This window comes from Xiphophorus hellerii, chromosome 11, assembly GCF_003331165.1.
Source record: "Xiphophorus hellerii strain 12219 chromosome 11, Xiphophorus_hellerii-4.1, whole genome shotgun sequence".
Lineage (NCBI taxonomy): Eukaryota > Metazoa > Chordata > Actinopteri > Cyprinodontiformes > Poeciliidae > Xiphophorus > Xiphophorus hellerii.
In genome coordinates, this window is record NC_045682.1 from 29,120,518 (window position 1) to 29,192,606 (window position 72,089).

At 40.1% G+C, this 72,089-nt stretch overlaps 3 protein-coding genes across 5 annotated transcripts in view; 2 read left to right on the plus strand and 1 right to left on the minus strand.

Annotated features, from left to right (window-relative positions):
• Window positions 1-2,408: 2,408 nt before the first annotated feature.
• On the plus strand, window positions 2,409-12,121 carry LOC116727810 (15-hydroxyprostaglandin dehydrogenase [NAD(+)]-like). The gene is made up of 7 exons (XM_032575440.1): window positions 2,409-2,705; window positions 6,991-7,114; window positions 8,376-8,482; window positions 8,578-8,674; window positions 8,777-8,853; window positions 10,817-10,974; window positions 11,047-12,121. Exons 1-7 carry the CDS (start codon window positions 2,613-2,615, stop codon window positions 11,183-11,185), a joined length of 795 nt encoding a protein of 264 aa, XP_032431331.1. The 5' UTR covers window positions 2,409-2,612; the 3' UTR covers window positions 11,186-12,121.
• A 663-nt stretch (window positions 12,122-12,784) lies between these two features.
• znf346 (zinc finger protein 346) lies at window positions 12,785-28,066 on the plus strand. 2 transcript variants are annotated; one of them, XM_032575434.1, is made up of 7 exons: window positions 13,026-13,118; window positions 15,783-15,886; window positions 16,045-16,134; window positions 23,159-23,306; window positions 23,413-23,631; window positions 24,888-24,987; window positions 27,192-28,066. In XM_032575434.1, exons 1-7 carry the CDS (start codon window positions 13,061-13,063, stop codon window positions 27,460-27,462), a joined length of 990 nt encoding a protein of 329 aa, XP_032431325.1. In that variant the 5' UTR covers window positions 13,026-13,060; the 3' UTR covers window positions 27,463-28,066. The 2 variants fall into 2 exon arrangements, with proteins under 2 accessions (XP_032431327.1, XP_032431325.1); XM_032575436.1 differs by lacking the exons at window positions 15,783-15,886; window positions 16,045-16,134 and having other exon boundaries at window positions 12,785-13,118.
• A 41,091-nt stretch (window positions 28,067-69,157) lies between these two features.
• Window positions 69,158-72,089, minus strand: part of fgfr4 (fibroblast growth factor receptor 4) — a 25,615-nt gene continuing 22,683 nt past the window's right edge. For both annotated transcript variants that reach the window (XM_032575425.1, XM_032575427.1), the window contains one exon: window positions 69,158-72,089. This exon is cut by the window's right edge and continues 540 nt beyond it. The gene's annotated coding sequence lies outside the window, so the exon portion shown is untranslated.

Below are 72,089 nucleotides of genomic sequence, written 5' to 3' on the forward strand. Positions count from 1 at the left end.
TGTCCATACTGCCAACAGAGATATTGATCCTTTTTATTTAAATTTGACATATCATCAAACTTCTGACCAGTGTTGTAAAGTAACGAAGTAAAAATACTTCACTACTTTACTTAAGTATATTTTGGAGTACTTCATACTTTCCTCGAGTATGAAAATTTTTGATGACTTTCACTTTTACTTCACTATATTTCCGAACTTAATCGCATACTTTTACTCCGATACATTTTCAATGTGTGGTTTAGTTACTCGTTACAAAAAAGCGAGAGAGAGAAACGCAAGTGTTTTGATCCCACCTACTGATTGACTGCAACAAAGTCGGTAGCCTACTTGCCTGGTCTTGTTCATCACCACCAATAGGACACACCTGTTTCGCTTCTCCCATTAAACACAAAGCAAGTCTCGCAATCAGCAGCAGCCACATGGAGGAGGAGACGGAGACCACAACGACTGCAACTACGTCGGACACGGCTCCAGGGGAACCACCAGCTGGTGATGAGAGCCCATGGCCTTATTTAAACACAATACACTCTTTCGTGGGTGTTAAAGATTCGTCGTACCGCATGCAGTGTATGTTATTCCTGCCCGAAGATGTGGAAATTCTATCTTACAAAAACTCCCCGTCCAACTTGAAGAAACACATCGAGGTAACTTCTTATGAAATGGTTATAATCCTCCTGTTTCAGTAACTATAGCTTGGTCACTAGGCACTATTGTGAAATCTTGACCATAACGTTACCTGTATAAATGAACTTTGTTTGGTATTGTTTCAGTTCCACACGTGGTGTATTTAGCTTAGGCCTAATGTTGACTGTAGCAGGCTACCTAGACTCCTCTGTTCAAGGGGGACAGAAGCCATAGCGATAGCAATTTAGACTAAATTTAACGAATATAGGAAAGGCATGCAAGTTCAAAACCACAAACCATTAACATGTGCTACTCTTTAAAACTGGAACAATTTATTATCAGGTTTAATTTTGCCTGCACTTGGTTGGGTACATTATTTTAAGTGTATTTGACAAGTTTACCAAAATATAAAAAAAGTCATTCAAACTACAATTGCCTTGTTTTACTTTTTACTTGTACTTTTCATTACATTACTTGAGTACATCCATTTTTACAGTAATTTCCATACTTAAGTACAAGAAGTTTCAGATACTTTAAGACTTTAACTCAAGTAACATTTCAGTCAGTGACTTGGACTTTTACCAAAGTCGTATTTTGGAGAGGTACTTATACTTTTACTTGACTCTGAGATTTCAGTACTTTATACAACACTGCTTCTGACCTTAAGCTGGCTCTGAGTTTTTTCCTTTGAATTATTTTCTTCAAACCTTGAACAAAATTTGAATAAGCTTATAAATGTCTACAAATAATACTTTAATAATATGATTTATGGGCTTTTGTCCTAAATAAAGTGCAAAAAAAATGTCACTGAGACCAAATAGGAACCAAACCTTTTTTCAGGTAGATTTAAAAAACTGCAAAAAAAAATCTAACAAAATTGAAAAAACTAAAGTATTGATTTGACCATAGGTATTAGGCTAGTATCAACCTAATACCGATACTTTGGTATCAATATTATCAATCAGAGCAGATAGATACAGATGCAGCACATTTTTTTTTTGCTTTTTGTCTGTTATCATCTGTTGGTGTTTCACATAAAATCAATAACAATTTTCACAGGCTGGGATTTTCTCCTGGTTTATTGTAATACTTAGTATTTAAGTGGCTAATATAGAAAAAAATTAAACTTTAGGGAGTTTGACACCAAATCAAATTATGATTCCATGTCAGTCCGGATCATGTCATACTTTACATACAGTATATTTATATACAATAAAAAAACAACAGTAGCTGAATAAGTACTGGGTCAAAATGTTTATCAGATTCAACTGAAAGATTGAGATTAAAAACTTGAAATTTACCATTTATTTGTAGCTTTTGTTCACCCAGTGACAGAGCGTTTAATTGTTTAGAAACTGAGTCAAGAATATACGGAAGCAGATTAGAGCCACTGAAAAAATAACTGACTTTTAATCTCTGAATTCCGAGATTCAAATATTAAAACTCTCACTCGTGCCGTTAACGGAGTCACGGCGGCTCTCTGTCTCCATCTAGCGGTCACATTCTGCCACAGCATCTGGCAGAACCCCGAAAAGCCGTTTTATTTTATGGTTTAGTTATTTTAATTCGGGTCCAAACGGGACAAAACGACCAGATCAAATTGGGTTTACATGACTGTTAAACTGCTACAGAAATAAATCTTGATGTTTATTGGACGTTAGGATTTTTTTTTTTTACTTATGAATCATCGGAGAAACGAGGGGAAAAAAGAGAAAAGATTTGAGTCATGTGGGGATTTACACCCCAAATGAATCACGACGATGCAACAATCCAAACATCTCCAGGGTTTCTATCATCGGCTGTTAGTTTTCCATTTAGCTTAATGCCTTTGAGGTGAACTGAACCAGAGGAACTCCGTGTTTCAGGCCTCAGCAGGTCCGGCTTTTGTGGGCGGAGGCAGTTCGTGGGCGGCGATAGTTAAAGCAGATTCTGTGGAAGCGGACCTTTAACGCCTTGCAGACTTCCTGAAGCTGCAGAGCCCGGCTGAGATGGCGTTGGTGGGGAAAACCGCTGTGGTGACCGGAGCGGCCATGGGGATCGGAAGAGCTTTGGCGGAGATCCTGCTGGAGAACGGAGCCAAGGTCAGGAAATAACCAGAAAATAACCAGAAAATAACCAGATAATAACCAGAAAATAACCAGATAATAACCAGAAAATAACCAGAAAATAACCAGATAATAACCAGAAAATAACCAGATAATAACCAGATAAGCAGACAATACTCAGAGCAGGGCTGCTCCTCCATCCTGCAGCTCTCGTCACCCGATCAGAGCCGATCCTGGTCTGGTTCAGTAAAAATGGATCTAAAAGTTTCAGGATGGCTCTGGAGGACCCCGATTCACAAAACACTCACAAAATATTCTGAAACTTTGACACTCACTTTTAATATTTACTTTCCATACGAAGAGGGCAAATTATTTGTTTGTGTTTGCATAATTTAAATTTGAAACTAAAAACCAGAATGTCATAAAAATAGACCTGCGTGAGAAATAAAGAGCAGACTGAGGCTGCATGATTTATTATATTTCAGACTTTGTTTTTGTTGCTCAGATGTTTCTTTTGATCTTTGCCTCCATTTTTTCCTTCCACTAAACCAACAATGTTCAGAGGAATGTTTTGTCATTATACTAAAAATATTCAAATAGTCTTCAAGAATCATAATTGAAATGGCATTACAGCACGAAAACATCCTCAAAGATGAATAACCTTTAAACTGTAATGAACGTTTAACACCAGATCAGGAAGACGTTCTAAATAAAATTAATAAAACAAATAAAATCAGTTATGAAATCTCTGGAAACAAAAAACTGAAAACTTTCATCAGAAAAAAGTAAAAAATCCTAGAAACAAACATGATTGAGTTTGTTTGATTAATCATGCGATTAGTTGATTTATTGATTATTGCAACAGACAGAACAAAAGTGAACGATGTTAACGATCCAATCATTGATTTTAAATCCAGATAAAACAACAAAAGCAGATTTTAGCAACAACAAAATTACGTTTTAGATGTTTTTCATGAAAATGTTTTCATCTCATTTTTGCTAAACTTTCATGTTTTGTTTGTTTTAACAGTAAAACTGAATAAAATTGATATTGGAGCTAAATTCATCAATAATTATCCTAACTAATAATTAATAATTGTGGCCATTCTACAGGATAAAACATGTTATCGTGTAGAAATGCTCTGGCATCTTTTTAAACAAACACAAAGTTTTGAAATAACTTAGCAGATAAAAAATATCAACAAATGTCCTGAATCATAACTAGTTTTATTTGAGAGTCATGTAAACTCTGCTGCTCTAAATGAGTTTTATTCAGTTAAACTGAAGGCAGAAAAAGTTCTTTGGGTTATAAAAGTCACAGATTAAAGTCTGAGAAAGATGCTGTTTTCTGAAAAGTGTGGCATGCTTTTAGTATTCTGCCTCTTTAATCTTAAAAATCTTGATTAAATTTCACAGAGAAAAGTTCAACAGCACATCTAAACTAAATTATTCAGACTAGCAGCAGAGACCAGCAGCTCAGCTGGGAGTGAAACACGGTGGTGGCAGCATCATGCTGAGTTGATGGGAGGAGGAATTTTTCCAGGGTAGAAAAATGAAATATAAAGATGGAAATGCAAGTTAAAAAGCCTGGCCTTTACAAACAAACGGTCTGAATTTCCTGACGGGTCGTAAATCGCTCCGTTAGATCTGCAGCCTGACAACGCTCTGCTGACACAAAGAGGAGCGACCTTTGACCTTTGGATCTCTGGTAAATGATTTCTACAGACGGTTTCAAGCTGCAGAAAAACTAACTGCAGTTTTTCCATCCAGCTGAGAACCAGCAGAGTTTTATCAGGAAATGTTCTGGTCTTAGTGGAAGCCGATCGTTTCTCTGGACCGTCACAATAAATCAATCAAATCTATTGATCACGTGACAAATTAAAATCAATCATTTCCATTTGGATGATTTATTGTTTTTCTCTTTCTAAAATCTGAATGACTAAAGTTTCAGTTTGGTGTTTTGGTCTCTAAACTGTTTTTGAAGGATAATTTTGTTTACAGAAATTTTATAATTCACATTATTTGTTGTTTCTGTTTTGTGTTTTTATTTGGGATATGTAATATATGTGGCGACATAGGCTCGATTCCCGGTCTGGTGACCTTTGCCCCCCGTCGTCCTCTTCTCTCATTGCCCACAGAGCCAACAGAGCCTCAACAAAAGGAATTAAATCTGTGAGATTTTTGTGTTCCTGCATTATTATGACACATTAGTGGAAGATGGTCTCAAAACAATAATAATATCGTTTATCGTGATAACTTGTGAGACGACTTATCGTCCAGATAAATGTTATCATGACAGGCGAATGAAAGTGGAAGGAAAATGATAAAACAGATTTTTGCTAATAAAAAACACTCAGAAAGTTTAATTTATAAATATGCAATAAAAACATCCAGGGCTTCCAATAAGAACAAAAGGTTAAAGTTCATCAGGTTTGACCTTTGGCCTGGAGCGATCTTTGGTAAATGATTCCTATGGATGGATGAGAAACAAAAACATTTACATTTTCCAACAGAATCAGTGAAATGAAAGAATCAGGAGCTTTAAGGTTTCTTATTTACAGAGAGAAAATGTGAAACGTTATTAAAACGAGACACAGTCAGCAGAAATGCAGTGAAATTAATCACATTATGTCTGATAATCATTATTGGCTTTAAATCTCAAAATCAAACTGCAAACATCAGAAAAATCTGTTTCAATAATCTGTTTGTTTCACATCCATATTTTGCCAGATTTTATTGGTAGAAGATGTAAAAACATCATTTAGCAAAATGTTCCAACTAAAGAGAAGAAAGTTTGAAACTCTTTTTAAAAAATATGAGACAGAAAAAAATCAATCTCTCCATCAGAAACAACCAATCAGAGCCAGGAGGAGGGACTTAGCGCTGTCAATCATCCTTAGGTACACGCTGCGTCGTTACTGCTGATGCTACCCATCACTGCTGGTGAACTTGCAGGGTGTGAGCAGCGCATACACATCATGATTGGCAGCGCTAAGACCCTCCCCCTCTCTCTGATTGGTTGATTCTGACTGAGCGGTGAGTTTCTGCAGGTGGCAGTAGAGCCACACTAAGAAAATAACTAAACATACAATTATCAGAGCAAAGTCGTAGTTTTACTACATTATTCTCATAATGTTACAACTCTCAAAATATTACAACTTATTATTATTATTACAGGTTTATTCTATTAATTTTATGACCTTTTTATATTCATTCTTTTATTTTTTTATTGGTACGTCCCTAAAACTGCGTCATACAAACCAGTTTGATTTTTCTCCACTGATTATCTGAATCATACTGACAGTTTTAACCGACATGTGAAAAACATATTTTTATAAAAGTTACACTCTGCAGCTTTAATAAACAATGTTTTCTGTTGTTGTGCTGTTTTAAATGTTGCGCAGCGGCTAAAGATAACGCTCCAAAGAAATTCAAATTAAAAGAGTTTGTTGATCCCAGAGGGAAATTATATTCAAATCCAAAATGATGTTGTGACTCAGATTAGTTCAGATTAATTCAGTCTGTTATTCCAGGCTCAACAGGTTTTAGAGACACATTTGATCCGTTTAGGTTTTGAGTTGAACCAGGAGATTAGAGACCAATTAATAATCAGCTTGGTGTTTATGTTTACTAACAGGAACAAACAGCAGAAAAAATGATCTAAACTAGAAAAGAAATCAATATTTTGATTGAATGTCTTCAGTTTGATGAGCTTTATGGATCCGACTGGAAACGCTTCAATAAATAAAGAAAAGAATAAAAATGTCTCTGTCTTACAACCAATCACATTAATCAAGATGATTACTGAAATAATCCCAAATTTAGTAATTGATTATTTATTAATCAGTGTCAGTTTGAGCTTCTCCTGGTTCCCACTCTGTTAGTCTATTAATCAACTTTAACATCCAGTTATTGATTAGTTAATAATAGTCCCCAGATAATCTCTGCTCTGTATTGATGTTAATCCAGCAGAAACTTTTCTCATGTTGATGTTTGAAGGATTTTTACCTGCAGATGATCAAATATTCACTACAGGAATGAAATGATTGACTTTTAGGCAATAAAGTTTTTTTTCTTATTCAAAAAAGGAATTAAATTATGTATTTTTATTTTTTAATATTGTATAAACTAAATTGAATTGGCTAAATAACAGACATGTTGACTATTATCCTAATAGTCAACATAATAATGATAGAATGTTACATAAATGCTCTCATCTAGTTTGTTAAACTCAGAGTTAATTTGAAGATCAGAATCTTGTTCTGGTCTCTGCAGGTCACTCACACCCACTGAAGGTGTTTAACATGTTCTACCTGTGCAGGTGGCTCTGCTGGACATTAATGAGGCTGCAGCAGAGCGCCCCCTGCAGGCGCTGGAGCAGCACTTCGGGGCAGAGAAGACCATCTTCCTGAAGTGTGACGTTGAATCCGAGGAGCAGATCAGAGGTAGCGTGTTAAAACACGGAGCCGAGCTGAAAGCCGGGAGCTTTTCCACAACATCTGTCAGGAACCAGAAAGACGACAAACAGGATCAGGTTTCTGTTACACAACTGTTTCTCTGGAAGCATGGGAACATCTGAAAACATCTGGAAACATCTGGAAACATCTGGAAACATCTGGAAACATCTGGAAAGGGTCAAACTCTGACATGTTTTTCTCTGTTTGTGTGGCTGGATCCCCATTAGCGGTTACCATAGCAACAGCTAATGTCCACATCATAAAAACAGTTATACACATTTAACATGAGAAACATAGAATATGAAATGTGCAGCTATAACACGGTATAATAAGTAGCAGAATGTTTTAAAAGCTCCAGCAGATTAAAAACAGAAGAAAGAACGGATTCGTTTCTGTCCAGGGTTCCTGTTGCATGCTGGGAAAGTAAAACTTTTTATTAAATCCTTATATTAAAATTGAGTCAAGATTGGTTAAATAAAAGATGATTGGTATCTCACATATTAAAATATTTAAATAGAAAAATCATAAGAGGGATTTAATTTCTCCTTTATTTTAACGAAGCTAATGCTTTATGCTGCTGATAGCCCAGGATGTTGATTTGATTTTAATATGTTGTTCTGATTTTTAAAGTTGTCAGAAACAACCAGTTAATGTTGAACTAGTTGCTTCATTTGTCCAGTTTAAAGTTATTCTTGAATTTCATGACGCCTGTCAGCGCCCTCTACAGGTCATATTACAAACTGACCTTTTTCATGTTTTTATTTTTTGAAACATGAAATAAAAATTTGACAGTTTGAATTTCTAGTCATGTAAAGAGATATTTTCTTTGGTTGCCAGTGGAAATGTAATTACATAAACCTGTGAGAACGGACCAATCAGAGTCTATCTTTGTGAAACACAACTTAAAAAACCCCCAACATTATTATTCTAATTAATGAGAAAACTGATTGTTTAACAGGTAAATAAAACAATAAGACTGACTAAATATTTACCACATATAGAAAGACAAGCATTTACCCATGTTTCCTTTATGAATTATGAATTAATATGATTTACAGCTAAATCTAATTTCCCTTTGGGATCAATGAAATGTTTCTGAATTGATTTTTTTATTTTTTACCTAAATATGGTTCGTAAATCAGATAAGGCTTCCATTAACTCACTGCTGTGGTTTTTAGCTGAATATTGAAGGAACAAAACTTGAATTAACTAAATAAACTAAACCATAAACTGCTGTTTTTCTCTGCAGCTGCATTTAAGAAAACCGTAGAAACCTTCGGGGGAATCGACATTTTATGCAACAACGCCGGCGTCCTGAACGAAACCAGCTGGGAGAAAACCATTTCCATCAACCTGGTGAGTGGACATTAAAAATACTTCTCTGAACATTTCATCATCAGTTCCAGTGTGTAGGTGAGATGTGTGTGTGTGTGTGTGTGTGTGTGTTTCAGATGGGTGTGATCAGAGGGACCTACGTGGCTCTGGAGCAGATGAACCAGCTGAGCGGCGGCCGCGGCGGAGTCATCATCAACACGGCCTCCATGGCAGGTAAACGTTCAGCTGGAAATAAAAAATCAAACATCTGACTGCCTGTGTTTTGGTCTTTAAATTGGTTTTGTCAGAAATAAGGTGGATTATCTGTTTTTTGAGGAATCGGTCCGTTGCTGAGCTGCCCCTCTTACACAGCAAGCAAGTTTGGAGTGGTGGGATTCACCCGAGCCATGGCCGTAAGGAAACACTCTGATATTAATTATATACCACAGGTTAATCATCAGCTGTTGATGATGTCTGCAGCTATAATTTAGTAATTGATTGTTAATTAGAGCATAGACCAAAAAAATATTTTCTAGAAGAACAACAGTCAGAGCAGTAAATAAACCAAAACTGTACAATATGTACATTTTGTGTTTAATCTCCACTTAATCTCTTTTTTCTGTCCAATTATTAGTCAGTTAATCCATAAACAGATCTGAACTTTTCTCATGTTGATGTTAGAAATTTGTTTTTATCTGCAGATTCATCTTTAGTAGAAATTATCAAACTAAAGGTCACATTTTAGGAAATAAAATGTTTGTTTTTATTTAAAAAATACATTATTTGTTAATTTGCATCTATTGAAATATTTCTAATATTATAGAACCTGCCAATTTTTCTGTCTGATTGTCAGAATAATCAATAGAGTAATTGATTACTAAAATAATCAACCCTACAGAAAGGAACATTAAATATTTTAAAAGCCTTTCATTATTTCTCTTTAATTCTCCAAACTTTTCATAAAAATTAGGAAAAACAAAGATTTGTTTTAAAGTGCAGAGCACTGAGCGGTAAGACCAGCTGACCAACTGTGCTGGAGTTCTGCTTGGGTTGCTAGGTAACAGCCCAGGCTGGCTGGGGTTGCTAGGCAACGGCACAGCGTCCATAGAATGACTCAAGAATTTTCCAGACACCAAAAAACATGAACGTTAAATTTATATAAAAAGTCAATATCTCAAGTTATATCTCAACAATACCTAAGTTAATTAAAGACATTAACTTAGGTCCAGATAAAAAAAATTGTAATCATTAAATAAGATAAAAATAGAAACTACAAATATAAGTCACAGACTTAGGAAACGGTTCCACATTCTGGACTTAAACCCAGCAGACATACCTGTTAGTAACAGGATGACATTTATGGAATCACGTAATCTCCACATAAATCTGTACAATTATTGCACCTATTTTAAATCAAATTAATCATGACTGATTGCCAAAAACAGCTGGGTGGATTTTTAAAAAGCTCAGCCTGCTGTAGAAACAGTAGAGAACAGAATGAAAGAACAAAAATGTGAATTTTTAATAACATGTCCCCATTAAGAAAGTCCTTTAAAAAATGGTCAGAAACATGTCAGACAGCTGTGACTGGTTCTAGATGGTTCTGTGAAGATAAAGGTCATTTTATTTATATAGCACATTTTCAGCAACAAGGCAATACAAAGAGCTTTACAGGAATTAAAAGGAAATACAAACAAAATAACAAACCAAAAGAAAGAGCAAAAGAAGAAAAAGCTAATAATGTTGATCCAAAGTAAATAAACTAGATTCTCTTATTCAGGGTTGGTAGATAAGCATCAGTAAGTATCCAAAGGACTTTCTGAGTATGCTCTACATTTTTAAGAGTTATGAGTACTGCACAGTTTCTAAGTAATAATAAAAACTAAATGTTCCTGTTCTGGAAGAAAGTTTTAAATGTTCTCTATGGTTCTGGATGAGATCTGGATGGTTCTGGATGGGATCTGGATGGGATCTGGATGGGTTCTGGATGGGATCTGGATGGGTTCTGGATGGTTCTGGATGGGATCTGGGTGGTTCTGGATGAGATCTGGATGGTTCTGGATGGGATCTGGATGGTTCTGGATGGGATCTGGATGGGATCTGGATGGGTTCTGGATGGGTTCTGGATGGGATTTGGATGGGTTCTGGATGGTTCTGGATGGGATCTGGATGAGATCTGGATGAGATCTGGATGGTTCTGGATGGGATCTGGATGGTTCTGGATGGGATCTGGATGGTTCTGGATGGGATCTGGATGGGATCTGGATGGGATCTGGATGGGTTCTGGATGGTTCTGAATGGTTCTGGATGGGATCTGGGTGGTTCTGGATAGTTCTGGATGGGATCTGGGAGGAAAACCGTGTTGTTTGTTTTCAGGCTGCCTCTGAGGCTTCTGGGTACGGCGTTCGGTTCAACGCGGTTTGCCCTGGCTTCGTGCAAACCGACCTGATAACCAACATCCCGGTTCGGCTGGGTCAGTTCTCCAACCTGGCCGCCGCCACACACCAACTGGTTGACGTGATGGGGACGATAGCGTAAGTGGACGCTTTGAAATGGTTTTAATCTGCTTTTTACTCCTTTTGTTGACATTCCTCTGATGGTTTCAGGGTTTCTGATGTCGCCGCCGCCGCCTTGGAGCTGCTGATAGACGACACGAAGAACGGAGAGGCCCTGCTGGTCTTACAGAGTGGAGCCACGTACATGCAGTTCCCTACATTCAATCCAACACAAAATAAACCCTTATAATACGAACAATAACCAACATCTGGATTCAGTTCTGCAAAAAACCCATCAGACCTGCTGTGGTCTTAAATACCAAAGATCACAGCTCCTCTTTTCGCCACATTGTTTCTATAATTTACTTTTTCTCTTGTTTCTAGTCATTTTCTACCACTGTTTGAAACCCAAGCTAAGAAAATAAAGAAATTAACAGCATTATAGTAAAGAATCATTCTATGGCATTTATTGACAGACATTTTGGACATTCATAAAATTACTTCCTATAAAAAAAAAAAATCACTAGACCAAACAAACTGCACCTTTAAAAGAATTCAGATAATAGTCTCAGGAACAGACGTGTAAATGCCATTTTAATCTATGTTTTTATTATTTTCAAATGTAAAACTAACTGAAATACACTAGAATACAACATTTTCATACCTATTAATGTTATTATTTGGTGCTTCGGGGCAATAAAATCCTATGAAGGAGGTCAAATTTAAAAGAGAAGAGCTTTAAAAAGCCATTAGCACATAAAATGTTCCACACAGTTTATATTAGGAACACCAGCAGAAAGTTAGGGTTTTTGGACTAATCCATGTAAGAACACAACAAATGTGAATAATGAGAAATCTATTTCATGATCTTCTGAAGACAAAAGGAGCCGGAAGGTTTAAATCTGTTAGTCATTAACTTTAATGACATTTTCTAAGAGCTGCTTTCATGTTTCCACAGCAAACCAAAAGTCAGACATGCAACTTTCTGTAAACAGAACATTTTCTGTTGTTTTCTCTGTGCCGTCGCTGAGTGTTTTCCTCCTCAGGCCAGGCGAGAAGGTAACAGCTGCTGCAGAAATGTTTCTTTAATCTGGATGTTACATTAGTCATTTATAAACCAATCAACATACTTTGTATGCAAGTCACCAGAACCTGGACAATAATGTCAACATTCATATACACATTACATTTTTATGGTTTTTCCTCTGACCAGAGGAAATATTCCTCTTCATGACACACATCAGTCACTACTGTTTAGTTTGTCAACTAAATAATTCAGATCCAAAAGGTTTGTGAACTGTATAACAAACTAATATAACTAATTTCACTCAGAATAAGAAGATTTATAATGTGTTAATAAGTGGATTCAATCAGTGTTACATTACCTGACAGTAAAATTATATTTTTCTTTGTGTAAAATGTTATTTTATATTCATAGTTAAAATTATTTATTATGACTCTTTGTCCTCTGTGAAGTTTGGCAACAACAACAATCATAAACTGTTTGCAACAGCTGACAAGCAGTCTTTTACACACTGTGAAGGAAGACTGGCCCTTTGTTTGGATTTATTGTCAGACTTTGACTAGGCCACTCCAAATCGTTCATCATGTCATCATTTTGGAGTCATGCAGAACTGGACCTACTGGAATGCATCGAGTCATGGCGCCGCTGCAAACACACAGAGCTAAAAACTGAATGATTTGTCTCCATCTAGTGGCAGGTTTAGGGTCTGCACCGTTTAAAGGTCGCCGGCTCTAGAAACTTCTCCAATCATCTCCTCTGTCCGGCTCAGACCCTCTGTGTCCACTTTACGAACGTATTGATTATGTTGAGCCAGTCATGTCGGGGCTGTAAGGTAGCCTTTTAAATATGTTTTTAATCAAAGATGGTTTCCATGACTACGTCAATTCTTAAAGCTACAGTCGCAAAAACATTAAAGAACCTTCATATGTTTCGGAGGGTATAATGCAACAAATTACTTGCACCTTTATAACACATATTTACTCGATGCGTTATAAAGGAAACTTTTACTTAATTGTTTGAAGCCCAGTTTTCTAAATGCCTCCAGTCTGTTTATTTGCCGCGCATGCGCTGTTGGAAGCCGATGCTGTGTGTAGAAAAATCATGGCGGAGGCGATGCAGACCGACAGTTTTCCTGTCTTACCTTCGGGACTGGCGGAGGGTATGACATCTGGATCCTCCAAACGCATGCATATGCTAGTAGAGAACCGCGTCAACGCACCTAGCAGTCGTCCCGGAGAGTGTAGCGGTTGAAACACTTTGCGTTTTTTTCGCGGCTTCTTCGAAGCTAATGCTAAAACGTGCTAAGCTAAGTAGCTGTAACGTTTCTGCTCCAAGGTCGACGAGAGCAGGTCTGCATCCGATGTTAATTCGGACTTTTCTCGAAAAATACGTTTAGGACGACACCATGGGAGCATTGCCATGTTGTGTTCCGCTAAAGAAGCTGTTTTAATTAGTTGGAGGAGGTGTTTTTACGCAGTTTGTTGTGCGTAGTGATGGGAAAGCCGCTCACGAGACTCACTACACAGTTAAACATCGCGATGCAGCGCAGCCTCGCTAGCCTGGCAGGATGCTCTAAATTTATCCCACATCTTTCACGTTATTCACCGATCACACATAGATGTGTACAACTGCACATTTAATCTAAATCGTTATATTAATAAATGTATTGTAATGACTGAAAATGGGCATATTAGCAACATTTTCAAATTTGTAGAAACTAGTAACATTTACTTGAGTAACGGTTTATAATAAAATGTACTTTTAAGAGTAGATTTACTCCAACATCCTTTTTGCTTTTAATTGAGTAATGTTATTATGAAATAGCCCTACTCATATTTGAATAAAATTAACGGAGTCTCTACTCAGCTGGAGTAACTTCACTGAATATATTTTAATTAGAAATGTACCAGGTTTCTGTCAAAGTGAGACTTTTTGTTCATACACCAGCTTTATTTTAGTAATGTTATATTTGGAGATCAAAATATAATAAAAGCTGCAAATTTACCTTAAACTGTATCTATTGTGTTAAACCTTCTATTGAAAGACTGATTTCTAAAAGTTTCTAGCGCCTACATTTATTTTGTAATTGTTTTATATGTGATTTTCTTTTATTTTACTCTTAAAAAACAGAATTGGCACATAACTGTTCACATACTAAATAAGATTTTCTGATCAGTTAGTACTTGTGTAGCCTTTCTGTCATACCATTTTACTCTTGAATAGTTTCTTGGACGACTAATTTTACTCGAGTAAAAAAATGTTTAGGTAGCTCTACTCTTGACTACTTCCTTTAAAAAATATATTTTTTAAAATACTTCTCTTCAACAAACTATATTGGAGGAGTTGTCTTTTCATGTTTTACAATAAATGTCAATTTAGTTACATTTTTATCCAGCAGTTTTTAAATGTATAATTTATATTTTCACCATTAAAAACTTTAACACAGTAACTGTGCCTGCCTTGAAACGTAAAGATATTTTGCTTACATTAATTATAAAAATAAAAATGATTAAATTCTGGGATTAAACTGCAGATTATGTCCATATTTTGCAGTTAAATGTGATCACGATATGAACAATGTGGCCAGACATTCTGGATCCTCCAAACTCTTGCATATGCTGATAGAGAACTGCGTCAACGCACCAACAGTCGTGCACATTGTTTGTTTTGTTTCATAATTGCTAATGTAAGCCACTGTTTGGCCTAAAATACTAGATTTAGTTTGTTTTAAATACTGGAGACGAATCGGTGAACCGGAGTCAGGAACTGGAAATACGTTTGTACTTTAGGAATGTGTTTTATTAAATTATCTGACTTAATTAAATATAATCCATCAGAAACAGGAAGCTTTTGGTTATTTTGGTGTGAATAATGAAGTTATTGAGTAAATGTGTCCAAGCAAACATCAATATTTTTTTTACTTTTATTTGTATTGATATTACACTTATTAATAAAAAATGTGCAATGCTTGACATTTTTGGCATTTTTTCCCACCTCACAACTTCAAATTAACAATCCATCTTTTCCAAAAGAAATGAGAGAAAAACAAACGAACCAAACCTGCATGTCACGATTTAACAACAGGCGATGTTGAGGTCTGCAGCAACGGGATCTGCAACCCGGAAACATTCTCACAGGTTTACCTGGAGAAAGAAAAAAACTAGGTCAGGAATGTTTTGGGTTTTTATTTCAACAAAAATAAAATACTAGTAATTGAGCATGAGTCTGCTTTTTGAGTAAAAGTCTCTGGATGTTTTCATTTTTATTTACTATTAAATTAAAGTCAAAACATAAAAGTTGAATGCAATGTGTCACACTTTACATTTTCCATTTTAAGCTGACTTTAATTTGTCTGTTTGTGAAAATTGCCCTGTTTTAAATAAAATAAAATGTTTACCTGCATCAACTAGCTTGTGGCCTAAATAACTCCTCGGCCCACAGTCGGCCCCCACGCCACATGTTGGACACCCCTGGTGTAACCACTGAGTCTTTTGTTGACCATCTTGAATCTCCAGATTATTTTTGTATTTTCTGTATATTTTTGTAATTTGACACCAATTTGAATCTAATCTGTTGGTTAAATTGTGACTCAGATCAGCCTGAAAACATTTTATTTTTATTTTTTGGCGGCGTTATTTGCAGGTTTCTGCTCGTGCGTCATCAGAGGCGTTTGGGAGGTTTGTGTAAATCGAAGAGCCGATTTGTTCTTGATAAGTGTGAAAACAGCAGCAGTGTTGCTGCAGGTGTTTTATTCGTAGTGATATTTTATTTCCAGATGATTTATCCTGATTCCTCTGTGCTTCTGTCGCTCTCCTCCCTGCAGTAGATAAAATGATCCGGGAGCGAGGCGACCTGTTTTCTGACACCCAGTGTAAAGTCTGCAGCGCCGTCCTGATTTCTCAGTCTCAGAAGTTGACTCATTATCAGGTCAGTGCAGCAGAATCGCTGCTGAAGCTTTAAGCTCATCAACATCCTGTAAAGACGTGAAACACTGCTGGAACCTTAATATGTTCAGTAACTTGTTACAGTGAACCAGAACTGGATTATTCTTTATTTCCGGTCAAGAACTGTTTTTCTGCTTCCAGAGTAAGAAACATGCCAACAAGGTTCGGCGTTTCCTTTCCCTGGAAAATGAGAATGGCGATCCAGTCAAGAAGCCCAAAACCTCCGACAACGTGAGTGAAAAACCTCAATTAGATGAAAAAAGTGACGCCAACAGGATGTGGAGCAAACTGAAGAACCTCAGCAGGGCTTGAAATAATCACAAACTGATTTAGTAACTGATTAATTGTTAACAAAAGGACAACATATTCAGATCAGTAATTAAGCTGAAACTGTTTAAAAAATAAACCTTTTGCATTTAAGATAAAAAGAAAAACCTTCATTTTCTGTAAATTTGCTCCACCCAAAATTCCCCCAGAGGCAGTTTTAGCTTCATCTAGTTCAAATTACATAAAGCACATTTTGCATCCGATTATTAATCAGTTAATCAATAATTAATCCATAGATCAGCTCCAGTCTGTATTGATGTTCAGCTTTTCTCATGTCACTAAAGGAATGAAATGATATTGACCCTTAAACATTAAAATGTTTATTTTCTTACTTGAAAAGGATTCGGTTATTTGTCAGTTTTTATATTTGAATGTTTTTCTAATTTTGGAACCAACGTCACTGCTCAGCCGCTCGGCGCCATCTTTAAAGGCCACAGACCAGAACAAACTTTATGCCGGTGTTTTTGTTGTGTTACCGACGCAGTGAAGTTGTTTTCAAGTTGGATGTTGGATGTTGGATGTTGGCGCTCGGTGGAGTGAGCTGCGTTTAGCTCAAGGTTGATCCGATTTATGGTGGCTGCTTTGGGCCGGCGGTTCTCTGAGGGACCGTTAGGTTCCAACCAAACACTCCTGTAAATAAATGTACATAAAGGCTTTGCACTGTGAAAACTGACACAACAACGTGGTAATTCATGCTGTTACATGAGACACACTATCCTCTATTAAAATGTGAAGTCATATTTAATATTTTAAATAATTTTGATATTAAATATGTTTTCTTCAGTAGCTTCTAGGTCATGTGACTCATTGACTTAAAATCAGTGTGAAATTATTCTGCTAGACTGGATAGATGAAGCACTCATCCTTATTCCATTTTGACCCATTTAAATTTTAGCTAAGTTTATATTTAAAAAATATTTTAAAATTTTCATAAAATGTATTACCTCAGATGATCGTCACATTTATCAGTTACATAAAATTCAGACAGGATCTATTTCATGTTCACTTCTTACCTGAAATATGTTAAATACAACAATATTTCCTTAAAGTGTGATTTATTTCATAACTTTTACTTGTCACCTTTATTATTTACTCTGAAATGTTTAATTACACATTAAACATTTAAACATGAGCTCTTTCATCTGGTTTGATTGTTACATTAAATGTTTACTGCAAAATGTCTGATTATATAATTGTTTACTTTAATCACATAAAATGTTTATTTAAAAATATAATATTTCATTACATGTATGTTTATTACCTGAAATATTTAAAATATAATTGTTTTTCATTTCATCGCCTGTTTACATGCAGCTTGAATCAAACGTTTCATGAATTTTTCCCACATTAAATTATTGACTGAGAGAAAACAGACACTTAAAACTGAACACAAAATAATGAGGGGAACAAATACAATTTTATTTTTTACTATCTACAGTTTACATCAAACAGTGCTAACCGTACAAATATTTCAAAAATAATGAGTGCAGAAAATAATCTCTTTTTCCAATCTGCATTTTAATTAACAGTGCAGTTTCATATTAACATGTACAGGTTTCATTTGCATTATGTTTTACACTAAAACACATGTTCACCAAGTCGCCTTCACCCTCACATGGAAGCAGCAACTACTTGGTTCTGTGAAACATTTAGTATTTGTTCCTCATGCAACCGATCTCTTTCCACATGAATTGCAGCTGCAGCTCGTGTGTCTTTAGCATCGTTAGCATCCAGTTGACCTCTCCCTTGACCTCAGCACACATCATTCCTACACTGTCAGCCTCTGTCCGCTAACACAGGTAATAAACTGGACAGAAGGCCACAGTTTTCTGTTATGTGCTTGTCTGATGCACGTCCGCCTCATCCCTTAGAAATAAAAGAAATCCACCCATGTGGTTTTACACCAATAAGGAAGGAGGATAAGGATCGTGCGCGTTCTTTTAAATTTGAGGGTCTTTCTGTGCCTAATTCAAAACGGTCAACAATAATTGCTACATGTTTTCCAAATGTTTCCAAAAGTTGAGGAGGCGGGTTAGTGTTGCCCTCTCAGGCCAGCTTCCCCTGGGCTAAAGGCGAACATACGACACATCGAGGGAGTCCAAAGGCTTTACACAGTTTTATGTGACACATTAAAAAGATGGCAAAGAAGCTGAACAGGTAGATCGAGTCTTAGATTAATGTAAGTAAAACCATTTGAAAGTGTGAAAGTTTTTTGATGCTGGCAGAAAAGGCTCAACAGTGTTAAACAGTGATAACAAGATGACAAAGCAAGAAAGTCCTGTTGAATATTTTACTTTCTTGTGTCATTCATCTTTAAGAAAACCTGTGACCAGCTGTTTTTATTCAGCTCTGACCTGAGCTCCCTGTTCTCCTGTAACTGATTTATTTCTCTTCTCTGTTCACATAAGTGAGATTTTATTTGTTGCCTTTTTGCTGCTGGTTCATGTTCCTCTTCAGAGTCTGCAGCCTTGCTGAGCTTCTCTTCTCCTGGGGTTTCCTCCTCAGCCTCTCCAACTTGCTCCTCTTCTACAGCCTCCACTGTGTTTTATTTACCTCTTCTGGGGTAAATCATGAAAACAGTCTCTGTAACTTGTTGATCCATCATGGTTTTGCTGTATCGTCTCTTTAATTGAGGTGCATGTCGGTCCGATGTCGTGGCGTTTACCTCGCAGTGACCCAGATTCAGTCTGGATTGATCTAATCCATTTCATACGTCGGTTTGCCTTGAAGAGGAAATATCAGAACACATCAGTATTAATACTGTAAACTTGATAACACTAGTAAAATAGTTTACTTCACAATAATGGAATAACCTCGCCTCTCCTTGGGCTGCCACCTTATCGTGGTGGAGGGGTTTCAGGGCCCCAATAATCCTAGGAGCTATGCTGTCTGGGGCTTCATGCCCCTGGTAGGGTCACCCAAGGCAGACAGGTCCTAGGTGAAGGACCAGACAAAGCGCAGCCCGAAGACCCCAATGATGAATAAAAACATTGGACTTGGCGTTCCCTCGCCCGGAGGCGGGTCACCGGGGCCCCACTCTGGAGCCAGGCCTGGAGGGGGGGCACGATGGCGAGCGCCTGGTGGCCGGGCTTTTACCCATGGAGCCCGGCTGGGCTCAGCCCGAAGAGGAAACATGGATCCCCCCTCCCATGGGCCCACCACCCGTGAGAGGGGCCAAAGAGGTCGGGTGCAGTGTGGGATGGGTGGCGGCAGAGGGAGGGGACCCTGGCGGTCCGATCCTCGGTTGCAGAAGCTCTTGGGACGTGGAATGTCACCTCTCTGGTGGGGAAGGAGCCAGAGCTAGTGTGTGAGGTTGAGAGGTTCCGGCTAGAAATAGTCGGTCTCACCTGGACGCATGGCTCTGGTTCTGGAACCAGCCTCCTTGAGAGGGGCTGGACATACTTCCACTCTGGAGTTGCCCAAGGTGAGAGGCGTCGGGCAGGAGTGGGCATACTTGTTGCTCCCCATCTCGGCACCTGTACGTTGGGGTTTACTCCGGTGAACGAGAGGGTAGCCTCCCTCCGCCTACGGGTGGGGGGACGGGTCCTGACTGTAGTTTGTGCTTACGGGCCGAACGACAGTTCAGATTACCCACCCTTTTTGGAGTCCTTAGAGGGGGTACTGGAGAGTGCTCCTCCTGGGGACTCCCTTGTTCTACTGGGGGACCTCAACGCTCACGTGGGCAATGACAGTGAGACCTGGAGGGGCGTGGTTGGGAGGAACGCCCCCCCCCGATCTGAACTCGAACGGTGTTCTGTTGTTGGACTTCTGTGCTCGTCATGGATTGTCCATAACGAACACCATGTTCAGGCATAAGGGTGTCCATATGTGCACTTGGCACCAGGACACCCTAGGCCGCAGTTCGATGATCGACTTTGTCATTGTTTCATCGGATTTGCGGCCGTATGTCTTGGACACTCGGGTGAAGAGAGGTGCGGAGCTGTCCACTGACCACTACCTGGTGGTGAGTTGGCTCCGGTGGTGGGGGAGGAAGCCGGTCAGACCTGGCAGGCCCAAACGTGTTGTGAAGGTCTGATGGGAATGTCTGGCGGAATCCCCTGTGAGACGGAGCTTTAACTCCCATTTCCGGCAAAACTTCGAACACGTCCCGGGGGAGGTGGGGGACATGGAGTCTGAGTGGACCGTGTTCCGTGCCTCCATTGTCGAGGCGGCCGATCGGAGCTGTGGCCGCAAGGTTGTCGGTGCCTGTCGCGGCGGCAACCCTCGAACCCGTTGGTGGACACCTTCGGTGAGGGTTGCCGTCAGGCTGAAGAAAGAGTCCTACCGGGCCTTTTTGGCCTGTGGGACTCCGGAAGCAGCTGATGGGTACCGGCGGGCGAAGCAGTATGCGGCTCGGGTCGTTGCTGAGGCAAAAACTCGGGCGTGGGAGGAGTTTGGAGAGGCCATGGAGAAAGACTTCCGTACGGCTTCGAAGCGATTCTGGTCCACCATCCGGCGTCTCAGGGGGGGGGAGCAGTATGGCACCAACACTGTTTATAGTGGGGATGTGTGCTGCTGACCTCTACTCGGGACGTTGTGGGCCGGTGGGCAGAGTACTTCGAAGACCCCCTCAATCCCACCAACATGCCTTCCATTGAAGAAGCTGAGCCTGGGGACTTTGGGTTGGGCTCTCCAATCTCTGGGGACGAGGTCGCCGAGGTGGTTGAGAAGCTCCTCGGTGGCAAGGCTCCGGGAGTGGATGAGATCCGCCCGGAGTTCCTTAAGGCTCTGGATGCTGTAGGGTTGTGTTGGCTGACGCGACTGCAATATTGCATGGACATCGGGGGCAGTTCCCCTGGATTGGCAGACCGGGGTGGTGGTCCCCCTGTTCAAAAAGGGGGACCGGAGGGTGTGCTCTAATTATAGAGGGGTCACACTCTTAAGCCTCCCTGGCAAGGTCTATTCAGGGGTCCTGGAGAGGAGGGTCCGTCGGATAGTCGAACCTCGGATTCAGGAAGAGCAGTGTGGTTTTCGTCCTGGTCGTGGAACACTGGACCAGCTCTACACCCTCAGCAGGGTCCTGGAGGGTGCATGGGAGTTCGCCCAACCAGTCTACATGTGTTTTGTGGACTTGGAGAAGGCATTCGACCGTGTCCCTCGGGGAGCCCTGTGGGGGGTTCTCCGGGAGTATGGGGTACCGGGCCCTTTGATACGGGCTGTCAGGTCCTTGTATGACCGGTGTCAGAACCTGGTCCGCATTGCCGGCAGTAAGTCGGGCTCGTTTCCGGTGAGAGTTGGACCCCTCCAGGGCTGCCCTTTGTCACCGATTCTGTTCATCACTTTCATGGACAGAATTTCTAGACCAGCCAAGGTGTTGAGGGGATCCGATTTGGTGGCCTTAGGATCGCATCTCTGCTTTTTGCAGACGATGTGGTCCTACTGGCCTCATCAGGTCATGATCTGCAGCTCTCGCTGGAGCGGTTCGCAGCCGAGTGTGAAGCGACCGGGATGGGGATCAGTGCCTCCAAATCCGAGGCCATGGTCTTGAGCCGGAAAAGGGTAGAGTGCCTTCTCCGGGTCAAGGGGGGTGTCCTGCCCCAGGTGGAGGAGTTCAAGTATCTCGGGATCTTGTTCACAAATGGGGGAAGAAGGGAGCGGGAGATTGACAGGCGGATTGGCGCAGCGTCTGCCGTCAAGCGGGCGCTGTACCGGTCCGTCGTGGTGAAGAGAGAGCTGAGCCAAAAAGCCAAGCTCTCGATTTACCGGTCGATCTACGTTCCCACCCTCATCTATGGTCATGAGCTTTGGGTCATGACCGAAAGAACGAGATCGCGGATACAAGCGGCCGAAATGGGTTTTCTCCGTAGGGTGGCTGGGCTCTCCCTTAGAGATAGGGTGAGAAGCTCAGTCTTCCGGGAGGGACTCAGAGTAGAGCCGCTGCTCCTTCACATCGAGAGGAGCCAGTTGAGGTGGGCATCTGGTCAGGATGCCTCCTGGACGCCTCCCTGGTGAGGTGTTCCGGGCATGTCCCACCCGGAGGAGGCCCCGGGGAAGACCCAGGACACGCTGGAGGGACTATGTCTCTCGGCTGGCCTGGGAACGCCTCGGGATTCCCCCGGAAGAGCTAGAAGAAGTGGCCGGGGAGAGAGAAGTCTGGGCCTCCCTTCTGAAGCTGCTACCCCCGCGACCCGACCCCGGATAAGCGGAAGAAGATGGATTGATGGATGGATGGAATAACCTCGATGTCCACTGACAAAACTCGGACTATGCTACATAAAAATAAAAGCCCGACCTAAACAAGGTTGACCCACTTTAATGAACTCATTGTAACTGAACACGAGTCACCCGGAAAAAATCATAGCAAAACATTATGACACAACAGCAACAAAGCGAATTTAGACACTCAGCAGAATGGACATGTCTGGAGCAAACTGGTAGATATCTTGGGAAGTTGGAGGACGTAATATCAGGACGTCTCACCGCTGATACCCGGGACATTCGTCTCCTTTTCGTTAGCTCCGATAGCTTAGCTCTGATAGCTTAGCTCTGATAGCTTTTTTCTCCTTGTTGTTTCCAGGCAGAAAAACAGTGAAACCAAAGTCCATTTTCCATCTTTTTACCATTTCGGTCTAACCCTAACCCTTACATCCAATAACGCAGCAAGTTCGAACCATTGCTAAATAATTTTAAGTAACTTGGATTCAAAATATCTGTGTCAGTCGTTTTTGTCGGTTGTGTTTATGGCCCCTCAAGATGGCGCTCATCTCCCTTCAGCCATCGCGCCGCAGACTTTGTCTGAAGGCAGTGACATCACGCTCCAAAGCTCCAGTGCATATAAAGGTTTAATGAAGAATCTGCAGAATGATTAACTAATCGATTAGTTTCATCTGTAAATTAAAAGTTTTTGTCTGGTTGCCGCGTCTTTAAATTCAGAAGTTTTCTTGTTGTTAAATGTTTGATCAGCTGTTTGTGCGTCTTTTCTCTGCAGGATTGCAACAATGGAGACACGGACCGGCTGAAGGCGTGCCACCTGTGCAACATGACCTTCACATCTCCGGTTATGGCCGAGTCTCACTATCAGGGCAAATTTCATGCCAAGAGGCTGAAAATGAAAGCTGTTGAATCCCAGACTCCAGGTTGCTGCTTCCATCATATCATCCAAAGCACATCTCCTGTTTTATTTTTAAATTTCTTGTGTTTTTTTACACACATTTTTTTCTCTCTGTATGTTAATCTCTGCAGAAGCCTCTCAGTCTTCACAGCCGGTGGAGAAACCCGCCGACAATTCAGCCGGCGGTTCTGAGACCGACACCAACAACAACCCAGATCGCTTCTGCTCCACCTGCAAGGCGTCGTTCAACAACCCGCTCATGGCCCAGCAGCACTACGCCGGCAAGAAGCATAAAAAGCACATGACCAGGCTAAAGCTGATGGAGACGTACGGCCCCTCCACCGCACCAGGTCAGACCGCCGCCCAGGTTCTGGTTCCCCTCATTCATCCTCTGCAGACTCACTGCATTAATATTAGTGTCATACTGCAAATCTTCTGCCTCATTTACATATTTATGTAACTAAAAATAGTAAAGGTTTGCTCTTGCTGCAGAGCTCTGTTAACGCAACCAGCCGTCTCTGATGCATCAGCTGCTTTAGACCAGTGGTCCCCAACCACCGGGCCGCGGACCGGTACCGGGCTGCGCAAGAAATAATGAACTACTTCCGGATGTTTTATTTTGAAAATCCTAAACCGGATTTTACCGGTTACGTCTTGCGTGTCAAAATTGAGCCAACTTGCAGCAGAATGAGTAACAAAACAACATCGGAGTACTGCGGCGCACCACTCCCCCCCGAACAACAGCATCGGACTCGATACTTACGACGCGCACCCCCCCTTGCGAAGGGCTGACCGGTCCGCGCAACTAAAAAGGTTGGGGACCGCTGCTTTAGACGGTAAAGAAGGATTCATGTATAAAGATGATTTTCATCCTTCAGTCCGATTGACCTGGTTCTACTGGAACCAGAACTCCATCATCTGCTCCACCTAAAGCTGCTGTGGTTCTGAGTCAAACCAACCTGTTCCCCTCCTGGCCTGTGGGGGCGCTGCACCAAGAACCACTGAAGGAAACCACACAAAAACCTCTGAAGACACTGAGAGCAACTTCCTTCTTCACCAGATGGAAACAAGATGGAGGCGTCAGATTTTAGTGTTGGAGGATTTCTCTTTAGTCTTTGGCTGAAGACCAGGAGCCATTTCTGCTGCTAGCGCTAGGCTCACACGTTAGCTTTGGTTGGATTTACCCAGAATGCCCTGCACTGTAGTTCACTTCCTGCTTTTGGAGCGGGCTCTGGTCCGCTTGGCGTTCACATTCAAACCGAACCAGACCGAGGTTTGGAGGACCGGAGGTCAGAGGTCGATTGGCGTTCACACCTCACCAACCAAACCGGACTTTGACTAGGCAAACTGACTAAATATGGTGAAAATGGACCAAGTGGAATCTGGAAAATCTTCTTTACTCTTCCACTTCATTCTCCTCGTTCTCATGACACATTAAACATCAGTAAACTCCCGATGAAAAGCTCTGCAGCTGTAAAGTTTGGATAACTGATCAAACCACACCAGATTAACACTGATGAATATTCAGTATCTGTATATTTTCTGATCATTTTGTCCCTGAAAGTTCAGCTTTTCACTGGGAAAATAACTTCTGTCCTGTCTGCAGCGTCGACACTAAACGGTTACCCCTGTACCGTCTGCAGCATCGTGCTCAACTCCGTGGAACAGTACCAGTCTCACATCAGCGGCGCCCGGCATAAGAACCAGTAGGTCACCATTCAACAGGCCAGTAACCAGACCATGGAAACCAGTAGCTAAACCATGGAAACCAATAATGATACCATGAAAACCAGTAGCTAAATCAAATCAATCAATCAAATTTTATTTGTATAGCACATTTCAGCAGCAAGGCATTTCAAAGTGCTTTACATCATTACAAACACAGAAACACAATGCAATATAGAATCAATCATTAAGTCAAGTTCCATCAATAAATTTGTAATTGATTACATTTCAAATACAATTCTAAACAGGTGGGTTTTTAGTTAAGATTTAAAAGAAGTCAGTGTTTCAGCTGTTTTACAGTTTTCTGGAAGTTTGTTCCAAATTTGTGGTGCATAGATGCTGAAAGCTGCTTCTCCTCGTTTGGTTCTGGTTCTGGGGATGCAGAGCAGACCAGAACCAGAACCTGAGAGGTCTGGAAGGTTGATACAACAACAGCAGATCTTTAATGTATTGTGGTGCTAAGCCGTTCAGTGATTTATAAACTAACAACAGTATTTTAAAGTCTATTCTTTGAGCTACAGGGAGCCAGTGGAGGGACTTTAGAACTGGTGTTATGTGCTCTATCTTCCTGGTTTTAGTCAGAACGCGAGCAGCAGCATTCTGGATCAGCTGCAGCTGTTTGATTGATTTGTTGGACAGACCTGTGAAGACGCTGTTGCAATAATCAATACGACTGAAGATGAACGCATGGATGAGTTTCTCTAGATCTGGCTGAGACATTAGTCTAAACCATGGAAACCAGTAATGAAACCATGGAAACCAGTAATGAAACCAGGAAGATAAATATTTTTAAACCTTTATATTTTATGTTTAAATATTCCATGTGAGCAGGAGGTTTTTTATCTTGGCGTGATTCGTTTGGATTGTAATCAATATTTATTATTCCTAATAACGGATTGAACTGTGTCATTAAAATAAGTTTGGTTTGTATTTTTTACGTTAAATTATTAAAATTGGGAGATTCTTTTTAGTAAAATTAGTGTTTTGTTCTCCCTGCTGTAGAATATTATCAAAACTGTATTAGTAACAGAACTGAAACATTTAATTAAATTAATCATGGTGAATCGACTATTGAAATAATTGTCAACTAATTTAGAAATCAGTTAATTGTTACAGACACAAATTTACTGAAAAAACTAAAGACTCAGAGCAGGAATTAAGCCAAAAATGTAAAGATATAAGATAAAAAAAACTAAATTTGTCTGTAAATATTTCTACACAAAACTTCTCTAGTGGCATTTTTAGCTTCACCTGGTTCACATTCTATTAAAAATCTCCTATTTATTACTTTTTACTATCCAATTATTAATCAATTAATAAAAAATCAGATGAGCTTCATTCTGCGTTGATAAATCGAGCAGAAAGTCCTGCTGCTGGCCGGTGCAGCCATGACCGTTCTCTTTTGGTTTTACTCCATTCTTCTGATTCTTATGTTTCTCTGCTGAACTGCAGCCTGACCCCCAAAACATGAAAACCTTTTGGTAAGTTCTGGAATATTTATTAGCATTGAGCCATTAAGCTGGCATTAGCCAAAGCCAGTCTGGGATCAACTCTGAGCCCAATGAAACCCACAACATGCGCTAAGGAATAAACAAAAACAAGTTATAACTTAAATCAAAATCCTAGCACGATAATTATCAATAATTATTTTTTCCCAATTACAATCTAATTACTAATTAAACATCGCTACGCACGTAGCTGCGATACTCAATGGCCCATAATTTTGAAACTGGCACTTTTTCTTCGTCCTGCTGATTCAGTCAACATCCACCTCCAGGTTCTGTAAAAGTGCAAAACTTGTCACACAAAAAGTAGCTAGAGGCTTTTCACCAGCGTCTGCAGAAACCTGCAGGCCGTCGGTCTCACCTTACTGACTCAATGTGCTCATGGTTGGTTGAAGTGTATTTACTAAAATATAAAATATAAAAGTGCTTCATCTGACCAAACTTTAAAAAACCTCTGAAAGAATCACAGTCATCCAAATGAGCTCAGGTTTTCTGGGTAAGTTGTTCTGAACAATTCAAATAATTGTGGGAGGGGTGGGAACCTGCCGGGTCGGGCCAGGAACCATTATAACCAGTTCTAGTTATTTTAGCTGCAGATGCTGCAAATGATCAAAATGTTTCATTTTACTGTGAAAAGGAGATGAACTCTGAATTTATGATGTTTTTCAATTATTTTAAAGAATGAAGAAAGTTGGTCAGAAGTCTGCAGACGACCAACCTTCAGCTGTGGAGTCAAACCAGTTCACTGGAGGAGAAAACCAGTACTCCGGGGTCGACGGCCGGCACGCGCCCGCAGACGACCAGTACCCCCCAGGAGACGACCATTACGTTGCCCCTGACGACCAGTACGGCTCTGGGAGCAACCAGTACGAGGGCGGAGACGGCCAGTTCGGGAACCACCAGTACACCCCGGAGTTCTCTGCGTTTTCGGACCAGTTCCAGTACACTTGAGGCCGGGCTGGGATTAAACTCTCCAAACAGCCCCCCCTTTAACGAACCATCACTCCCAGTCCCTCCCATTAAACTTTAGCTCCTGTAAACCAGTCTGGACTGTGACCCCCATGTGCCCTCCACCATTTCCTGTTTGTTTTTCTGATGTGTGATTTCTGGCGGGCCTGCAGAGCGGCGGCTCCGAGACGCTGCAGTCCTTCTCCCTGTTTTCTCTCAGAGTTCGGACAGTACCATGATTTTAGCTGCAGCGACGGAAACAGAAAGAAGCGCCGCGTTTTAAACGGTTGTTCACATGTTCTTGAGGCGGGGTTTTGTTGTTTGCTCATCAGCAGTCAGTATCTTCACTTTGAAGCAAAGTTTCCTTTTCAGGCTGATTTGTTGGGAACCGTGAGACCAAGTCTCAGGATTTTTAACATGTTTGCTAATTTTATGGTTTTGACAAGAAAATCCAGTTCAGTTCAAACATCCTGTATTATTCCCAGAGGGAAATTAAACGTGTTGACTCCCATCACTCAGTGGCTGTAGATGTCGATGGCTGCGACTGTAGCAGTCTGTTAAACAGCGGCTCTGTAGAGGCCTCTGACTGAAGACGCTGTCTCAAACAGAGGAGGCTTCAGGTTTTCCATCAATTTTTTGATTTTCTGTGAAACATGAAGTGGTTTCCACTGCTGAGCCGCTGCGGTAACGCAACGCCACGGTAACGCAACGCCCCTTCATCCTGTGATTACAGCGGCAATTGCGGCTCAGAGGAACGAGCTTCACCAGTTCAAAGGAGGAAATAATAGATGGACTGGAAAATCTAATTTTAGTTTTTACAGTACTGAGAAAAAAAGGCGTCGGTGAAACATTCTGCTGCTGCGTCTGAGCAGAAAGTTTAATATTTCCATATTTCCTGAAATATCTGATCTCTGAGTGAAGCACCGCTGTTCTGGCAGCAGCTGAGTTTAGTCAATATTTTGCTAATGTCAAAAAAATTATTTTACAATTGTTTCCACTAAGAGACGCAATTAAAATCACATGAATAAGTGGGTTCACATAAGTCATTAAAATATACGCAGCACTATCTTCCCCCAGCCACTTCCTGTTTTCCTCTTCAAGGTTTCCAGCAGTAGTAACATCCTGTTGTTGCTCATGTGACTCGTGAGGCAAAACAAATGTTTCCATTGTGAAATAAACCAATTTAAAAATGGCCAAAAAAATCCACCTCATTCCAGCAACAAAACTTTGAGGTTTTTTAAAATCAGTGAGTTTTGATTAAGCTATGCAACGATATGAACAATGTAAACAAATCCAGCATCTGCATTTTTATTAAACAGGAGCAAAACTTTGTTGATATTCTGCTAATGTTGAAAAAACACAATTTTACTGCTTCCTTTACATAAGAAACAAAATTAAAATGAAAAATTTTTCATCTGATAAGTCATTAAAAACATGCAGCACCATCATCCTCAACCACTTCCTGTTTTCTTCGTGGTTTCCAGCAGTAGTAACATCCGCTTTTGATCATGTGACTCAATGCAGAAAAAAGTTTCCTTTGCAGTTTTGCAAAATACACTAATTTTGATACTGACAAAAACACACTGGATCCCCACGATGCTTTTTGTCAAAACATTAGTTTTTTTCTAAATTGGCGTTTTATTAAGTGAATTTATTTTCGAAACGCAAACGATCCGTCCTGCTCAGAGCGCCGGTTCTTGGCAGCTGATCGTGTTCCCCCTCCGTAGACCCATTAACTCCAGACCGACTGTCCGCATGGACAAAACAAGCGGTGAGGGAACAGTTCCCTGTGGAGCTCCTGGAGGCACAGATCCGGGCCGAGGCTACCAGAGTCTGGAGGTTCTGCTGAAGCGGGTCGGGCTCAACTGGGTTAAATGTTCTGGTTGTTGGTTCTGATATCTGCTTGTCTGCTTACTCAGGTTGGTTGGCCAGCAGGGGGAGTCTCTCCCTCAGGAGTCCAAATGAAACGTTTGTTGAGCAGAAAATGTCGAAATTCAGGATCCAAAGTCCAAAATGATATTTAATCCAACTGGATTTTATTGGTTCTGAGTTTCTGAAGTTGACTGAAAATCTAAAAACCTCTGTAGAAACTAGATGGGAGTTTCCATGTTTGTAAAAATATTTTTGAGATCTTAAGTTTATGGAAGTGAGTTCTGTGTGACATCATAAACGATTGATTGATTAGAGTTAACCCAGCAGCCAGCGGCGGCCATTAAACCCCAAACAACAGGAAGTGACCAACACTCTTAATGTAGGAAAACCACTAAATTAGTTTTCCTGTTGTTGCTGTCGGTGAGCTGGAGTCCATTTGGGTCGGACCAGAACCGGACTTTAGTTTGGCGAGTTGGAGACCAGAGAAGATCCATGGAAAACTTCCCACCGTGAAAACGGTTTAATGCAGCTTCAGTGGTGAAACATTATGCAGAATTCACATTTTAATATTTTTATGCTTCTAAAAAGCAGAACAGCTGAGTGATTTCTGGCGATACGGTGGCGGGTTAGCAACCCCAGCAGAGTTCTGCCTATTGCCTAGCAACCCAGCTGATCAGCTGGTTTTCCTGCTGTACAACGGCTGCTGGAAAAGTCGAGATTAGTTGTTAACTTGCTGCTTTCTGGTTGGTTGTGCAGGAGGCTTCAGTATTGCTTTTCAAAGATGTATGGTTGTATAGTTTTGCCTCTGTTTGCAGCCATTTTCATTTTGAGTTGGGGGTGTGGCCAGCAGCAGCTAGTTTGGATTTAAAGTGACAGAGACCCTGAACAGCTCAGACTGAAATCTGATTATCTGAGAATGATTTAATGTAAAAAATGTGATGAACAGGTTTTGTTTAGGCCATAGAGGGATCCTAGCCTGTCCTAGGCAGCGTAACGCATCACTGTTAGCTAATATCTACGCAGCTTTAAAGCTACATGTCAGTAATAGCGACCAACAGACAAACGTTTCCTCTGAATGTATTGAAGGAGATTCTCCAAACCGGTTCTCTGCAGAATTTACATCATTTTACTTTGTTTTGTTTTTTTGTTTACCATTTTTTAAAGTAGTTTTGGTTATTTTAACTACAGGCTCTGTTACCTTCTGGCTTCTACCTGGTGTTTCTGTAAGACGCCCTGAGTTACATTTCCCCCTGAAATCTCTTTAAGCAACAATAAAACCTGAGCTGATCTTAAATCAGATTGTTTTCAGCCAGTTCTGCTTCCTGCAGAGGTTTCCTGTTTGTCTCATTAAAAGCTCGTGGCATGAAAATGTCCATTTTCTTCATCTGAGTTGTGAAGAATTTCTCAGTTTGTCCCTGAAAAGCTCCTGATCGCCACCAAGCAGACTGATGTCAGAGCAAACGATGTCAAAACGGGAAATATTTTAGTACTGAATGTTTTTGTCTAAAGATTTTTTATTGGTGCTGTACAGATCATGTGTGAGAGAAATGGCCTTTCTGTTCCCATCCTGTGTTTGTGATTTTAAGAGTTACTTTCAGTTTGTTTATGTATTAAAAACTTCTGCAAAGCGCGTGCATTTAAGAGTTTTACACAAAGTCTTTTGTTGTAAGTGAATGTGAAAAAATGCAAACTGATTCATGACTGAAAGCAGGTTCAGTCAAAGGTCACACAAACAAATCAACTATTTCATTTATTTTGAAAAGGTTCATTTCATTTTTTATCATTAACTAAAGCAGTTGTTACATCAGCTGAGATTTTATAATTTATTTTAAATACTGATAGTTGAACAAACTGAACAGGAAGTTTTTCACTGTGATGACTCCAGATGGAAACTGAGATATGAATTAAAAATAAAATAACTAATTGTTTCACACCAGATCAGATTTGAACCTGTTTTTGTTCTAACTTCCTTTTCTAAGAAGGAAATGACAAATAACAGAAAATATGTTCAGAAATCATCCTGTCTGTAGGTTTTCAGCATTAATACCAGGCTGCAGAGATTTTTAATAGTTTAAATTACGAGAATATTTATATTATATTTATTAATAGCAGAATAAAGATGCAATTTTACCAGGAAAACAAATTTATTCTGGTAAATTTAAAACTTTATTCTCTTATTATTTTGACTTTGTTATTAGACTGAATGTGAAAAAATAAATCTTATTTCATATGATGAGTCGACCTGAATTCAGAATCCAAATAAACAAGATGGCGGCTCTGGGGGCGATGACGTCACTCAATGAGTTCAAATATGTTTATGGATCAAATTGATTTATTGATCAGCCCGACTTCAGAATGTTTTCTAAACAAACAGAAACTTTTGATTCTGCAGAAAAGTTCATAACAGTTTTGACCTTTGACCTTAAAGGAGACTGTTATGAAAAATTCACATTTTTATTCTCCATTTTACTTTCAACTGCTTTTAAAAATCACATTCCACGAAGAAATGTTTTCCCGTGAAAAGTCCTGACCTAAAACACGTCCAGCTTTCCGAACTTGGCTGAACCGGCCGAACCGGGCCTGCAGCTGTCCGGCTGGATCGATGACCGCCGGAAGCTGCAGCAGCAAAATCCACATTTTTATTAATCCTGTTGAAAAGCTGGCTCACTCTGGCCACACGGTGGCGCCCTTGCTCCGGGTAAAAACCTGCAGCAGACACCAAACTGCTGATTCCTGCACATAAAGATTTTAGAAACTTTTAGTTTGTGATGAAAAGCTCCAAAAACCGAGACAGTTTAAATCTGTTCGCTTCTTCTGCCAGAAGGTTTGGTCACTTCAGCTCATAAAAGTCCAAACGTTTTCTCTAAAACATCAGCTCACACTTTTAGGCCAAAATTATTTCTAAAATAAACTAAGCATATATTCATTTTAATTCAATATGTAAAGAAATGATTTTTGTAGGAAATAAAAATGTAAATCATTGTAAATAAAAAATGTAAATAGTTGTTCATGTTTTTAAATAAAGATATCGAGTTTGCAAAACTTTCTGCCTGTTGTCAGCAGTTAGAAGTGGATCTGGGTCACTGTCTCTTTAAAAAGCCTTGCTGTATCAAACGAGGTTTAATAAATGAAATAAAAGCAGATTTTGATTCTTTCAATCAGTAGATAAATCTGGTCCCATTTACTATAAAATTAAAGAGACAGCAAAAATTGAATTAAAAGAAAAATATGTTGAACTTAGTATTTTTTCTGTTGTAGAAATTTTTAATTTGTCGGTAATAATTTTGCTCTAATTAAAGAAAAATCAACAAAAAAACATAACTTCTCTTTCTGCAGCATCTGTTGTTTGCAGGCCCCAAAGAATCAGTCAAGGAGCCACAAACGGCCCCCGAGCCACACTTTGGACATCCCTGTGCTACATTATTGTTATTTACCAACTGAAAAACTTTTATGTCGTGATTTTATTTAGTTCCTTTATTTTCTTTATTCTTTATTAGCTCATTGCAGGTCAACATGCTAGCGATAGCTTTGTTGCTAATGTTAGCGTTATAACTAATGTTGTTTTTTCTTTTGTTTTAAGCTTTTTAAGTTTAAATGCTAAAACCTGATGTACAATAAGAACAACAGCAAACTTTTACATTTCATTTTGCAGAGATTTTATAATTTAGTTTAAATGTAAATCATAAAAAAACTAATTAACAGAAGGAATAAAGAAAGAAAAAACTTTCTTTTTCCACACAGCTGAATGCCAACAACACACAGGCAGACGTATGTGTGTTTCTGTGTGTGCGTGCGTGTGTGTGCGTGCTTGTGTGTGCGCATGTTGGGGTGTGTGTGTGTGTGTGTGCTGCAGGTGGCTGTGTGTCGCATTTCAACTCCACTCAAAGCACAAACACACTTTCTCTCTTCCTTCCATGACATCTGAAAATTCCCATGGATTACATCTAATTCTTGTGACAGATGGACAAATGGTGCTTGGTGAGTGTGTGTGTGCGTGTGTGTGTGTGTGGGAGAGAAAGGGAGAGAGAGAGAGCAGCTGGGAGCGTGAGGTAAAACCTGCCTCCAACAGGCGCTGTATGGGACTCTCAGCAGACACCTGTTTGAACCCCCCCTCCACACACACACACACACACACATACACTAACCCCCCAGACCCTCCACAAGTATCAGGTGTCCTGGCAGTGTGTGTGTGTGTGTGTGGGTAGGTGTGTGTGTGTGTTGAGCGAGACAGAGACAAATCGAGGAGGAAGGGCAGAATGGGAGAAAACAGCTGGATCAGCTGAATGTTTCCGTTTTCTGTTTCCTGTCTCAGATTTGTGAGTGAGAGCGGAGCGACTTCAGGCGGCCATCTTTAACCAGCTGAAACACATTTCTGTGTTTCTATATATAAAACAACAAAGTGTGACTTTAATTGTAAAATCTTTGGACATTGTTACAATTTCAGCCCACAGAATCATCAAATAATTTAATCATTGATTATTTAACTGGAGTATTTAAACTAAAGGTTGTTTACTGAAAGAACACACTCAGGGGTAATTAAACCAAAACTGTATAAAAACATAAACATTTTTACATTTAAGTGTCCAGCAGGTGGCACTGTAGTTTCTGTAGTTTTAGTTTGCTGCATCGTTCTAAGCATTAAGCCGCGTGTGTGACGTCATGCCATGAAACAGCCGGATAAATGATGTTTAATGTTGGTGGAAGAAGCTGGAATAATCTTCATACTGAGTTTGATTCTTGTTTTAGTAAAAATGAGGTTTGATTGAGATGAATTCAGACCCAGAGAGAACAGACTGCTGTTACCGCCACGAGAAACACAGAGATCTGCGACGATTTATATTAATATATCAGACAGATGGCAGATTGAGGCCTCAGCATGTTTTATTGGTTGGTTTTATTGATTGGTTTTACCTGGTTGGTTTTTATTGATTGGTTTTACCTGGTTGGTTTTTATTGATTGGTTTTTATTGGTTGTTTTATTGGTTGGTTTTATTGATTGTTTTTATTGGTTGGTTTTTATTGTTTGGTTTAATTGGTTGGTTTTATTGATTGGTTATATTGATTGGTTTTACCTGGTTGGTTTTTATTGATTGGTTATATTGATTGGTTTTACCTGGTTGGTTTTATTGATTGGTTATATTGATTGGTTTTACCTGGTTGGTTTTTATTGATTGGTTTTTATTGGTTGGTTTTATTGATTGGTTTTACCTGGTTGGTTTTTATTGGTTGGTTTTATTGATTGGTTTTTATTGGCTGGTTTTATTGGTTGGTTTTATTGGTTGATTTTTATTGGTTGGTTTTATTGATTGGTTTTACTGGTTGGTTTTATTGATTGGTTTTACCTGGTTGGTTTTTATTGATTGGTTTTACCTGGTTGGTTTTTATTGATTGGTTTTTATTGGTTGTTTTATTGGTTGGTTTTATTGATTGGTTTTTATTGGTTGTTTTATTGGTTGGTTTTATTGATTGGTTTTATTGGTTGGTTTTATTGATTGGTTTCATTGGTTGGTTTTTATTGGTTGATTTTTATTGGTTGGTTTTTATTGGTTGATTTTTATTGGTTGGTTTTATTGGTTGGTTTTACCTGGTTGGTTTTTATTGGTTGATTTTTATTGGTTGGTTTTATTGGTTGGTTTTACCTGGTTGGTTTTTATTGGTTGGTTTTTATTGGTTGATTTTTATTGGTTGGTTTTATTGGTTGGTTTTACCTGGTTGGTTTTTATTGGTTGATTTTTATTGGTTGGTTTTATTGGTTGTTGTTTTTGTTTTTTATTGGTTGGTTTTTCCTGTGTTGTTCAGAGGGAGGTAAACTGTCCACTGTTTGGTCTGAGTCTGCTTTGTATGGAAAGGCTGTCAGCCATTTTGAAGTTTCAGCTTACTGATTTATTGTAGGTGTTAAACATGACTGAGTAATGTTTTTGAACTATGTGTTTATTACATATACCTTTAATAAGCCCACAACTGTTATGTTTTCTGGTGTAAAAGTTTATTTTGTAGCTTACATTGTGTTTCAGTCGGAGTCTGATCAGGTCAGAGCGACTTTTCGTATATTTAACAGACACTGAAACATTGTTCTTAACCTTGGAAAAGGAAAACTGTATTTCTGTTGTGTTTTTCAGGAAGATGTTTGAAGTAATTGCTATAAAAGCAGAGGTTTCATAAATATTTCATTTAGTTGTTTATGGCAAATCAAACCAGAATTAATGCTGATTCTACTGAGGACAGACAGTGGGCGGCTCTGAACTAAAGGAACGATATGTTGTTGCATTTTAGGGAACAAAATGTTTTATTTTCCCACTTAGACAGAGTTTAATTATTTGTTTATTAGCCTCTTTTAATGCATTTTCAACATCTTATTAAATTATCTTAAGTGATTTAATGAAAAATCTGCAAAATGTTCCCAATTTTTGTCGTATTAATGGTGAGAATAATCAGCAGATGACTGAGGTAATCATCTCCATTATTTGTATTTTGGAAAGCGTTAGTCAGAGTATGCAGGAGGTTTGGGATGTGGAGCCGAATCTGTTCAGTTTGTAGAATCAGTTCAGACCCAAACTGAAGAATGAAAACCTCAGGTCAGAGGTCAGTGAGGTCCTAAACACACAGCGCTTCCTTCGCCTCTCACCTGAGCTCAACATGTTCTTATTAGAACAATAATTATCTGCCAAAACAGAAACTGTATCAGCTTCCTGTAGCTGCTGTGTTCGGCGCTAATGCTAGCATGTGAGTAACCAGCAAAAAAAGAGTAAAGCTTCAATTTTAACCTTTTAGTGCGGAGGACCTTTATCAGTACTCCCTGAATGAACAGGGAGGATTTCACACTACTGTACTCTGAGTAATTAAAGGAAAGATTAAGATTTTTTACACAATAAGCTCCACGTCTCGCACTCTGCCTCTCAGTCTCCATCATGAGGAGCTTTTGTGTTTCAGATCAGGAGGAATAAAGCAGCGAATCGAGCCTCAGATCTTTCTGGAGGGTTTAAGATGGAGGGGATCTTTTGCCTTTGGTGCTGATAATCGCCAGCGTCTCTCATTTCCCTTCAGCACAAAACCGAGCGCTGTCTGATCCTCAGAGGGAGAGTTTTTCCTCCCGGGTGAGAGCGAGCCACCTGTAAGCCCGGATTTAACCCAAAGCTGTTCGGTTCAGCTCCACTGGCTTCTCTCTGATGCTCACTGGCTTTCCAACTGCTTTGTTTTTCTAAGACTATTTCCTCAAATGTTCGAAAAAGGTTTATTCCAGAAATATGTCTATGTGTTGTATAAATATACCACATTTTATTTATTTATAAATGTATATTTCTGGGAACAAATTTCACGCTTGATTTAGACTGGCAATAAAAAGCAGCATACACTGCAAAAACACACAACCTTTCCAAATATTTTCATCAAGTTTCTAGTATGAATATCTTAGTTCCCTTGAAATAAAACTAAACTACAAATAACTTTTCAGAAAGAAATAGGAGTTGTAAGTCAATAATCTTGATGAAAAGATCATTTCATTTATAACAAGATATTTTTCCAATGTTATAAGTGAAATAATCTGCCAGGGGAACTATAAGTTTTTTAAATCAATATTAAGGAATTATTGACATAAACTCGTATTTTTTGCTGAAAAGTTTCCTGTAAGTTGGTTTTGTTTTATGGCGGTTTTATGTTGGCTCCATAGTGGCTCCATGGTGGCTCCATAGTGGCTCCATAGTGGCTCCATGGTGGCTCCATGGTGGCTCCATAGTGGCTCCATAGTGGCTCCATGGTGGCTCCATGGTGGCTCCATGGTGGCTCCATAGTGGCTCCATAGTGGCTCCATGGTGGCTCCATGGTGGCTCCATAGTGGCTCCATGGTGGCTCCATAGTGGCTCCATGGTGGCTCCATGGTGGCTCCATAGTGGCTCCATAGTGGCTCCATGGTGGCTCCATGGTGGCTCCATAGTGGCTCCATAGTGGCTCCATGGTGGCTCCATCGTGGCTCCATGGTGGCTCCATAGTGGCTCCATGGTGGCTCCATGGTGGCTCCATAGTGGCTCCATGGTGTCTCCATGGTGGCTCCATGTTGGCTCCATAGTGGCTCCATAGTGGCTCCATGGTGGCTCCATAGTGGCTCCATGTTGGCTCCATCTTGGCTCCATGGTGGCTCCATGGTGGCTCCATAGTGGCTCCATCTTGGCTCCATAGTAGCTCCATAGTGGCTCCATAGTGGCTCCATAGTGGCTCCATGGTGGCTCCATGGTGGCTCCATAGTGGCTCCATGGTGGCTCCATGGTGGCTCCATGGTGGCTCCATAGTGGCTCCATGGTGGCTCCATAGTGGCTCCATGTTGGCTCCATGTTGGCTCCATGTTGGCTCCATAGTGGCTCCATAGTGGCTCCATGGTGGCTCCATGGTGGCTCCATAGTGGCTCCATGGTGGCTCCATAGTGGCTCCATGGTGGCTCCATAGTGGCTCCATGGTGGCTCCATAGTGGCTCCATGTTGGCTCCATAGTGGCTCCATGTTGGCTCCATAGTGGCTCCATGTTGGCTCCATAGTGGCTCCATGGTGGCTCCATGGTGGCTCCATAGTGGCTCCATAGTGGCTCTATGGCGGCTCCATGTTGGCTCCTTAGTGGCTCCATGGTGGCTCCATCTTGGCTCCATGTTGGCTCCTTAGCGGCTCCATGGTGGCTCCATAGTGGCTCTATGGCGGCTCCATGTCGGCTCCATCTTGGCTCCATAGTGGCTCCATGTTGGCTCCATAGTGGCTCCATGGTGGCTCCATAGTGGCTCCATGTTGGCTCCATAGTGGCTCCATAGTGGCTCCATAGTGGCTCCATGTTGGCTCCATAGTGGCTCCATGGTGGCTCCATAGTGGCTCCATGGTGGCTCCATAGTGGCTCCATGTTGGCTCCATAGTGGCTCTATATTGGCTCCATAGTGGCTCCATGTTGGCTCCATAGTGGCTCCATGTTGGCTCCATAGTGGCTCCATGTTGGCTCCATAGTGGCTCCATAGTGGCTCTATGGCGGCTCCATGTCGGCTCTATATTGGCTCCATAGTGGCTCTATGTTGGCTCCATGTTGGCTCCATAGTGGCTCCATAGTGGCTCCATGGTGGCTCCATAGTGGCTCCATGTTGGCTCCATGTTGGCTCCATCTTGGCTCCATGGTGGCTCCATGGTGGCTCCATAGTGGCTCCATGGTGGCTCCATAGTGGCTCCATGGTGGCTCCATGGTGGCTCCATAGTGGCTCCATGGTGGCTCCATGTTGGCTCCATAGTGGCTCCATGTTGGCTCCTTAGTGGCTCCATGGTGGCTCCATAGTGGCTCTATGGCGGCTCCATGTCGGCTCTATGTTGGCTCCATGGTGGCTCCATAGTGGCTCCATAGTGGCTCCCTGGTGGCTCCATAGTGGCTCCATAGTGGCTCCATGGTGGCTCCATAGTGGCTCCAAGATGGCTCCATAGTGGCTCCATAGTGGCTCCATGGTGGCTCCATGGTGGCTCCATAGTGGCTCCATGGTGGCTCCATAGTGGCTCCATGTTGGCTCCATGTTGGCTCCATGTTGGCTCCATAGTGGCTCCATAGTGGCTCCATGGTGGCTCCATAGTGGCTCCATAGTGGCTCCATGGTGGCTCCATAGTGGCTCCATGGTGGCTCCATAGTGGCTCCATGTTGGCTCCATAGTGGCTCCATGTTGGCTCCATAGTGGCTCCATGTTGGCTCCATGGTGGCTCCATAGTGGCTCCATAGTGGCTCTATGGCGGCTCCATGTTGGCTCCTTAGTGGCTCCATGGTGGCTCCATCTTGGCTCCATGTTGGCTCCTTAGTGGCTCCATGGTGGCTCCATAGTGGCTCTATGGCGGCTCCATGTCGGCTCCATCTTGGCTCCATAGTGGCTCCATGTTGGCTCCATAGTGGCTCCGTAGTGGCTCTATGGCGGCTCCATGTCGGCTCTATATTGGCTCCATAGTGGCTCCATGGTGGCTCCATAGTGGTTCTATGGCGGCTCCATGTCGGCTCTATATTGGCTCCATAGTGGCTCCATGTTGGCTCCTTAGTGGCTCCATGGTGGCTCCATAGTGGTTCCATGGCGGCTCCATGTTGGCTCTATGTTGGCTCCACAGTGGCTCTATGTTGGCTCCATAGTGGCTCCCTTGTGGCTCCATAGTGGCTCCATGGTGGCTCCATGGTGGCTCCATAGTGGCTCCATGGTGGCTCCATAGTGGCTCCATGGTGGCTCCATGGTGGCTCCATAGTGGCTCCATGGTGGCTCCATAGTGGCTCCATGTTGGCTCCATGGTGGTTCCATGGTGGCTCCATAGTGGCTCTATGTTGGCTCCATGGCAGCTCCATGTTGGCTCCATGGCGGCTCCATAGTGGCTCTATGGCGGCTCCATGTCGGCTCTATATTGGCTCCATAGTGGCTCCATGGTGGCTCCATAGTGGTTCTATGGCGGCTCCATGTCGGCTCTATATTGGCTCCATAGTGGCTCCATGTTGGCTCCTTAGTGGCTCCATGGTGGCTCCATAGTGGTTCTATGGCGGCTCCATGTTGGCTCTATGTTGGCTCCACAGTGGCTCTATGTTGGCTCCATAGTGGCTCCCTTGTGGCTCCATAGTGGCTCCATGGTGGCTCCATGGTGGCTCCATAGTGGCTCCATGGTGGCTCCATAGTGGCTCCATGGTGGCTCCATGGTGGCTCCATAGTGGCTCCATGGTGGCTCCATAGTGGCTCCATGTTGGCTCCATGGTGGTTCCATGGTGGCTCCATAGTGGCTCTATGTTGGCTCCATGGCAGCTCCATGTTGGCTCCATGGCGGCTCCATGTTGGCTCCATAACGGCTCCATGTGGCCACAGAGACGCAGCCTCTGCTGAGCCGCAGCGTTTATTGTCAGGGATGTGCTGCCGTTTGACGCCTGCCACTCATTCTGCCTCTGTTTGCTTTGCTGAAGCCGTTTGGTGTTAGGCGGCCAGCCGGACCCTTACAGTAACTCACAATGACAGACGGAAACAAAGCAGCAGCAGCAGCAACAGCAGCAGCTGCTGCCGCTCTGTTGGCCGGTCAGAGACCCAACATTCACAGCAGCGCCTCATTCTTCCCTCTGGAGCCGGAAATGTACAACTTCTTTTTTTATTGTGGTTTAAGCCAGGAAATCCGGGGCTGGCGTGCCAGCCTGGACATGGCTGCCATTGTCTGGCGCTCGCTCACTGAATCCATTGATGCTCTTCATCCAGCTGTAAAATCTGGGTTGGGTACCGTGTGAGTGGGCCGAGGTGGCAGGGATGTTTCGGCCGCTCTGAAAACAGGAGAAGCAGGACATGCAGGGATAAAGCAACATGGCGTGTTGGCTTCCTGTGTGCTGAATCCCGGATGTCCGTCTGCGGCTAACCAGATTAGCTTAGCGCCCTTTAGGAGCCATGTCAGCATTAAAACCCTGAAGGATCCGATTCTCCAGCCAGCGCTTTATTCAGTCCACAGTGGAAAACTCAACCATTCATTCTACTTCTGTCGAAAAGAACAATAAACACTTATTACAACACAGATCATCTTTATCCACATGACTCAGTCAGTGACTAATGACGTCTTTCACTGAAAACTCAGGAAGCTTTCCTCCTCGGTCGACCCGGTTCTACTGGAACCAGAACTCCATCATCTGCTCCACCTCCAGCTGCTGTGGTTCTGACCCAAACCAACCTGTTCCCCTCCTGGCCTGTGGGGGCGCTGCACCAAGAACCACTGAAGGAAACCACACAAAAACCTCTGAAGACACTGAGAGCAACTTCCTGTTTCACCAGATGGAAACAAGATGGAGGCGTCAGATTTTAGTGTTGGAGGATTTCTCTTTAGTCTTTGGCTGAAGACCAGGAGCCATTTCTGCTGCTAGGTCTAGGCTAGCATGTTAGCTTTGGTTGGATTTACCCAGAATGCCCTGCGATGTAGTCCACTTCCTGCTTTTGGAGCAGTCTCCGGTCTGACCAGAGGTCAGAGGTCGATTAGCATTCACGCCTCACCTATTGCACATTTACGATGGTGGTATGTGGCCTAAATGTGAGAAAATTAAGGAGATTTTGTGAAATTCATAATAATTAATTCATAAACGTTAAAATGATTTTTTACTTCTCAGTGTTTTTCTCTCTTTAAAAACATTTTTTCTGACTGTATTTCTGTTTTTAGCTGCTCTTTGGTTTTTCCCTGAGGAACTTTGAAAATATTTTTTGTGTTTGTGATGTTTTTATTTTGTGGTTAAAATGTTTTTATGATCTGTGCTGGACTGAAATCTTTCCTGGAGTTGTGCTCCAAGTTCAGTTATTCTGGTTGATTTGATTAAACTCACTTTTACGGAGAACCAGCCTGGAAAGTTCAGGAAAACGTTGCCAGGTTTCATCAGGAAGCCGCAGAAAAATCATCCAGACAATCAGAAAACAGATTTCACATCAATCATTTTTTCACGTTCCCACGTCTGGATCAGACAGAGAACAGCTACAATAACAATAATAATAATAATAATAATAATAATAATAATACAGGAACCCTCATTAAAATCTTTATTTTATTGTCGTTTGTTTTTCAGAGTTGTGACTCGTTTGATCTTTAGTCCAAAGTTAAAACAAAAATATCTGGTAAAATGTGTCTATAAATAAATAAACAGATTTGTTGTCCAGAATAAATCATATTCCTTTAAAACAGAAACACTTTGACTAGTTTCAGAAGAAATCAAGTTAAATTGATCATAAATTTTCTTTCTTTGACATTTTTGATCTTTTTGAAACAAAATATTTTCACATTTAAATTCTGCATAACTTTGTTTAACTGTTACATTTATTTTATGTAAACGTTCCCTCGTCTCATTTATAACATAATTATTCAAACAAAACTGCCTCACGTTTCCCAGCAGCAGAAACAGGTGAACTCAGAGGTCAAAGGTCGAGTTTTTCCAGACATGGAAATCCTTCTCAGCAGACCTGAGCTTATAGAGACACGTGACTTCTCCTCACAGGTCAAAGGTCAGAGTTCAGCTGCCTTTGGGTGACCTGAAGACCTGAGCAGAAGTTAATCACATGGGAGGAACAAAAACACCGTTAATATTATTATTATTATTATTATTATTCTGTCCATTTCAATCATGTCTTTTATTTAAATATCTAAATTTGACCATTTCGATGCAGATGTCTTTATTTCTGCTTTTATTTTAATGTCAGTTACAGTAAAAACATGTTTCACTGGATTCATAGTTTATGGATTCATAGTTTATGGATTCATAGTTTATGGATTCATAGTTTATGGCCATGAAACAGAAATAATGACGTTTAATTTCTGCAACAAAATCTCATTTTTTTTTACCCCTCCAGGGGGTCTTTTGTGGCTCTAGTGTCCCTTATGTGACAGCAGGCTGACAGGAAACGGGGAAGGAGAGGAGGGAAGACATGCGGCAAATATCATCGGGTCCGGGAGTCGAACCCGCGACGGCCGCGTCGAGGACTCAAGGCCTCCAAATACGGGTCGCGCTAACCGCTACGCCACCACGGCACGCCCCAAAATCTCAATTTTATAGATTCAATAAAGTCTGAGCTTCTTCAGACTGGATGGATCTGATATCTAAATATTTAATATTTCTGCTTCTTTAAACTTTTTGAAAATGTAAAAAAAAAAATCACCTTCTTGATATTTAAGTCAAACCTTTGAATCAAATTCAACATATTTAACTTTTTAAGAAACAAGAATGGAACGTTTTAAAGATTTAGTGAATTTCAGCAGCAGGACGGCGAACGGCCAGGAAACGGCGACTGGGAGGAAAACATCCGAGCTGCTGGTCCAACCCGACTCGTCCCGACTCGTCCCGACTCGTCCCGACTCGTCATGATTCGTCCCGGTCCATCAGAACAAACTGAAACACAGTCAGAACTCACCAGGTTGAATTTTAAAATTCTGAAATTAGTCCAAACTTGTTCAGGTTTATTAAAAAGTAGAAAAGTTTTTAAAAGTTGATTAGTTTTGCGTTAAAATTCATGTGTGAAGTTGAGTTGCAGAGTTAACTGGTCCAGTGGAAATGACGACAAATCACTTTTCACCGACTTTATCTGGTTTATTTTCACAAAACATGGTGAAGCCTGAGAAACGAAGGAACCCCAGAGGTCTTCCTTGTGGTCTTCCTTGTGGTCTGCTTTGTGGTCTTGGTTTGTTCCGTCTTTAACAAAGATGAAATCAAACTGAATGTAAGGGGAGAACATTTTGGATGTCATTTTTAGTTTATGTCTAAAATATTCTGGTTTCTTCCATTAGAAGGAAAATTATGAATGAATTTCAGGGCATCGATGTTCAGATTTTCCCGTCTCATGATCATTTTTGTCCCAGACTTTTGGTTTGCTCATAGTTCCTGAATGTGAGCACAGAGCAGCCGCTCAGGAAAGAGAAACTTTAACATCCAATGAAAACAAAGAAAAAGGCCTGAAAATATCCAGATGAAGATCTTTGACCTGCAGAGGAAAAAGCTGAGCAGCTTCAGCAACAAAACTAACTGCAGCTGCAGCAGCCGGCCGGGCCCCCACCTGTTTCTGAATGTTTTCATTTTATTCCCTCCTGCAGGGATCCACAGGCTCAGCCGGAGGTACAGGGACAAGATGGCCGCCGGAAATATTCACTGAATCGTTATTTTCAGATATGTTTGGATACATTGAATGTTGTTGAAATTGGGGAATTTTTGTTCAATTATGTTTTGTTCTTTGCTGTAGAGTGTTGAATACAATCACAAGATAATATTAACACTAATTATATCATATAATAGTGAATTTAAATTTTTATGTGTTAATTTAAATAGTTTTTATCTGTGGTGCTGGAAAAGTTTGAAAACTTTCCTTGAAAGTCTTGAAAGTCTGAATTTGTGTGGAGAAACTGAACTGGGTGAGTTCAACTTTCTCCTGCATTTCTCCGCCTGCGGTTTGTTGCTGCAGTCGGTGTTTGTGGGAACGCGATGCGGACGACCAACTTCCAGCTGAACGAGCCAAATTAAACCGTCATGGAGGAAACGGGCAACAAACAACTCCGTTTCAACAACATAGAGAAATGTTTGTTGCTCCATTGTTTAGTTTGATTAGTTTTATCGATGTGATGGCTGGATGAGAGTCGAGTTAACACCACGGACACACGCTGCGCGTCCCGCCACAATGTTCCTCTGCAAGGAACTGAGTCACAGTTTGAATTAAAGCAGAACTTTCTGAGCTGAATTATCACCTAAATATCTGAGGAACGGGCTGAGCCGCAGCGGCCAACAGGAAGCGGAGACAAGCGGAGGTCTCATGTCAGATTAAACTGAAAAATGGCTCTGAAAGCTGAGATCCAAGCCAACCTGGAGGTGACGCCTCGGTTTAGATGTTTTCAGCCACATTCACAGAAAGCAAACATTTGCCACAATATCCGCTTTTTCACCGCAGTCTGAACGATTCCAACAATCCAGTGTCATTTCCAAATGTGGAACTAATTCTGACATCAACCTGATAGTTTTCAGAGCGTCTGCAGTCCCAGCAGTCCAACATTTACCTGACTTTTATGGCATTAGCTTTGTTTCCATGGCAAATATGCTCAAAACTGAGTTAATATTCCATTAATGTTGAAAAACATACTTTCTTTTAAAATTGTGGTGTTTCCTTTAAACTAGAAATGAAATTAAAATCACACTTGAATAAGTTTGATAAGTGGTAAATCATTTAAAAACACTCCATCCACTTCCTGTCTTCTTTTTCTTCTTCGTGGTTTCTGCTAGTAGAAACATCAGGTTTCTGATCACGTGACTCATGATGAGGAGAAACTGCGCACATTTGGCCAGCCGGTTCACTCATCCAGCCACTGGGGGCGCTGTTGTAAACTCAACACTCATAAATTGAGTTGACGGACATTCAGCTTGTTTGGTTGGTTTTATAGAGGATTTTTAATTTTACTGCTGAGATGTTTTCACCTGCCTTCGCAGAACATTGTAGCCAAAATTTATATTTCATTATGATTATAATAAAGTTATTTTTTGATAGGTTTGTATATAAAACTGATCAAGATCCTGATATTTGGCTGCTAAATTTTTTAGTTAATGCTTTAACAGTTTTAAACAATTTCGGCTAAACGTCCATTGACCCAATTATTTGTTGTTGTTGATTTTGACATATTAATAATCTGAATCTGCAGGCAGACTGTTTCTGTCGGCGGTATAAATGTGTCCGTCAGTAGCAGGTCTAATTATCAATTCATTCATTTCTTCAACACATTTCTGCAGTTTAAGTTTATTGTTTTATGGCTCCTGTAAGGAATCAAAGCAACAGGAGCAACAAAAAGTTGACAGAAATAATAATGTAATGAAGGGGCGGGGCTCTGCTTCCATAACTAACAAATAAAAACTGACAAACAAAACAAACATCAGGCAGATTAATTGTCTGTTTATCGTTTTGTGTTTTAATGCTAATAATTCCCAGTCAGATTGAGGCACAGAAACCGCTAATTAAAAAAAATATTAATATTAATTTAACATCTGCTGTGAAACTACACAGTGTTAAAATCTCAGGTGTAGTGTTAAATAAAGAGTGTGAGTGTTGTTTTGACACCACGCAGCTTTAAAATAACACTGCCAGTGTAAACTCCGTAATATTTGCGTTGTTAACTTCCAGCGTTAATTGGTTGGTGTTGCTTAAGCCCCGCCTTCGCGTGACGTAACGGCTGCAGAGCACGTTCTACCTTCTGTCGTCACGCCACCAGCCAGTCGGTCGGTACGGCTTCATTTCCACACGAAAGACACAATTCTTTCCTAAAGGTGAGCTAAATATTCATACATGACCATTGTTTCGTTGGAAATGTGCTTTTTGGTTTGAGACTTCAAAGAGTTCACGATATTCAACCCATTTTGCGTGGAAAATCCACCAAATTCAAGGTCCCGCCGTTTGGCCAAATCTAGGCGAACGGTAAGTTTGAATTGTGTTATATTTGGTAAGTGTAATGAAGACTGAAGCTGGTTCAGTTGTGGATAAACAATCACTCCAGGGTGTCGGGTTAGAACAGCTGATATATATGTTCAGGTGAGTTAGTGAAAGAAGAGAATGTCAGAGTCCAGAATTGAGCTTTACTTGGTTTTAATTAGCTCTGGAGGTTCAGCCATACATATAAGGGCACAGGTGTGTGTGTGTGGCGTGTGTGTGTGTGTGGTTTCCTATAAAGATAAACAAATACAAATTATGAGAATTTGTCTGTAAACCCTTTCACAAATAAACCTGATTTCCACAATGAATAAATGTGTTAATGTCTGACTATGAGAATGTAAATAATAATTATACATACATAGTAATAATAAACCCTGCAAATAATAGTGTCACACGATAAACATACAAGAGAAATAACGCATTTCAATTGCACATGGTAACACAAATAACAGCTGCAACTAATTAACCAGGCTTAATAGCTTAATGCTAAACGGCTAACTTTAGCTCTCAACAATACAAGTAAAATACAGCAAACGACCATAATATTCAACGGGACAAAGCACAAATACAGCTCTTAGACATTTACGAAACCGAACTAAGTCACCAACAGTATTACTTACATTCAATGGACGCACACAATAGAAAGAGGTTATGAACGAAGTCAGCCTTGAGAACCGCAACACTCAGATCCATAAACAAGCTGTAACAAATATGAACATGAAGCCACCCAGTGGCTGAAATAAAATACTGCACCTAAAATACTTTGACGAAGAAAACCTAAACTAGAGTGCTGAAAACAAATAATTAACAGTCTTTTGTACAGTAAGTTCTAGTTGTCATTTTAAACCATGTGTAATACTTGTATATCTGTATTATTTGAAATGTTGGCGATGTGTGTATTTAAACAGCTAACTTTGCTAACGGCTAGCCTCAGACAGGATGTGGGGATGTTTTTGGTTTTTTAAATTCCGTGGAGAAGTTGTTCATTTTCCGTAAGGTTACACTCAAAATAAAATAAAAGGTTTTAATCCAACATAAATGTCGAATGTGTACAACTCTATATAATTTATGGACTCATTGTCTGGTTCGTCAACTTTATTATATTTGTTTCCTTCCAGTTCATGCTAAATTAAATTTGGCAAGTGAAATCTGTGTAGACCTGAAGGAATCTTCTGGAATCTTGATGTGGATGCTGATATTTTTGATGAACTCCTGAGGTCTGCTACAGTGTCTTTCAAAGTTGTCACTAAGCAGTTTGGTAAGACTTAAAAGCATTAAAACAAGTGTTCCTTCTAATGCATTTTAAAAATATATAAATCTGAAGTTAATCTTAAGTTGTTTGCTAATGACTCTTCTAAACTTTATACAGTGGGCGCCGTTGACGAGAGTGACAGACGCTTCCTTCAGTTCTGAAGATGGGTCAGCCTGGTCAGTTCAGTCTCCAAGCTCAGCGATCTCATCTGCTACACTGACCACAGAGAACAACCAAAGCACAGAGACACGACTGGCTGAAGGACCACCTGACAGCAAGATGGCAAAAGATGTGAGTTGTGTCAAGGTGGGAAATAGAATGATGATCCATTTTAAAATTCATACCAGGATGACATATGAAATCTGTTGCAGATTGTCTATGTGGCTCTACACCAAAAACCAGGAGGGGAAGATGTATTAAAAGAATACAACAAGACCAAAAGTCTCTCTGATCCAACAAGAAGGAAACTTCTAAATATTTTAGTGGCAGATATGATCAAAAGTCATGGGTATGTACCAATAAACCTCAGCCTGCTGATTGGGGGCCAGAATTTAACCTTGATATTTTGGACTGGTAGTACTTTTAAAAGTTAAACATGTGTATGAAATTCATAGAAATGTTGGAATTAACTGAAAAACATAATTATTAACATAATGATTATTCAAATAATTAGTAATTGCTGAGAATGGGTTTTCTATTCATAACCTTTGCTTAATTGGTGTGAGTTTGTTTAACCCCTATGTGGAACAGGAATATTCTTATTGAATTGTTTTTTTTAGGACAGTCCATCCTGTCAATGTCCGCATCACCTATGCCCTGGGAACTGTCACCCTCTTTCACAGTTTGAAAGATAATTGCTCGTCAATTGCTATGAGAGTAGCTGAAGATTACCTTCCTGGGTCATAATTTGGTTGGATTTCTTTCTTTTTTACAATGTGGATTAACCATGTAACTGTCCTTTTGAATACAATGTAATTGACATTTTGTGGTTTCTGTTCTGGGATGGGAGCATTTCTACGATCCTCAAAGTGGACAGGGCTACCTGGCCTATCGTTTGAAAACCGTTCAGCGTAACACTGCAAGTGACTTTAAGAGGAACTCCCTGTCTGCTCATCAAGGCGGCCCGAGGACTCAGAGGGAGACCTCAACATCTGAACAGCTGTTTGGTGATGGATGCAAAGAAGCAATGTCCATAATGAAGCATGCATCAGACCAGGATGTTGTTAAGGGGAAAATGAAGGCAACATTTAAGCATAGACAGAATATGCTACATGATCTGGACCAGTCATCACTCATCTTGGATCACTTCCCAAGATTCTTGGATACACCAGGCTTGGTGAGAAACTCTCAGATTTGATTAACTGAACTTTTGAATTGGATTTTTTAATGGTATTTTTTTCTTCTGTTAGATTGAGCAGGACTTCATCATGCTCTTTGGAGAAGACATCTCGGGGAAGTTCATTGCAAGATGGCCAACGTTCTACAAACCGAAGGTCATCACTGTCAGCAAAAGCCTTCGACAGAGCGTTCACCTGGATGACCTTCTGTCTGCTCAGGAGGAATCAAGTGATTATGGTATGTATTGATAGATAAATATGTTCAACAGTCTTTTCTATGTATGCATTCTAAACATGGCTTGTTATGATTTTATCAGAATGGGATAGTGACTTGGCAGCCATTTTCCTGCTGGTTCATCTCTTGCCTCCAACTGCCAAAGGGAAGAAACATGTAAAAATTAGTGCAACTGAGGCAGCTGATCATCTTGTGAAGTTCATGAAGGTATGTTTTTGACATGAATTATTGTGCTTCACTTACTGTAAATTGATCTCATTTTTACAAGACTGTAAAATGTAAAGTCATTATTTGGCGTTATTTGTATTATAAATTTATAGTTATTTTTGGAGGGGATGGGAGAGATCAGGGTTAATTTTATGACAAAATGGAACAAAAAGTTGGTTATGGGAAAATAATGGCACAAAGAATTGTGTGAGCCCATTAGAACTGATCTTTTCACTTAAGCTCACAGGAGTTTCCTTGCAAGTCGCATCCACTTTTATGGCATGTTCACTTCTAAAGGAAGGTGGAAAATGTTCTTAATTTGTTGCTAGTGAGGGACTAAAACCATTATTTCTAATGTGCTGTCTTTTAATCTTAGGTGGGGACAAGCATGATGACATTCCTTGGAAAAGTTGGATCTGCACAGCCCTTCCTCCTCTGCGTTGGAGAGAAGAAGAGCCGTATTCAGAAGTTCTACATCATCCTGGATCAGAAGCCCAATCCTTGTGTGGCACAGACTGCAGTGGCTGCCTTCGATGAACTTTTTAAGGCGCACTTTGTGTTTGCTGTGTCCTACGATGCAACCCTCTTCAACTTCTACACATTCATCCAAACAACAGTTTATGGGATTGATGCGGCAACAACAAAGGAGAGCCCCAGAGTCAAGGAAATCAGAGTGAGAATTAACAACACTTACATATGCCAACATGTTACATTTGTAAGGTTCAGCACAGAAATTCTTCAACTCTTTTTCAGCATTTGAAATTTAGTTATGCTTTGTATCCAGGGCACAAGTTGCGTTTGAAATGTGGGGAACATATCTGTTCATCTGTTTTCTACACACATTCTGGGTTCAAAATGCACTTGATGAAAGAACATGGAGACACTATTACCATAGATTCTGTTTATGTGGACAATGTTGGAACAGATAGTATTGAGACCGATGATGTTTGTGCTGATGACACATTGAGTAGTACTTCTGTGCCCTGCTACTATTTTGTATGAGCTGTGCATTGAAGGTCTGTAATACTGAAATGGGTTTAATAAAAGTTGAACTTTCCATTTCTGTGTATTGTTTTGAATATTTTTTTACCACTGGATTTGGTTAATATTTACACCTTGTGGGGTCAATTATTTACCTTTTTAACACACATTATGTTTTGAGGTTAACACTACACTGGTGTTACTTTTGACATTATATTTTAACACTAACACCGTTGTAATGTTAATGTGACACTCGGTATTGTTGAATATTAGCAATATCTGGTGTTAATTTAACAAAAAATGGGTGTCAACCTTTTAACACTTTGAAAAGTGTTACTTTAACACCAGCTGACTTGGACACATATAGACACTTTGTGGGTGTTAAAATTAACACTGGGTGTTAATTCAACACTGGCATTTTTACTGTGTACAAGCTTTTTGTTCTTTATGTTATTTAATCCTCCAGTTTCATCCTGTTTCACCGGTCAGCACCGAACTGACCACTGACGTCCCGAACCGGAGGAGCTCTGGGTTGAAACCTCGGCGAGCCGCGACGCTTGGCGCCGTTTCACAATCTGCCGCATAATGCGACGCAGATGCGCGTAACGGCGCAGAGAGCGGGAATGTTCAGGCTATGAGATAATAGCGGACAGAGGCCAGCCGGCTCTGCCACGGCTGTGCGTGTGTGTGTGTGTGTGTGTGGGTGTGTGTGTGTGTGTAGAGTCACACTAAACCCACCAGCGGATGTTTTTCATCCTCTTTCCGCTCAATTACCGCCTTTCGAGGTCACAGATATCTGTCCAAGATAACTCTGGTGTTTTGGGGTTTTTATACTTTTACATTTCTGCTAAGTGGTAGTCACAGGGGACTATTTGTTTCCTCCCACAAATGGCCATAATGAGCAGCTCTTCCTCATAATGACTGAGTCTGAGGCCTAATGCAGCTCGTAAACTTTGCTGCAGCTTCTTGGCTGCAGCTTCTGCTCCTTATTGTTTCTTGGCTCTGTCCAAGTCTTCCTCAACTCGTGATTTTCTTTATTACATTCACAATCCTGAACGTTTTTCCTCGAGCTGTTTGTGCATTTGTTTGCTCATGATCACTTAAGTTTAATGGGTGTGTGTGTGTGGCAGAAGTGGAGAGAAAGTGTGTGTTAACTGTGTGTTTAGGATCTTCCTGTGTGTGTGTGTGTGGGTGGTGCATTCCTCCCGGGGACTCATCCGCTCTCCGGATCTCGTCGCTCTAACCCTGCCTTCCTGTTTTCTTGCAGGAGAAATGAGGCGATCTGATAGCAGCCGCTTCACCTGAAACATCCAACACCAAACGTCACGTTTCAAACAAAATGTCCAGAAAAACATCCTGCTGTACAAAAGTTTCAGGCTGCTGCTCATGTTTTCGGTACTTTGCTTCTGGAACCAGATTACGTTGTGATTTTTAAAGTGTTCTGTGTTTTAGAGACACATAGAGCCTTTTATAGTAGAATCAACATCTATGTTACCTCCAGATGATATAAAATGCAAATTATATCACACATGACTTGGGGTGCTGTGGTGCTGCAGCGGTTAAGCACAACCCACATATGGAGGCCTTGGTCCTTGATGCGTCCATCGCAGGTTTGATTCCCTTTGCCGCATGTCTTCCTCCTTCTCTCATTTCCCTCTTTCCTGTCAATTCACTATCAAATAAAGGCCGCTAGAGCCAATAAAACATAACTTAAAAGAAATTAAACTCCTGTCTCTTTAAGAATCTCCTGCTCCTTCTTAAGCTCCGCCCCCAGGAAGTCGTCCCAACATGGTCACTCTGAGCAGCAGCTGCTAACGAGCTCAGCTCAGATAATTGTCAGTATTTCTGAGGTTTTTGGTGGAAACGTTGTGCGATCCTGAAAATCTCTCCTTTTGGTGAAAATGTTTCATTTCATACTTGACCCCGTCCAAACAACAGCAGTCTGAAATTGTGCAAATATGAAGCTCTTTTCATGGAAATTGCATTTTTAAACATTTTGCCATGTTTGTCTGTGGATGGCGGACATGTTGGGGTCGACCTTCATCTCCGCATGTTTCTGAAATATCAGCTGACATCCAGGAAACTCAGAGCCGGTTTCCGAACTCCACTCTATCTTTCACTCTGTCACAAACTCTCCGTTTTTGCTGCAGTTGTTACACGCTGGCCCGAGTTCACCACATTTCTCACACTGAGCCAAATGTTAAAACAAAGAAATGCGTTTGGGAATCCACCAGCGTTTGCTGATACGACCGCAGGAGGCTGTTTCCACATCGGGAGAAAAGCGGGAAAACAGTTTGTGGCAGATTTTTGCTTCACATTCAGGAAATCCAAACCCACTAAAGGACAATCTGAGTGAGTCAGGCGGCTTGTTTAGTTTGTCAGTCGACTAACTCACAGTTCAAACCGTTTATTGATAATGAGGCTCATTCTTTCCACCATGAAAACATGTTGGAGACATAAACTGAATATCAATGTCAATATTTCTTTCACCTTTGGCTGATTAAATTAAGTCGATTTTAAGCAACAGCTAGAAAGTAGGAAATAGTTTCTGGAGGTTAAAGCAGGAAATACAGCTGAATTTCAAATTCCTCTTTATGGCTTTATTTCCCTCTAAACTGTAGAATCTAAATATAGATTCTCTTTGTTCCTCACATTTAAATTTAAAGGCCCAGCTTTGTCTGCAAACAACAAAGGAACAGTTAGACTGTGGAAAAGAGGCTTTCTGCAGAAAATGACCTTCTGAGGAAACAGATGTTTTTCCCGAGAGACTCAGAAAGAACTGCCAGATATTGTTCAGACTAATAAATGTACCCTGTAAAAACTAATTTAGAATAGTACTAAATATAAACCACTAAAATTATTTAGATTTTGTTCCAAGTTTGGTTTGTAAATGTGATGTTTGATGATTAAACGTGTTCAATTTTGCTACCTAAACATTTTAAATTAGATTTTGTTTCAGTCAAACGTCATCGTCTCTAATCCAGCACAGAAAACTGAGCCAAAGGTTTATTTTTGTTATATTTTACATAAATAGAAACCTGGTAGACATGAAGAGAGTTTTAGTGTTTGACCAAAAGATTAACGATGAATTCACAAAAAACTGACCTCTGACCCCTGGTCCTCCAAACCTCGGTCTGAGTTCGGTTTGAATGTGAACGCCAAGCGGACCAGAGACCGCTCCAAAAGCAGGAAGTGGACTACAGTGCAGGGCATTCTGGGTAAATCCAACCAAAGCTAACGTGCTAGCCTAGCGCTAGCAGCAGAAATGGCTTCTGGTCTTCAGCCAAAGACTAAAGAGAAATCCTCCAACACTAAAATCTGACGCCTCCATCTTGTTTCCATCTGGTGAAGAAGGAAGTTGCTCTCAGCGTCTTCAGAGGTTTTTGTGTGGTTTCCTTCAGTGGTTCTTGGTGCAGCGCCCCCACAGGCCAGGAGGGGAACAGGTTGGTTTGGGTCAGAACCACAGCAGCTGGAGGTGGAGCAGATGATGGAGTTCTGGTTCCAGTAGAACCGGGTCGACCGGACTGAAGGAGGAAAACTTCCTGAAAGCTGCAGTAGCTTTTATTAAAAAAAATGTTTCTACATTTTGTTTGGTATGAGACAAATCGAGCTCCTCTGTTTTTTTCACATTGCTAACTAGAAACAACCAATCAGAGCCAGTCTTAACGCTGTCAGTCACCCTCCTTGATTGACAGCGCCAAGCCCCGCCTCCTGGCTCTGATTGATTGTTTTTGGTTCATTTCTTCAGCATAATAGCAGCAGATCCATCTGCTCACAGATTATCTGTGTCATAATAAACATGAAGACAGTTTGAATAAATGTGTAAAAACATTTTTATAATCGTTACAAACTGCAGCTTTAATGTTAGAAGCAGATAAAACAGTCGAGTCGTTTCTGCTCCTGATTTTCTGCCCGTCTTCCTGACCTCAGTGCTTATAGTTCAGTGACAGCAGACGGCTGAACGAGGCGAGGGTTGATGTGTGTTTCTGCTGCTCAGACACTACTGAAGTGTCCACTGGGATCCTGAGAGCTTCAGAGACCTCCAGACTCTGTGGAGACACACACTCATGTTTTATTCGTGGAGCACGCCCGCATGGCGACGCCTAAGAAAATGGCCACCCAGCAGCGATCTGTGCGGCGGCGTCCTGCAGGAATGACTCGGCCTGTGATGTGGTCGCTGCAGCGCTAACTGACTAGCGGCGCAGTTCCTTCAAAACTGCTGAGCGCTTCAGCAGAGACGTGCTTTCTGCTTTACAGCCGCAATGAAATCCCAGAAAAACTAACAAGTTTAATGTGTGGCAGGATTATTGAATCTAGCTGTTGCTGCACAGCTTTACTTAATATTCATTAAAAAACAAACTGCTTCATATGCAGTATAACTGTTATTATTAAACCAGAGAACAGGAGTTTATTGTGATCTGCAAAACTATTCATATCCTTTGAACTTTTTCACTTTCTGTCTCTTAAAAAATATTTTACATTTCTAAAGCTAAAGTAAAACAGCAGAGTCTGTAATTAACTACCCACATTTTAATCGACAAAATCAGCAACATTTTCAATTCCAAAGCTCTTTTTGCAGCTAAATTATTGAATAAACACACAGATGAGATAAAAATCATAAATATTTATAGGTTCTGATCTTCAGCTGATTGGAGCAAAGTTTATCTTTGTTTCTCTGATCATTCATGGCTCTTTAGACATCTAGACTGTGGACGCTAACATTAGCGTTAGCTGCTACATGCTAGTATTGAGATGCTATTTTAAGCTAGCATAGCCATGTTGGTCTATAAGAAGGCAAAGCATAACCATAACTTTCATTTTTATTTTTAAACAATGCAGTCGTAGCATTTCCAAAGAGTTAGCTTCATGAAAAAGCAGAACATTATCTGTTTGAGTCATTTATATAAAATTCACTTCATTTTATATTTTAAAGCACTAATTCACAACGAATGTCATTCTGCAAGACAATTCATATCCAATTGTATAGAATCCAGTTTAGTTTAAATGACATTTGATCAAACAACCAAAGCAAGCGCGTGGCAACTACGGAAGCCCATTACTGCCATGAAACAAAAAATAATAGCTCAACAGGAAGTCTTCATTATGAGAATAAAAGTCTTAATTTTGACTTTCAAACTCATTATTTACTTCCTACCTCATAATTTTAAGATATAAAGTCATAATTATGAGATATGAGCTTCTATAGAAGAATCCTTAGAGAAGCAGACTTTATATCTCATATTTATGACTTTAACTCATAGTAATTACAATAAATGTCATAACTATGAATTTGAATCTCATTATTATGACTTTATATCTCATAATTTTGATTTTCTCTCGTAATGGACTCTACAGCTGATAACTATGGCTGTAAACCCATAATTATGACCTCTTGTTGAGCTTTAATTTTTCCTTTCATGGCAGAAATGGGCTTCCGTAGAACAACAGTAGAACGAATAACTCCCTTTTCAGGAACACCACTGAAGGAAAGACTGAAAGACAATAACAAGCATCAAAGAAACTGATGTAAAAATAGAGAGATTGTTAAATAAAAAATATTTTCATGTGTCTTCATGGTTCGAATCTTCAAATCCGTTTAGTTTGTTATGGATCAATGTGAGAATTTAAATCTTTGACCCGACTGAGTGAATCCCACAGAGGAAGAATCCGCTGGTTGATCTGACCTTTTCCTCAAAGTCGTTTTCTGGATAATTTGATTGGACTTTTGACCTGACAGCGATTCGCATGCTGAACATAGATCTGTAATTTGTAGAAGCAAACATTGAAATGCTGCTTGGTTTGGCTCAGTTTCTGATTTAGCTCATTTACAGTTAATTACATGTAATTTATGCTTCATTTACATTCCTGCTGAATGGGCGACTGCAGCGCAGTTACGTTTAATGTTTTCCTTCAAAACACACCCACACACCCCCACACACACACACACACACACACACACACACGCACACACACACCCCCACACGCACACACACACACGCACATGCACACCCACACGCACATGCACACACACACGCACACACACACACACACACACACACACACACACCCACACACACTGTTTTAGGGTAATGATTAGAGTCATCAGTCATCAGTATGAAGAACATTTCATCACAGCTGTTATTTCTTGAGTTTTAAATCGTTTTAAATCAGACGATAATAAAACAGAAGAATAAATTCACATTCGCAGAAATAATTATTGATATTATTGATAAGCACTTAACATTTTTTAAAATGTGCGTTCAGACAAGCTGCACCACATGATTTGATTTCATTTGTCAAACTATTGACCTTTGACCTCTGATCAGTGGAGGTTATGTCTGTTTTCTGTATATTGATATTTTTTCACTATTTTAATTTGTTAAAAACTCTTGTTGTTTTATTGATGAGCTTCTCCATCCATTTTCTGTTATTTGTTTTTACTATTATGACTATTGAATGTTTCTCTTTCCATTGATCATATTTATCATCTTTTATTGATTAACTTTGTGTCTCACAGACAAACTGAATCTGAATGTTTCTGAACTTTTCTGTAAGGTGTTGTTGGCTCTAGTGGCCTTTATTTAAAGTAGCCCGACAGGAAAGAGGCAGTGAGAGGCGGCAGACATCTGGCTAATGTCACTAGGCCGGGAATCGAACCTGTGACCGCCGCCACCAGGACTGAGGCCTGCGTACGCCGGCTCTGCTTTGCCCCTGCGCTGCCGCAGCGCCAATATTTCTGACCTTTCACATGGATAATCTTTTACAGACTATAAAATAATCTTAATTTCTCCTGATAACAAAACATTTTGTTCAATGTTAAATCATTTTCCAAAGCTCAGCGTTTTGTTAGTGTTGTGATTTATTGTCCTGTTTGTCTCAGCGGCGCGCTGTGACCTCTGGGCTTCCTGTCCGCCTGAGAGTCACATCAGTCAGTCTGGAGAGAAGACGGATCCATAAACAAGACGAGCCGACGGGAATCTGGCTTTGACTGGGCCGCCTGCAGGTCCAGCTCAGGAAGCCGGAGCCGTTTTCACGCCGTCCTGCTGACGGGAACAGGAACAGGAACGGAGCGTTCTCATTTACACACAGCTGCTTCATTTTACTCTAAAACTCAGTTTAGCCTGCCAGGAGGGCTCACCGCGAGGATCCAAGACTCTGATGGTTAATCAATTCATCTGCTGATGAATCAACTATTATGATGATTAATTTATTAATCTGGTGATGAATCAACTATTCTGGTAACTAATCAGATGAAAAAGTGTCCATATCCTGAGGATTTGAGTTTTTATTTAGGTTTCTGGTCAGTCTGCCCTGATTGCTCCCAGCTGTGTCCTGTTCCCTGATTACAGTCTGAGTATTTAAACCCACCTGTGTCTCTTCTGTCTGTTGTTGTCAATGCCAGTTGCTACCAGTGTGAGACTTGTTGCTGTTGCTCACCTGTGCTGCCTGGAGATCTGTTTCTTCATCATTAAACCATCATTTACTCTTCATACTTGGGTCCACCGCGTCTACCTCATCACCACACGTCATGACATATGCTGCAGAATTTTCATTTAAGCATTTTTTAATGCATATAAGAAATACATTTAAACATGCAAAATCAGAAAATACACATTTTTGTAGCCTAAAATGCGACAACGCAGCATCCTTTAGTTCAGTGGTTCCCATCCTGGTCCTCCAGACTCACTGCCTGCATGGTTTAGGTGTTTCCTTGCTTCAGTCCAGCTGATTTCCACTGATGACTGATTAACAGGCGTTTGTTGAACTGCAGTCAGTTGAATGAGGCATTAAAGCAGGAAAACCTCTGAACCATGGAGGACAGGAGCCTGGAGGACCAGGGTGGTTTGTAGCAAAGGAGTTAACAATCCTCCAAACATCAACCTGTGAAAAGCTGTAACTAATTAATAACTGGACAGAAAAAGTGTTAAATTTATTATTTGTATAGAATTTGAACCATAAAACTGTCTAATGAGAAGTTTCATATGGGAAATGTTTAGTTTTTATGTAAAATGCAAAAGGTTGTATTTTTTGTACAGTTTTGATTTGATTTCTGCTCTGAACATGTTGATCTTTCAGCAAATGTTTCTTTTAGTCAGTTTACTCCAGTTAATGATTAATATCAATAATCAATTAATCTGATTAATCGTTTCAGCCCTAATGGGGATCCGTTTCCTAAGCAGGCTGAAACATTTGTCATCGTGGAAGAAAAACCTTCCAGCAGGATGACAGAGGCAGAGCCACAGTGGCCCAGTCAAAGTCCAGCCTGTGGCAAACTTAAAGACTGACCCAATTCTCAATTACCCACTATTTTGTTTTACTTTATCAAATAAAACCCCAATAAAACATGCTGAAGTTTGTGGTTGTGAAGTAAGAAAACACAAAAAAAGAAAAACATGTTACAGTGGTTATGAATATTTTTGCATTTATTAAATATATTTTTGTTCTTAAAGAAAAAAACATAAATCATTCCCTGAACAAAGTGCAGTCCTGAAGCAGTCAATCATTAACTGAACTTTAAGCATTTTAGAAGCATAAACTTTGACCCTGTCACCTGATTCCAGATCCTGGAAGAGGAGAGACTGACGTTTGGTTCTCCGTTCCTTCCTCAGCGTAACGCAGCGTGAATACGAATCTATAATCATGTCCCCACATGGCCTTTAAAAGGAATACACTGCAAAACAATACATCTTACCAAGTATTTTGGTCAGGTTTACAGGGCAAATATCTTAGTACACTTGAATTACAGGGAACATATCATGCAAAACCCACTTTTTCAGCCCTTAAATAATTACTTTTCTGGATGTTGAGTGTCAACAAGTGAAAAAAACTGAATGTATTCTCTCCGGTGATGCTTAGATATAATTTTTTTATTACACTTTTCAGTCTGTTCAGTTTTCTCCATTCGCTATCGCTGGGTTTCAGATGACGTAGCTCTGACGTCACCCAGTGCAGATGGAGGGCAGGAAGTAAAAGCAGTTTGTTTATTTGTGCTGATCCAGCATCAAAAAGCCTAAAGTCTGAGTCCTTACGGTTGTTCCAGCCGTTCTAATACAGAGAAAGATAAACGTTATTTTCCTGTTTCCAAGGTAGTCGGTCACAAGGGAGTTAATTTGAAAAACTTTCAGGAAAAAGAGGAGAAAAGTGGATCAACAATCTACAGCTAAAAACAGGAGGTGTGAAAACTAACAACGCCAGTTTGCAGCGCCGAGTTTCTAACGGGTAACGATCGCATCGTTTAAATAGTATTTTCAGAAATGTTACTGGACAGTTCCTTAGAAAGACAAGCATTCATATGTAAGATATTATTTTATAACCTAGCTTGGTTGTCCTCAGAGCGCTAATGTTGTTAGCAGCTAGCTCAGGGCCGAGTCCCGGACAGAAAAGATCATGTTTATTGATGCTAAAAAAAAGCTAAATAAATGAAATGTAACCTCCCCAGCCATACAGACAGAGAGCTGTGACTGTTCCCCCACACGGTTCATGTCTGACTCCAACACGGAGGTTCTGTAGGTCGGAGCGAATCCATGACCTGCATTGGACCTGAATCCTACAACCACTCAACATTAACCTACAACTCCTGCATGAATTTGGTTTACAGAAGCTAAATAAATGATTTACCAGGAGATCCAAGCTCATAGAAATAACATGGGTTAGCTTGTTGTTAGCGGTAGCATCGTTATCATAGACTAATTACTTAAATAGCACAACTCACTACTCACCCGGCAGAAACCAGTCCACAGCCGTTTAATGATTCTGTTGGTCCTAAATTTGACCCAACCTGAAACTAAATGATTTTATTCTCCAGGCTTTTGGAAACTTTCTTCTGGCTCGTCGTATAATTTGAGGTCTGCAGCTCCAGATAGTTAGTTATGTGGATCTAACTAACTATCTGGAGGGTAAATCCTCAAGATTATAAGAGAAGTCTTTTTTACAGAGAGAATATGGATCATATCCTAAATATACGCATATTTTTTTAGATTCCTCGTCTGTTTCAGCCCATTTAGAGCGTTAGCTGCTCACTGTGGTCCATTTTGCTCTGATTTGAACCGGAGAAATCCATTTCCGGACCTCCATCTGAATTGTCATCCGGGTCACGTGAATAACGTGCAGGAATAACATTTTCTTGGCTATGACGTCACCGCCTTTGCCAAAAAAAGATTAACTGTTAATCAGTTTTGTGAATCCGCCATTTTTTTTCCTCGCAGCGACTTTTAAGTCCAAGTTATACGGAAGAGGATTAGGGCCACCGAAAAAATAAAATAATAATTCTGAGATTAAAGTCAGAATTCTTTTTTTATTTTTCAGTGACCCTAATCCTCTTCCGTAAAGTTAAGTTCTGCTGAAGTCGAAAGCAGACCAGTGAAAATGTTGGGCCCGAAGTGGGTCCCTGAGGCCCGGCATCCTGCATGTTCTAGTCTCTCCCTGGTTTAACACACCTGGATCCAATGATGGATCACTAGAAGATCACTGACCTGCTGAGGAGGTTGTTACTAAAACCAGGGAGGGAATAAAACATGCAGGATGCCGGACTTTGGGCCCCACTGGGCTGGAGTGAATTAAACAGGATTCCTTACATCGCCACTGGCAACAGAAGTGTCTGGTTACATTTTATTTTTCTTTACTGTTTCCACATCAGACGGAAAATCTATTTTTGGATAACTTATGGACCTCCGCCAGCATCAAGACTTGGTCTGATTGAGGGTCGGTTCCTCCTCCCAGTGGAAACGAGGTCACAGCAAAGCAGTGAGCTGCTAATGACAGCAAAGCTAATTGTTGATAAAGAGCTAACGGTCATTGGTCTGGTTAGCATTGAGCCTTCAGCTTCTGTTAGCGCTTTGTGCTAGCTGCTAGCTTCATTCTTAAGGTTTAACCTCTGAACTGCATACTTTGGATATAAATATTTAATTTAATTTTGTTTTGCCGTTTTCGTTTTGGGAAAACACGTGATCTAAACGCATTTAGCGGCGTTCTTGATGCTCCTGTTGGCTAACTCCTTCATTAGCTAACAGGAGGCTTTGCTCATATTGCATTCATATTGTGGTAGCGGCATAATATTTTGTACCTGAAATGCTTGGACACTGTAGTTAAACTACACACTATGGTAGTTAAATGGTCTGGTGGACAGAGGAGGGTAGAGTCTCCCCAAAAAATAATCATAGCCAAACTTCAACATAGTAAACTAGTAAAAGTAAAACGTATCCATCCAAGAAATTACTCAAGACTAAAGTATTTGGTTAAAAGTCTCAAGTATTAAATAACTGGTCAAACATCAAGTATGTAATATTCTTAATTATCTCATCAAATGGATCATAATATGAAGTTATGTGGAAATGTTGCTATTTTAAAGGTCAAAATGAAAATAAATTATTTAAATGCCACAATTATAGAATAACAAAATCAGGAAAAAGAAACATTTTAGCACAAAATGTTTGAAACTTTAACAAAAACTGGAAGTGAGTTTGTGGTGATTTATTTGTTTGAAACCAGTTTGATCTTCATTCAGTGAAGTGACTCACAGTGAATCCAGAAATACTTCACAATCAATGTACCCAAGTAAAAATACTTGGTAAAAATACTCCTAAAAGTAAATATCTTTCTAAAAAAATACTCAAATAAATGTAATAGAGTAACTAGTTACTATCCAAAGGGTTTGCCCCAGTAAACCTGCTCAGCCCGGCGGTCGGGGCGCCGAGGCGTCCACCACTGGTCCACCGTGTTTTTGTAGTAAAAGATGTTAAGTAGACAGGAAATGTAAAAATATTACTGGGTAATTACATGTTATGGGAAAACATAGACAATGAAACGCTACCTAAACCCAGACCTAGTCTAAAAACAACAAAAGTGTCATGAAGTGCGGTTGAGAGGTGGTGAGGTAGACGTGGTAGACCCAGGTTGTTGAGTAAATGATGGTTTAAAATGACAAAGAGTACAAAATCCAGGCAGCACAGGTGAGCAAAGGCGAGGCGCTTAATCTCTGGTAGCAGACAAAGACAATGACACGACAGAATAGAAAAAGGACCCGATGAGGAAACACAGACACAGGTGGGATCAGTCAAGGGGTAGATGACACAGAGACTCTACTGAACACAGAAACCTAAATAAACACACAGAAAACCCAAATCCTCACAAAAACAAAAAAATACAATTAAAATGAATATCAATTATTTGCACTTCTGTTTAATCCAAATTAAGTCAGCGGCTCCATCAGGCCCCCAGGGCTTCAGGGGCCATAAAGGCTGATATTAACACAGATGCATAAATGTAATATTTGTTTATTGAGGTGATCAATGCTGCTAAATTTGATTTAATGGTTTCAGCATAAATTAAAAGATTTTAAATTGTTTAACATTTAATTTTAAGGGACTGGAAAGTTTACATTGTAAAAGTTCAAAGAAGAATATTCATAGTTAAACTGTTTTGTTACCATAGCAACAATCTGATGCTGTGAGTTTAATCTTTGAGTTTGAGATTTTGAGTTTGTTCACAAATACAAATTAATAAACTGTAATTATAACTGATTGTTTTTGGTTTGGCCAGTTAATCTACTCTCTCTCTCCCAGATTAAATCCAACCCAGAAGCTGTTAGAGATGCTGATGGTTTTAGCAGCAAGAGGGGCCCCTAGGTCAGATTCTGCTCCAGGCCTCATGCAGCCTTGGACCGGCCCTGCAGGATGAGTTCAATCTGCTGCACTGAGCAGAGATGAGCAACAAACTGGAGATTTAATTTAATGCTGCTAATGTGGCTTTAGTATCTCTAACATTTCTGTCTGTTGAGTTTTTAATAAGAGTCACAGAAACTGTTTTGGTTGCTCCAGTTTATGGGACGAGTTTCTCTGATCTCTGTGCTCATTAACTCTGTCTGGCTAAGTGGACAAAGCATTTGGCATGGTTTGATTCTTTGTGTAACCGTAAAAATAATAAAATAATATAAAACAAGCGTGAAGCGTGACTACCAGGAGGGCGTGAAAGTTCCTCACCGGGCTGAACCTGCATGATGAGGTTAGCGCTGGTTCATTAGCCACTAACACTCCGACCAACCAGAAACACAGACATGAACTTTATCAGCGCAGACAGAACCGGGCGCTGGGCAGCGAGTTGAGATGGAAACGTTGCACAAAATTATTTGTCCACAAAGATAAATCGTTCTCACCGCTCCCTCAACCCTCGCCTCTGAAAGCGCGACTACAAGCTATTCCTGGTTCACATATTGCTGCACAACCAGAGCTAATGCGGCAGGTTTTAGACTCCTACCTTGAGTTCACCAAAGAAACATAATTCAGAAACATACAGGAGGTTCATGTACATATCCATACAGGTCAGCCTGTGTCCAGTTTGAGTGAAAGGAGGCGCGCGATCCACTTTAGGTAAACTTAAGAGATAAAGTAATGACTCCAGTTATAACTCCAGTAATGACTTCAGTAATAACTCCAGTAATAACTCCAGTAATAACTTCATTAATGACTCCAGTTATAACTCCAGTTATAACTTCAGTAATAACTTCAGTAATAACTTCAGTAATAACTTCAGTAATGACTCCAGTTATAACTCCAGTTATAACTTCAGTAATAACTTCAGTAATAACTTCAGTAATGACTTCAGTAATAACTCCAGTAATAACTCCAGTAATAACTCCAGTAATAACTCCAGTAATAACTTCAGTAATAACTCCAGTTATAACTTCAGTAATAACTCCAGTAATAACTTCAGTAATAACTCCAGTTATAACTCCAGTTATAACTGGAGTTATAACTTCAGTAATAACTTCAGTAATAACTTCAGTAATAACTCCAGTAATAACTTCAGTAATGACTCCAGTTATAACTCCAGTTATAACTTCAGTAATAACTTCAGTAATAACTTCAGTAATGACTTCAGTAATAACTCCAGTAATAACTCCAGTAATAACTCCAGTAATAACTTCAGTAATAACTCCAGTAATAACTTCAGTAATGACTTCAGTAATAACTTCAGTAATGACTTCAGTAATAACTCCAGTAATAACTTCAGTAATAACTCCAGTAATAACTTCAGTAATAACTCCAGTTATAACTCCAGTAATAACTTCAGTAATAACTCCAGTAATAACTTCAGTAATGACTTCAGTAATAACTCCAGTAATAACTTCAGTAATAACTCCAGTAATAACTTCAGTAATAACTCCAGTAATAACTCCAGTAATAACTTCAGTAATAACTCCAGTAATAACTTCAGTAATGACTTCAGTAATAACTCCAGTAATAACTTCAGTAATAACTCCAGTAATAACTTCAGTAATGACTTCAGTAATAACTCCAGTAATAACTCCAGTAATAACTTCAGTAATAACTCCAGTAATAACTTCAGTAATAACTCCAGTAATAACTCCAGTAATAACTTCAGTAATAACTCCAGTAATAACTTCAGTAATGACTTCAGTAATAACTCCAGTAATAACTTCAGTAATAACTCCAGTAATAACTTCAGCAATAACTCCAGTTATAACTCCAGTAATAACTTCAGTAATAACTCCAGTAATAACTCCAGTAATAACTCCAGTAATAACTTCAGCAATAACTCCAGTTATAACTCCAGTAATAACTTCAGTAATAACTCCAGTAATAACTCCAGTAATAACTTCAGTAATGACTTCAGTAATAACTCCAGTAATAACTTCAGTAATAACTTCAGTAATAACTTCAGTAATGACTTCAGTAATAACTCCAGTAATAACTCCAGTAATAACTCCAGTAATAACTTCAGCAATAACTCCAGTTATAACTTCAGTAATAACTCCAGTAATAACTTCAGTAATAACTCCAGTAATAACTCCAGTAATAACTCCAGTAATAACTTCAGTAATGACTCCAGTAATAACTTCAGTAATAACTCCAGTAATGACTCCAGTAATGACTTCAGTAATAACTCCAGTAATAACTCCAGTAATAACTTCAGTAATAACTTCAGTAATAACTTCAGTAATAATTCCAGTAATAACTTCAGTAATGACTTCAGTAATAACTTCAGTAATGACTCTAGTAATAACTTCAGTAATAACTCCAGTAATAACTCTGTTGGGTTCCTCTGAATGTTTGGTTCTGCAGGTTCTTCATTCCCCTCCTGTGGGTCAGACTCCGACTCCAACATGGAGGGTTGGATGATCAAATGTTATGTCGTTGACGTCTTTAGTAAACTTGGGAATAAAAAGTTTCCCTGCTGTTACATATTCATATTGCTGCTATCAAACTACAAAAATGTGGTGGAGTGACCGCTCTGCAACTGTTGTTTTTGCAGCATAAGAGCATTTTGGTGCTGCAGTGTTTACATAGTGACAGGAAGCAGATAGTGTCGGGTCTCTGCGTCGGTACTTTGGATCCACGTGGCAGCTTGTTGCGATCAGCTCCCTCATGTTAACTCAACATCCTGTGTCCACACATTCTTCCTGGCCTTATCACACAGTGTGTGTGTAGACACTATCACAAATACTTCCTGAGGTCAGTAGATAACACAAACTAACAAATATTGCTTTGGATCATACACACACACACACGCACACACTCAGACAGCCTTGTACTCTGCAGACATGGTCCAGGGTTCAGCAGAGGAGTTAAACTTTAATCTGTTCTAAACCAGAGAAGTTTCTCTGTTGCTTTCTCCTTTTCTGAATCCATTGGAGATGCCTGATCGTCACGCGGGGGGTGTGGCTATTTAACACCAACAGTTTTCCTGGGGCGACGCACAAGCAGCATGTATAAAAATGTACTTTGTGTCAAAGGTTGTGTAAATATATGCACACTTTTTCACTGCCGTGAAAATGTGCGGCAGCCACACAAACTTTCTGTGGACAAATTCAAACTACAAAGCGTCAAAACTCACTAAATCCACCGAAATCTGACGACATTCAGTTATTTAGACCAAGAAGCATCAAACCCGATGTTTTTTCATTGTTTTAATATTTTGTTTAATCGTAAATGATGAAACTGAACCGCATTTATCCTCAGACAATAAGTTAACACGCAGACAAAATAAAGAAAATAAAAATAAAAGTATGTGAAAACCTCACTAGAATGTAAATAATACTTTTCCTCAGTTTGTGTCTCATAAAGATGTAACTCATCGGTCCGAGAGCCGAAGCGCCGAAATGCATCTATGGGTCATTTCATTGTCACTAAAATTGGATCAGCAGATTAACTCCAACCTGCTGATTAAAAATAATCAACAGGTTTGATTGATTGAAGGTGATCAGGTGTGGAGACAATCCCAGGTATATCAGTAGCTGCATCAAGGTGAGCGGCTACCTGAGGAGCTTTGGCTCTGATGGAGAACATGGAGCCATTGATCAGAGATCAGATTGATCTGCTGGTTTCTGAGCGTTTAGATTCATCCAGACTGATCATCCTGGAGCTCTGAGCAGAACTTAAAGCAGGTACCGGTACCGGTACCGGTCCAGCTGCAGCCGCCCGCTATGTGAATGCTCCTTCTGGACATGAAGCATCTAGTATTTACAATGATCGTCCACATTCCCACTCAGAGACTCTCTGACTGTCTGTCTGTCTTTAAATCCGGCTGAACGCTCTGCTGCTCTAACAGCCATTTACAGGATCTCTTTATTTTTAATTTTTTTAATTTGGATTTTTTTCTTTAAAATGTATTTTTATTTTTGTGAGGTGACATTATGTGTCCTCAAAGCACCTTTTAAATAAAAAATATAATTATTATAAACACTTATACAGCTTCGAACAAGGACGTTGCCATGGTTACTGCTTCACGCGGCGGCAGACTTCCGGGTATTTATACCAATTTACATTAAGATGCATTTATGGAGGCGACAGGCGGAGCAGCAGCTGCTCTGCTTCCGCAAATTAGGATTTAGAAAGGAAAGGTGCGCGGCCGCGGCTTTATGCATCCGATTTTTATTTTGTGCGCCTCACTTTCCTAAATTTTTCCGTGCGCCAAGTTTTAGTGTGAAAACTGCAAACTGTTTTATGCACGAGGCCCCTGTTCCTTATGTATGGAACACTAACCAGGCCAAAAAGGTGTGAAGTGTCATGTGCCTTTTGTATGCAAAATTATGACGTCAACACACAAGTAACTGCAAAGCGTATAAACCACCAGTGAATGACGGATCGTTTTCATTCAGTCAGTGTATATCTTGTATGAAAAGAACCAATCACAATCAAGTGAAAATACCATCTTAAGAAAAAGCAGAAGAAATCAGAACACTGCAAAAGCAAAACTAACTAGGAAGTTAGTTTTCAGCAAGATGTAGGAGTCTATTTTACGTCAATGATTCCTACTGACGGATTATTTTACTTATAACATTAGAAAAAAGTCTTATTATAAGTGAAATCTGCCAGTGGAACTAGAACTGGGTTACTAGCGGTTGCCGGGGTTGGCCGGGGTTGCCAGGTAACGGGCCGGGTTTGCCGGGTAACGGGCCGGGGTTGCTGGGTAACAGGCCGGGCTTGGCCGGGGTTGCTAGGTAACAGTGCAGTTCCCATTGGTTGTGAAATAATTTCCCAGTGAAATTAGAATTTTTTACCAATTTTGAGGAATTACAGACTAACTTGGTAGATTGTGTGTTTTTGCAGTTAAACTCTATTATCTTTTGCAGTTTTCATAAATGGAGGGAAATAATTTGAAACTAGTTTCTTTGTGATAAATGTCTGATATTAATGAGCCTAGAGACCAAAGTTAAAGCTGTTTTTATTTATGCAACACTAAACCAGTTAGAGTCTCAGGTTTAGATGATCTACCATAAATGCATGTTTTTGTCATTTCGAACCACGTTTCAAACGTCCTGACTGAGTCGGAGCCGGACGGAGTTGGTCCTGGAGGTTCATGGAGAGTTATGGCTCACGAAAGGAGACGGAAACACGCGTGCAAACTTCACAGCCCACACACACTCAGCGACTCGCTCCGTCTCGTCACTGCTGCCCTCTTAACCTTTAACCTCTTCATTCCTGTGTCTCTTTCATCTTCCTCTCCTTTCCTTATATTGTCGTTTGCTTTAGTTTTGCTGATTTATTTGTTTGGTTTGTTGTAATTCTCTTTTTTTCACTAAAAGCAGGTAAACAGTTACAAACTAAGGATTGGGACCAATATTGACTAAATATTAGTCTGAACAAATGACATAGAAAGTAAAAGTTTTCTACTAGTAACAGAAACAGGCTTGTTTACCATTAGTGGACAGTAACTGAATATATTTATTTGAGTAATACTGAAGTTTGTTTTTTGGAAACTTATGACTTTCACTTCACTACATTTAACTGTAAAAACACAAAATCTTACCAACTAATAATGAATTAATTTTTAGTGCAAATATTTTAAATAAGACAAATCTTAACTTCCAAGTAACGTTTCACAAAGATATGGGACTTCTTTTCAGTCAATAATTCCTTAATACTGTTTGACTCATAACAAGACATTTTCCTGTTATCAGTGGAATAATGTGCCAGTGAAACTATATGTTTGTTTTATTGATATTAACCTGTAATAGTTCAGAAAGTTGGAGGTTAAAAAACAGAAAACACTTTTATTTTCCCAGACTTTTATGTCTGTTTTATGTTTTGCTTAGTTTAAGGTTGATTTTTATTGCACAGTGCTTTGTGATTTGATATTTGTGAAAAACGATTTATTAATAAACTTTACTTTCTAACAGTTCAGCATAACACAGAAACTTTATCCGTCTGCTGCTTTGCACATGTATACATATGATATATTTTTATTTTTACAGCAATTTCCAACCCTGTGAACATATTTACTGGCAATGGCAAAAAAAGTGATTCTGGTAATTCAACCTCCGCCATTTTGCCACCATGGAAACGGTGTTTTGACAGCGATGATCAAACATCAAGCGGTTATTGATAGATTTATAATCAAACCAGACAAACTGAGAAAGATAGAGCAACTTTATTTTAAATTATACTTTATTTCATATAAAAACAAAACAATAGACAAATAAATTAGATATTTCTAAAATAATTCTCTGCTTAAGGACAAAGTTGGTACTTAAGAGCTTACAGGAATGTAAAAATGCAGGTGAATTTAAAATGCCAATATAAGAGAAATTTCTATAAAAAACACAATATACCAGAAATAATTGAATCCTGACAAACACAAAATGGTGGAAAGAGGGAGGATAAAAGTTTCCATTTTTATTTTCTGCTGTTTGTTTTTCAGACAGGAGAAATGTCTACAGCTGCTTGAATGAAGGTTTGTAATTTAAAGAGACAGGAGGCTTATGGGACGTTTGAAGGAGACATTAGCATAATAAGAGCCTCTTCATTTACACAGCGGCTCCAGCTACCCAAAGAGCTGCTCCAGTCTCTAGTCACACCCATTAAGCCGGCAAAGCCCCCATTGTCCGGCCCGGCTGTGGACCCGGCCGTCCCTCGCCACCAGATTGGGCTGGGTGAAGGGTTACAGTCACACAATGGAGCGCCCCCCTCCTCCTCTATTTGAAATCAATCACACGGCCCCCCATCAGCCATGACAGTGGGCTTGGGCCAGATCCGTTAACTGTTTGTCCTCCTTCACTGCAAAAACACCAAATCTGACCAAGTATTTGGTCTAGTTTAGAACAGATATCTCACTTCACTTAAAATACGAACTAACTAACATACAAGTAACATTTTAGCAACATGGAGTAGCTGGTCTTTAGTCAATAAATTCTAGTTCCACTGGCCCATTATTTATGCTTCTCTTATAACATGTCTTGTCATAAGTGAAGTAATCTGCCAGTGAAACTAGAACTGGGTTGCTAGGTAACGGACTGGGCTGAGCTGGGGTTGCTAGGTAACAGTGCAGTGCACTGTTAATTATCGACCTAAAACGAACTCCTATTTCTTCCTGAAGAGTTACCTGTAAGTTAGTTTTATTTTATTTTGAGTGAACTAGAAACTACACCAGAAATACTTGGTAAGAAGTTTTTTTTTTTGCAATGTTTTCTTGACATAAATCTCAAGAACACAAACAACACAGAAAGTTCACATCTCTGTTCAAATGGATAAATTAGCAGAAATAGTTTGTGGCTCTGGGGATTCGTCAGAAGTAATTTAATTTAGATTTCTGAGGTGAGCTCCTGTAAAAAGCTGAGAAGTTATTGATGTCGGACAATAACCAAGACCAAAGCAGATTTTAACGTCTCAAAACAACACTGCAAAAACACTAAATCACACAAAGTATGTTTTGTCCAAATGTCTCAGTACACTTAAAATAAAACGAAACGAACAAATTCCGTTTCCACTGGCAGATTATTTCATGTATAACAGTTCGTTTTACCAGTAAAAAACCACAACTTTTTAATCAATATTAAGGAATTATTTATTTGAAACGAGCGCCTATATCTTGCTGAGAAGTTACTTGTAAGTTAGTTTTGACTTATTTTAAGTGAACGATGATATTTGAACTAGACACTGGACCAAAACTACTTGGTAAGATTTAGTGTTTTTGCAGTGAACAAGTCGTTATCGTGACAGTGGACTTTTGTTTACAAAGAAACTGATAAGTATTAACAGAAAATGAAGCATGGAGGTGGTGCACCAGCAATAATTGTCCTTTGTGAAACATGCACAAATGTAAGTAAATTAAACAGCTTCATATGGAGACACCTGATATCTCAAAACAAATAAATATCTTTAAATTGTCCACATTTGCAGGAAAGAAGCTTATCATTATTTGCGTTGGAGGCGTGTCCGCCACCATTGGTCTTCCTGTGTGAAACACAGACTGAGAATGAAGCATTTCCTGTCAGAGTAATTGTCTAGTGCAAAACTTTAACTGAGGGAAAATGTATAAAATACAGTCCACTGGAATCACAGTAATGTTTCAGCTTTTCACAACAATTTATGCTTTTATCAGTCAGACAATCAGAAAAGTGGAAAACTTGATTGATTTCAACTGACTGTTGCCAGTGCTTGTACTAACAGAGGTGTACGGGATTCCAGTGCTGCTAAAATTTGTGAGCACTGTCTGTGTATACGCAGAAACTCCAGATGTGTGTGGACTTTTCCCATTATTTTGTTTTAATTTTCTGTCTTCTTGGAGCAGAAAGTTGTTGCCTTAAACAAAATTAAAAATGCAAACTAAAGGAATGAGTATTTATGGGTTTCACTGTTTCACGGGGGAAGATCAGTCATGGCGCACCGCCTCCAACCTACATTCTCTACTTAAATCATCCTGTTTTTTCCTTAAATATGAGACATTATCTTCACAAAATGAGTTGTTTTGACTCACTCCAGTCTACTTCTGTCTCTGTCCTTCTCATATGAGCCGTTAGCTTTAGCCTCAGGTGAGCTAATCTGGATTAAAGCTAATGAAGTTTCCTAGTGTTATTTACTACAGGTAAGATAGTAACTGCTTAAACTGAATCTCAAATTCAAAAAGACTCAAAACCTCAACTGTTTTTATGCTTCCATTTTCTCTGAGCTGCAGGTAAAATAAAAATTAAAAGATTTAATTTCAAGAGTTCTCAAGTAAAACTCTCAAATCGTCTCCAGCTTTTTTTCTTTCTCAACCTCTGAATAACTTCGGATACGTTTGGCACTTTGAGGTCAACATTTTCTCTCCTTTTCCCAACAATAACGTCATTTTTCTCTCATTCAGAATAATTTGTGGAAGTTAGCTGTTTTCTGTCACTGATATGTACATAAAATATTTTATTATTCTAATATATTCACAGGAAATCATCAGTTCAGGCACTTTGCTGCCATTACAGCAACTTCTTAGAGTGAGAGATCCTGAGATTTAAGACTTCTTCTTTTTTAAATAAGCAATATAAACGTAAAATATTATTATGTAGAGCAATTTATATCAACAATCAATTTCTTAACTTTTTATCAT

Coding starts and splice junctions, on each gene's coding strand:
- znf346 (XM_032575434.1), top strand. CDS start 13,061: ATGGCGGAGGCGATGCAGACCGACAGTTTTCCTGTCTTACCTTCGGGA. Junction 13,119..15,782: donor ACCTTCGGGACTGGCGGAGG/GTATGACATCTG, acceptor TCCTCCCTGCAG/TAGATAAAATGATCCGGGAG. Junction 23,307..23,412: donor TGTTGAATCCCAGACTCCAG/GTTGCTGCTTCC, acceptor TAATCTCTGCAG/AAGCCTCTCAGTCTTCACAG.
- LOC116727810 (XM_032575440.1), top strand. CDS start 2,613: ATGGCGTTGGTGGGGAAAACCGCTGTGGTGACCGGAGCGGCCATGGGG. Junction 8,483..8,577: donor AAACCATTTCCATCAACCTG/GTGAGTGGACAT, acceptor TGTGTGTTTCAG/ATGGGTGTGATCAGAGGGAC. Junction 8,854..10,816: donor GATTCACCCGAGCCATGGCC/GTAAGGAAACAC, acceptor GTTTGTTTTCAG/GCTGCCTCTGAGGCTTCTGG.